We start from the raw sequence: 62,034 nt of genomic DNA on the forward strand, positions 1-62,034 counted from the left end.
CTTATTTCCCCCACTGTATATATATATATATAAATTCAAAACTAAAGAAATTGAAAAGAAACTGCTCTGCTCTATCAGGTAATCACTTTAAGCTTGTGTAAAAGTTGTACGCGAAATATGAGCCTTTTAAGATAATCTGAGTGTGCAGCAACATGAAACATGCTGGCTTGTACATTTAGTAGTTTCTCATGTGATTTAGGTACTGGCATGAGCTTAACTGAATAAGAGTTCAGGTAAATGAGGAAATGAAAGACAGAGGGACATTTGAGGAAACATTTTCAAGCTCCTGTAATAGGTGCTCTAACTGTTGCTATCTATGAGGATTGCAGTGAGTCCAGGCTCTAATAAAGCTAGCGCTTGGATTCATCTGCTTCCTATTTGAGCACATTACTTCAGAGCAGTCTGAATGTACCCCCTGTCACTTTGACTTCGTCACTTTCGTTTACCGCTATTACAGTCCCAGGCTCAGTCCTTTTCCTCCTGAACACTTGTGTCCTTTGCTTCTCTCATTTCTTACGCACATGGTGACATCCTCAGTGACCACCCGGCTAGGTGCCTATTTCTGGCTCTGTCTGCATCTCTACCTGTCTGCGCTTTTCACCTGTCTCCAGACTGTTCTCTACCTCACCACAACCCAAACATTTCCCATACTGTGTGTTTGACAAGCGGAAGTTAGGAGCTTGGACCCAGACGACGTTGCTGAGCACAAAATTGAACAGCTCAGACTGGAGGCAAAATGGAGTTTGAAATTTTGACGTTTGTTTCTATTCTATTTCAGTAAAACGCCTACAGCACTGACTGGATACTCAGCCCCACTATTATTGGTCTTTTTACTGCTTCAGTGGTGCCAAAACGTCTCTGTTTCAGTGCCAACAAGGGCTGTCAGTTAAGGCGATCACAGGAAAGCTGAAACCGGCAATCATTTATACGATGAAAGGTAAAAACGTTATTGTTTATTTTTCTCAGTCAGACTTTGTAGGAACACTACAGTTATGGTTGTATTGGCAGGGATACAAATTTGTTTTGTTATTTCAACATTATTAGTGATTTTGCTGCATGTTTCAATGGTTTGGTGACATCAGAATTAATGTTTATGCCATCAAGTCTCCAGTGGTGTCAACGATAATTTACCGTCATTTTTAAATTTGAACCATGTATTAAATTGCTATTGTCAATGCAATTTTTACAACTGCAATATCCAGTGCTTGGAAGTTACATCTTAAATGTAACAGTGTTGAAAGTTATTGAGATAAAAATGCAATAAACTTTCAATTACAAATATTCATGGTTTACTTTGCATTCCAGTGTCTGTCCTCTCATTTTAGGCCATGGTATTTACCTTAGCAGTAATTACCTTATATTTAAGCTATTTACTGATTGGTGTGCAGCCCCGGCTTCATGGGCAGGCATTGGGGGGCCGTGCCGACCAGCAGAGCCAACCCGCCTAGGACTGGACGCTGGGTTTTGTTTTTATTACCTCAGAGTGGCCAACTTTTGATAATTACTATCATTGATTTGTCAATCATACAATTCTACCAATCAAATCAATGACTGAAGACAACAGGCTAGCCAATTACAGCTAGAGAGGGACGGGTCACTGAGTCATACGTTCATAGCCTACAGAGACAGCTGTGTGGTCAACATCAATGTCGGTAGTGCAGTATGGATATTCAGACTTATAACCACAGAAATAATAATAATAAGTTTTGACATAAAGGTGTTGGCCTCAAAGCATTTTCCCACCCTTTTTACAAGCAGCTGATGCATGTTTTAGTGGCTGAGGCGTTAAAGATTACAGAGTTGTGGGAACATTGTAACGATGGAAAAGAAACAGAAAAGTGAAGAAAATATGGGTTAACTGTAATCGATTGTTATTCAACAATAATGTTGTTAGCTGATACTATGCAGCCTTACCCATTTTACTTTTGCAAACTGTACTATCAAATACTGTCGGAGATCTACTTTGTCCGGAGAATACTCAGGAATTGGTTTGTCTAGACACACACTAGAAAGGTTGCATCCGAACTGAGGAAGCGAGCTAGCATTAGCATCTTTTCTTAGGCAAACCCTTCTATATGCAAACACACTGGAAAAAGCAAGGATATATCTAGATAAAAATAGCCCCCAAAAACCAAAGCATCACAGCCCAGCTGCCAATTATCCCTTAGGATTGTGTCAATCGTTTTAATCCCCTGTTCCAGGTTGTTGTTTGGAAAACTAGAAAGGCAGATTTGGTTTATCTCCCAAACAAAGTTTAGATTAGATCAGTTTGTTTTTAGGATATTTTTCATTACTACAAATTGTTTGTAACTTTGTCTATGTTTTTGCCACTGTCACATCCAAATTTCCCCATGTACTACAGTAAAATAACTTCTTATCTTAATTTCTTATCAGACAATGTGCAAGGCTGCTTGCTGAGCACAGCATAGATATCTTGGTTTCGACATGAAGCAGATAATGCAATCAACTAATAAGCTTAGGCAGACTTCATTGTCAATCAACTGCACAAACAGGAGACAAAAGAGAAACATTATAAATATAAAATAGTAGTTTAAGTATAGCTCTCTAAATTGTCCTTAGGTGTGAGTGTGTGTGTGAATGGTTGTTTGTCCTGTTTGTGTCTGTGTTGCCCTGTGACAGACTGGCGACCTGTCAGGGTGTACCCCGCCACTTGCCCAGTGAACTCCTGGAGATAGGCACCTGCACCCCTCGTGACCCCATGAGGGTTAAGTGAGTAAGAAAATGGATGGATGGATGGATGGATGGATGGATGGATGGATGGATGGATGGAAAATGTTTTACTCTTCACCTCCGATCCTGGTAAATCCAAATCATGTTTTTGTGAAACATCTAATTCAATAGCACTATGTTGGAAAACAAATACCTGTCATGATTTTCAACGCCATTTATTAGAAAGCACATCCAATTTATACAAAATGTCAGTGTGTTACAGTGTTGGTCTTTCCTGTAAGCCTTTTTCAGTAGCTCTATTATGTCACTGGCTAGCAACCTTTAGGCCAAATCTTGATTAATGGTCACCCATTCTCATTCTATTATTTATTTAGTTTGATTGGCTCCTGTTTATTTATCTGCTTTTTGCAATATTTATTCACAGGTTCTAAACGGGTTCCGAGGAGTTTAATTTCATTCCTCTCATGCATGAGGGAACAGTTTGCTTTGCTCCTTCTGGAAAATACACAAATTATCACCAATTTTTTTTTTGGGGGGGGGGGGAGTAGCATTAGAATGACATTTTGATCCAGCTGTTTTTTCATGGCAGTATTTTCGGGCTGCATTGTGAGATAAAAAAAAAAAAAAAACAGTCATGGATTGTATTAGGATTCTTCACTTTTGGGTTAAAACAGGACCCGTGGTAAAGCTGGTTAATATGGTTAATAATAATAATAAAGTTTATTATTATTATTATTATTAACCATGAGAGTAGCTTCTTTGCTGACCTCCTTCTCACAAGGCAGGCTTTCCTGGACATTCTGAAGCCTTCTTTACAGCAAATCTTATCTAGAAGGATAAATCTGAAAATTGTTCCGTCACTCACATCCGTGATGATGGCTGCACACTTTTCTTTGCAGGTAACCATTGGTAACACAAGAAGACAATGCATTTCTGCACATCTGTCCTTCCTGTACTTCCTAGCAATCAATCTGCTGTTTGTATTGATTTTAGCTGAACTCTTTCACAGCTTTTATGTGGTCATCAAATAACTACACTGATCATTCAAATACTGCTAGTCTTTCTGTCCTCCCTTTCTCTCCATCTTCTGTCATAATGACAGTTTACATTTTCATTACTTCTTTCAAAGCACCCATATCCACATATTCCATATCATTCCTTTCTTTGTTACTTGCACTCTGCATCCATTTGCTTCCGCTGTCAAACCCTGTAGTCCCACTTTGTCCTCCTTTCTGGCTTTTTGTGTGCCTAATTATGACAACATAAGGCATATTTTGACCTGCAGGCTGTAGATTTAGGTCCAAATGACGCTAATAAAATCATTTTTCCGTGTGAGGGGACAAGCAAAAGACGATGCCATACTAAGTAAGTCAGTCATTTCGGTCAGTTAAACCACATTTACATAAGTGGCCCATCTGATCTTTATCATTTAGCTCATTCAACAGCCTTGGCTGTTTTCTTTAATTTGCAGAGCGGCTGGATATTCTTATGAAACACAGCCAAGTGAAGTTGCTATTGTTAAATATAATGTACTCTCATGCTGTAGAATTTAACTATAAATGAGAGTAGTACGTTTTTGATGTAAAATACCAATGCTAAGCAAAAAGAAACAGGGGTGTGTGAGGTTCTTAACAAAATCTAGCTTCTTCAAGATCTGCTTCAGATGCAAACTGAATGACCTGAGCTCAGGAAAGGGGTTGATGCAACATGTAGGTTCTTCACATACAAAATCAAATAAATAATTTCCAGTTGTAAAAACAAATGAGGAGACCTCATACAACAGCCTGAGTGTTTTTCTATCTTTGGACGTATAGATGGGTGATATCAGTTTCAACAATTCAGAAAAAAGTGATAAAACAACAACAAACCTTTACATAAGCAATATTATTTAAAGTGCAGTTTTTAACAGGGAAAAACTAAGGACATCCTGAAATTAATTTTGATTCTGACCAGGGACTGGCCAGTCAGAAATGTAGACATGGGGCCATTTTTCAGATCAGCATACATAGATGCTGCAAGGATGTGCTGAGAACGCTCCTCCCTGTCGATGCTGTCACTGTGGAGTGAAGACTCAGGGGAAACCTGCCGTCAACTCCAAAACTAGAGGCTAAGACAGATTTGCGCTAATAAGAGCTTCACACAGCTAAAAGCTAGTTTGCCCTCATTTAAATAACGCGTTATGCATATGTTTGTAAAATCCACAGAGATTTATGCATATTTATGTCAACCACAATCAGACAAATTAATTCCTTTTTCTTGAAAACTAAAATTGTTATGCTGAGATGTGAATCAAGAAAAAATATGGTGGTAAATTTGGTGCTGATAAAAAAAAAATCAAGGAATTAATACTGAAATATGCCTGAGGATTCAATTAAAATGTCTAAATTGTATTTAAAATAATTTTCCCACATTCTAAAAATGTCTAATGATTATAGAATCTTTCTAAGATATCCCAGAGGCTGAACTAAATAGACTCCAAGATAATTAACTAAGATTGTGAGTTGGGTGGAGAACACTGAGGGCGAGACCAGCGTAGGAAGTAAAAGCTGCTTACTGGAAATCAGATTATTATTTTTTTTAATTTAACCTAAAAGGTGATCATACAAGTGTGTGTCATTCTTACATTTATGATATAGACCACATCCAACTTTTCTCTACTCATGCATCTTTCAAAGGAATTAGGCATCATTTCACTTGTTTACAATATGTCACATCTCTTATTGATATCAAACAGCGGTAACATAATTCCTCCTGTCAAATGCTGCTCTCCAAAGTTTGAGGAACCATCGTCAGATCAGTTCTGTCTTAACCCTCAAGTATGCCTTTATTTTGTCTTCTACCTGTTGCCCTGGAAGTCAATAAACTGTTTTATACATAATTATAAAAAACATTATAGCTAGAGATATTTTTTCATGATTGTTCTTTAAATACCATTAAATTTTTTAGTCCTCACATTCTGATTTTTTTCCCCTGTCTTTCCAATTCAAATTGGTAGATGTACAGCAAATGAAAAAAATTCTTCTCAGAGTCAAGAGAGCTCCATAGGCTCACAAATGGCACTAGTCACAAATAAAACAAGCTCAAGCCTGTTTGAAATCTAAACTCTGATATTATTTTGCCTTTGTTTTAAAGAAACAGTAAAGTCCTGTTTCAATACTGTCAAGGTTTTGTTTACCGATGAACTCAGGACGCACACACGGAACTAAAAGTTTGAGTCTTTATTGAAAGAAGTATGCTGGGTGATGAGTGATGAAGACCGGAGGTTCAGGACTGCAGAAAGTCAGGGATGTAGATGATGGCAGGAGCTGACGGCCCGGAGACAGAGAACCCACACTTGCTAGGTGCTGCTCGGCTAGCAGGCCTCATAGCACTCAGGTTAGCAGTTCATTGGAGACACCAGGGCACAGAGCTGAGCTTCTCCAGGGCGGCTAGTCAGGTTAGGAAAACTTGAGAGACACCAGGGCACAGAGCTGAGCTTCTCCAGGATGGGTAGTCCAGTTAGCAGTTCTCTGGAGACACCAGGACACAGAGCAGAACCTCTCCAGGAACAAACAGTGAACGAACAGTCTTTAGAGTGACTGGCAGGACTAACCTTAACAACAGGAGCAAAACAAAGCTTCCAAGGCAAACCGGGGACTGGCATGGAGAGGTGTGGAATGATGACGGCCCAGTGCTGAACTTCTTCTTCTTCTTCTTCTCCTTGATTTTATTGGCGGTTGGCAAACAACTTTCCGGTGTGCATTACCGCCACCAACTGGTGAGGAGTGTGGGTCAAAATGGCCATACTCCCAAAGATACTTATATTTATGTATCTATATATCTATATCTATAATATTAAATTTACAAATACTAAATCCTCCTAATTATTCCTGTTATTATTAAATATTTAAATAAGTATTTATAACATTTATTTTTTGACTTTTTCTGCAGAATATCTATTATATCAAATTTAATTTTCTCCTTATTAAGATCTCTAACCAAAATCCTTCTTTCCTCTTCATATTTCTTACAATACATCACTACATGTTCTACTGTTTCATCTTGTTCACAATATTCACATTTGCCCGACATATGCTTCCCTATTTTGAATAGTGTTTTATTTAATCCTGTATGTCCAAATCTAACTCTTGAAATAACTGTTTCCTCTCTTCTGATTCCTTCTGCTATCCTCATTTCTCCGACTTTCCGTTGAATCCTATACAGCCATCTTCCTCTCCTTTCTTCTTCCCATTGTTTTTGCCACCTTTCCTTCATTCTTTGTTTAATGATACTTTCTGTCTGATAATTTCTGTCTTACTTAAATTAATCATCATATCAATAGTTCTATTTTTTCCAGTGCTGAACTGAAGGCAGAGGCAGGTTAAATAGAACACTTCACAGGTGGAACCAGGGTCTGGCTAATTGACTGGTAAATGATATCAGGTGTGACTGACTGCTGAGGGGGTGAAGTGAAAATTGACAGAAAATAACTGATGACTGAAAACTAACAACAAATAAAGTCAAACCTAACCCAAAAGAGATGAAAAAATTAAAATAACAGAAAAACAAAGCCAAACCAAAACTCAACCATGACAAATACGATTGTTCTCTCAAATATGTGAAGTGCTCCAAAGATAAATAACTATAGAAGGCTAATTGAATGCTGTTCTTATAGCTTCTTATTTTAAAGTTCTAAAACAAAAATTGGAATCTGCCAAAATTGGCATTGGCAGGCGACGGCAATACTAAAACCAAACCCTTGAAATTGTCCCCAAAATTCTGACAAATCTTTACATGTTAGATATAGTCAAGAGCTTCAGCAATCCAATGCTGATATTGAGTATATTTACTCAGGAGGGTAGCCATGGTGAACATGGCACTTCAAACTCATTAGCATAACATTTTATCCACAGATCATATATAATACACGTTTCATGAGTAGCACAGTTTTAAACTCTTGGTTGTTTTCTGTAGTGTGAAACATAATGAGTGCTGCTTGCATGGAGAAGGACAGCCAGGCCCAGGCATTATTAGGCCTATCATTACATCTGCTCCTGCAGGACTGGAAGCCAGGGGTGTGGGCGGTGAGGGGGTTAAGCACAAAGCGCCACAGGGAAACCACACACCTGAGGCACAACAATGCCTCGCCGTGCATCTCTGCTGTCAAACACACACAGGCACCGATCTGCACAGGTAAACCTCCCAGGCACAGGAAAGTGGTGACAGTTTTCCTCCCAGTACACGTTTACACTCATTTTCTCACTTATTGTGTGCACACAGGTGCACACTCAAAACAAAAAAATGGGATGGGTGGCAACTAATGAACAAGAGGGAGGGCTGAGGGGAGGAGAAGGGAGGGAAGTCAGATAATTTGACACTTTGCAGCCCTCAGAAAGAGACAGATTGAAACACACTCACTTAAAAAAAGGCTTTGTAGCTAAGTATTATGTGTGATGATCAAAAATAAATATTTATCGTAAGAGCATCTCCTATAATAATGTGTGACAATTCTAGAGATTAAATTAAATAGTACACAATCGTATGCTACAAGAATTAAACACGATTTTAGGAATCCAAATAGCCCTGTTTTCACAAAAAAACAGTTTGTAAGTGAAGAATTATTAAGTCCAGGTTTTACCAGTGTATGCACTGCTGTGTTCATGCTTGCCTCAATGCATATTACTCATAATGTCAAAAAAGCATTTATTGAATAAAAATGTCACACATTTCAAACTGTACTTTAAAATCTTTTTTGTTAAAGTGTACCTCTTCCCTGTACCAGAGCCTTACTCCGCCCAATCTCATCTTTCAAAAATGTCCAAAGAGGAGGCGGTGCCCGGCAGACCAGGAAACATGTGGAGGTAGGGCTGAGCGTGGTTTGGGCAACTACTAAAAGCTTAATAAATGCTAAATAAATCTAAAATAAATAATTAACCTGAATATCGTTAGAAGGACAGCAAACATCATTATTCAAATTCTTACTCCCTACAGAGGGAACCAGTAGCAACACTGATTTGAAATTCAATCCAAGACAGTTGTTAAACCCGAGGAGGGTACCACCCAGATGGCTTTGGACACAAAATCATAATTTCAACAAATGTGCAGTAAACTGTCCAAATAATAACCAGGGTATGTAGCTAGACCTATAAGACACCCAGGTATATCTTTTATTAGCAAAAAGAAAAAGTTGATTTGGGGTTTAGTTACCCTTAAGCACTGATAGGTAGCTGTTAAACTAATGCTAGCATTAGCATAATTAGCAACTAACAATTAGCTACTCTGGGTAACAGTAACAGTGCTAACAAATTACAATTTTTTTTTCTTCTTCTAATCAATCACAGTTTCTTTTTTCCACTGAGCATTAAACTGCCGCCACATGAATAACGTTAAAGCTATCGGAGCTTGTTTGGTACTTTAGTAACCGTATGTTATCAATACGGACAACATTTTCAGAACTACTTTCCTTTTTACTTCAAAACCGTCGTCTCCAGCATAGATACTCGTGACAGCAGCTTAGACTAAAGCAGCAGTTCTTTGAAAGACAGACTTCGCTTAGACAGGAAATATTGTGGCGTCTCCAGATGGTAAGGTGTCAAGATCTCGTTGCGACCCTGATTCTAGCCAGTCCTCCTGGATGGGATTCATTCAGTTGGAACTGAAGCTTCTCACCATTGAGGAAAAGTTAACAAAGACATATTGCATTTAGAAAACTACAAACACATTTTATTTTTGATAAAGCAGGTACAACAATACTCTGAAAATATAATGCTTTAAAAAAAGAAGTGCTTTGTATTATTTTTCTGTTTCTTGTTTTTAAACAAAACATGGCCACTCTTTTCCCTGACCAGCAAAGGTCAGAGGAATCATTTTGCCGGCCTGTCTTGCCTCTCCTCTTAGATGAAAATGAAGCCTGAGAGGAAGAGAGGCTGCTGGCAGACTGCTGGGAGCTTCTGCCCAACATGTCCTTGTGATGAGCAGGCTCAGGCCCTAACCTGATTAAGACCAGGCCATGGCCCACTCAATTAATAGGACCAATTGACTCCCACACAGATGCCGCCTTCGCTGTACAGCACAGCTCCAACCAAAGACTGATTGGGCTATTGTGAGGTTTATGTTGTTGTGTTCTCACTGCCCACCCTGCTTCAAATTTGTTTGTGTATTTTGTGTATTTTGACAAACTCAGACTAACAAAACTAAGCTCTAGAAATCCTCTTATTTGAAAATTTAAAAAAAATATGAGACAAATTCATTAAAGTTTTAGTAGTTTGTTAAGTTTTGTCTTCACACGATGCTCATGCAAGGTGTGCTCTCTTTTGAGTGCGGTTCAGAAAGGTGTTGGCGACAGCATGAGAGGGAGCTATAAATAATAACCTTCCTCCAAGTGTATGATTCAGAAGCTGTGATGTCTGACTGCAGTGTGATACAGCACTTCAACAAGAATCAAAGTCTACCTGTTTGACATCTACGTGTATGTGCGTGTGTATGTGTGTATGCGTGCACTTGCAGCTGAGCGAGAACATTTTTTGCTCATTTTACAAGTTAAGTGAAGAGTCCTTTCATTGTCTGAAGTCTTTAACTCAAACAACCCTACAGGGTAAACCAATAGACAAAGAAAAGTTATGTAGCTCCACTTCCGTATATATTCAGATTAAGTCTAGTAGGATCTAATGATCCAATACCCATCAAAGCTATTTTTTCATCATTTTAAAAAAAATATTTGATAAATAATTTTAATTCTTGATTACAAGAATTGTAATGTGGCCTGTTTCTTCATATTTAACTGAAGAACATTAGAAACAAGACACTGTTTGACCAGGAAAAGATAATTTTATACACATTCACACCCTGATGGTGGTGAGCTATCTTAGTAGCCACAGCTGCCCTGGGGGCAGCTGACAGAGGTGAGGCTGCCATACATCACCACCACTGGGCCCTCTGACCCATGTCATGTCCAAGATCAGAGCGGGGGATTGAACCAGCAACCCGCCAATTACAGGAAAAACTCCCCAACAACTCCCCAACTCCTGTGCCACTGTTGTCCCAAGTAAGCACTGTTTTGTGTTGGTCTATTATGTTGTTACCTAATGAAATACAATACAGCTGGTGGTGTGAAAACATCCTTTCAAGTTTAGTTTTTGTCTCTTAAAGCACTGAGTTAGGGTTGAAAGGAAAGGGAGGTCTAGAAAGTGTACTTGACCCTAATTGACCTGTTTTGGTTCTTCTACTTAAAACTCAAGGATCAGAGACATTTCTGAGGGAAACACCTGAGTTATAGCTAGACTTTATGTTCAGTCATCTAAAAGCAGCAGCACAGCCAGATAAAGCAGATGATAGTCTTAACAACAGCAAATGCAGTGCTTTCAGGCAGGAAAGTGCCGGAGATGAATAGCTTTTTAGATTAATCCTAGTTCCCATCTGAATCAAACTGCAAACAAAAATATATTTCAGGAAAAGCACATCCACAGCACGAGGCTCAAAGCGTCGGTCGCATCCGAAGGCTGGCCGATAACGGGCCCTCTCATCCATTCTCACCAGCGTGTGTGATTTAACGAGGAGCTAATCTTACAGCGTTTAAAAGCACACGGGAACACACCTTTTGTCACTGGTGGAACAGAAATGGATTTGTATATGCAAATAAGAAATACCCTGTCATCCCCCTCCTCCATCCACCAGCACCTGCCCTGCCCCCATAGCGTCTCATCACACCCTCCCTGAACTGTCCCTCCTCCAACAACCCCCCCAAAAAAAACAAAAAAAAAAACGCTGGGATGAATTCTTGACACCCTTTCGTGTTAATTACAATAACTGCGCATGCACTGCTGAAAATGTGTAATTATCACACCTCGGCGAGTGGAGGGGCCGCGCTCAGAGAAGAATAGCCCCGCTCAGACCCCCTTCCACTATAGACTGATGCACAGAACGTGAACGGGCATCTTAAGGATTTCTGTGTCTCCGTTGGTGTGAGGAGCGCATGTTTACAACCCTTTCTAATGAATAATGCAGTATTTATAGCCTGGCATATGACATGTTGCATCACAGAGGGATAATGAAGCACGTGTCCTGCGTGTTTCTTTTTCTTCTCTTTAACAAGTCACTTTGCCTTTCAAAGTGAGCACATTTAAATGTGCTGCTGCTGGTTGGTTTGCTTTTGCTTGTGCAAAACGAAAGACTTGGTAAATCCTTGAGCGAGATCTGGATCTGTCTTTCACTTCCTTCCCGCTCCCATAATCTTTTCCGCCGCACTGTCACACATAACTGGTTTAAGGGGAGACACTGGCAGTCAGAAACATCCCCTCACCCTGAATATTTCACACAGAAGGAGAGACAAACCGCCTCGGACGTGGTATATAAGCATCTCTCGCCCGCCCACCCACCCAGCATGGGTCCAAACACACGCGGGCTGCTCATCGCATCTGCTCACAAGACACCCTCGCCAAAAGAAGGAAAGGAAGAAAGAAGAACATAGTCTGGGGATCCTGCCTCTCTGTTTCCAGCATCACCTCAGCTGTCTTGTCTCAAAGACAAAACACACCGCGGTAACGAATCTAAACCGACAGTATAAATGCGGTTGGGTCATCATGAGGTAGAGATGTCCACTGTAGGATTCCATAAAAACAACATTTCTTAATAGAGTGTGAAGAAGGAGGGAAAGAAGAGCCCTAACTCTGCTTTGTGAGTATTTGTGTTGATGACATCGCAGGAGGCTCATGAATCAGGGGTTAGTAAACACATGGCCCACTGGGGACTTTTGACGGATTTCAACATAGATTCTGAAACATTCAAGCTCCATTTCAGTCCTCCTGGGTTCACTTCCACGGGTTTTTATTGTTTTCCCTGAAATTTTACTGATATCTTTGCAGTGTTCTCAAATACAGCCGAAAGGTTTTTACTGCAGCCACTCACAATAGAGGTAAACGCCTTTAAAGGAAAAAACGGAATGAAAACATGTGAATAAAGAGAAACCTTTTAAGTGCATATCAGTGTACGTAAAAGCACTGTAATCTGTTCCATTATGAATTGCATGATGCATATGAAGCTTGTTTTGTGGAGCATAGATTAGATCTCCGTTGAACAATTCACAACAAGAGAGTAAAACAGAGAGAAAGACTGACAGCGACGTGTTGTTCTTTAGGTGACAAACTGGAGCTGAAGTGGCTCTGACTGGTTGTACAGAAACGCCTGGCTAGCAGCTTTAAGTAAGCCGTGTAATAAAATGCAAATCAGAATAACAGAAGGAGTTATGACTGCCCTTCTGGCTGGGAAGAGTGAGAAAAGCACTGAGTGGGCCGCACATTGTGAACTTTAAACCGTCTGATTTCACTGGCTGACATGAAGAGACAAAAGAAGCCTGCCGACTGAATACATTTAGAAGAAGAAAAGGTAGATCGAGACATAAAAAGAGTAGATGATAGCGTGTTTATATTCAAGAAAGTGGTACAGAGTTGCATTCAGTTGGCATATACACTGCTGATCTATGAGGCCAGCACGATCATGACTGAGTATGGAGTCCTCATAGTGGGATAGCCTTGAGTCAAAATATCATGGTTTTATAGTATCACAATATTTACACAAAAAGGTTTAAAAAAATAAAGTATACATTTATCTAAGCACTTTTCTTAAAAAAGGAAAAGCAACAATTATTCTTCCAGTTGCAAACATATTGCAACAAGTTACCACTATTATATTTAGGTTACATTTATTTCTTCTCATTCTGAATTTCCATAAATAACAATAATCTTTATTTATAACTGCAGCATACATTCAAGTGAAACGTTCCCCCTGCATTTAATCCATCCCTTTTTCCTCGGTATGGACTATGCCAAACGTTTAGAATAAGCACCAACTACGTTTTGTTCACATTTTTGGGTCAAAAGTCTCAATGCACAGAATAATATTCTACTTAGCTGTTCTTTCATAATAACACTGGGAATATGACACACTGATATTAGCAGGTTCGTTTGCAAGGCTATCTGCTCCTGTAGCCTGTCCGCCAGGCTGTAGCCAGTCAGATCCGGGGCATTTCTGATGGAAAACAAATCTGAAAAACGATTGCTTTGGCACATACGTCACCAAATACACATGGAGGGGATTGTTTTATGGAAAATCATAGGAATGAGTTTCTGACATACTTCCAGTACTACTGATATGTTACTCTGCACCCTTCGTTCAGTCAGCTGTGCAGCCTTGCACAACAACAGGTGGGGGAGGTGCAGCACTGTACTGTATGCTCCATCAAGCCTTATTTTACAGTCATACACACTCCGGCACTTTGGCATCTCACTAAAACATATTTAAACCATAGGAGCGTTATGATGGAACATGTTAATTATCAAACCGTGGTCCAGTTTGACACCGATAACAGGGCCATGCCAAGTATTACCAGCTGAACTCTGTGATGCATCTGGAAAACCTGTTTGCATCCCAATCATTGTGAAACTCAGGGCATGGAGAAAATGTGTCATTTTCACAACTTTGGGAATCATAACGGGCTCCTTTAAGTTTACGAGTTGACAGGCTTTAAACTTTTCATGACGAATCTGTAAAATAATCCCAACCTGATATATGTAGAACAAAAGAGAATAAAAATGCGGCTTCTTGCTGCGATCCCAAATCAGTTAATATTTCAGAGCGAGAAAGAAAGGATCACAACAAAGGTAGGAGCTGGTTACTCACGGGTGCCATCGAAGCGAGTGGCTATGGTGTCCAGGAAGGTGTTCTGTGGGGCAAGCAGCCCTCTCATCACCGGCATCCTGCTCCGGGTTGACTGGCTCCTCCTGCCTCTGCGCCCGGGGGCAGAGCTGGACTCCTCCTCAGACCCAAAACTCGGCAGAAAGCGAGAGGTGCCCGGTGCGCATCCCAGCCCCTGGAGAAGCGCACCGATCCGAGATACGCGCTGTGGCTCCACCTTGGCACCGCGGGGGCTGTGACCATAATCAAGTCAGCCGAGAGCGAGCTGTAACCCAGGGACGCACCTGTTCGCCCTCCAAGGGGTGAGGAGGGAGTAAACAAATGAAAACAGCCAGGGTGTGCGTGTGCGCGCTGGAGAGGCGGAGTGAGAGAGAGAGAAAGAGAGAGAGATGAGGATGGATGGGCAAACTGTAAGTTTTGGTGCTGATGGTGCGCTGAGTGCATCTTATAGCAGCAGGCTCCTCCTCGGCCCTCCCTCTCTCTCCCTCTCGTTCGTTGCGTGGTTATCTTGCCACAACTGCGTGTCACATGACGCCTTTCAGGTTTTTTGCCAAGTCCTAGTCCTTTTTGCAAAGTGGAGATGGGAGACAACAAAGAAGATCGTGCTTTGGGAAGCCGGTAGCCTTTTTCCTCATTTGACCAACACATGACTCTGGAAAACCTAATTCGAATCCCAGAACCTTTCAGAGAGGCCGAGGAATGGCCATTTACAAAAAGCCAAGAAGGGTGTTATAAAATACAATTAAATTTTTTTAGGTGAAGGCAAACTATCAACTGCCACTAAGTTCCTGTCTGAAAGTGTATTAACATGGAATAATTACATTGACGTTAACGCTGACATTGTAAGAGTGACTGAAAAAGTCGAAAAGAATAGATTCTGGTGGTCCTTTGTTTCGTCTTCGGCTCTCCTCCTCAGCCTCACATTAGAAATGCGGGCGCATGGACAGAGAGACGATCCGACTTCAAGGACAAGTCACATTGCGCCATCTTGTGGTAGATTATGTCTTAGACGGTTTAGTGATCGCATTTGCACTCATAAGTTACGAACAGGGGCATGGATCTCCGAATATTGTTTTGTTTTTTTTGTTACAGTTCTTGATGTTTTGTTTGAATTGTTCTGGCTTCAGCAGCGAATGCTTTTACAGCATTCAGCTGCAGGGAATTTCACATGCAGGACATGGTTGCACTGGTCGGGTTTTTAATGTGGACACGCAGCTGGCTCAGAGTTGTGAGAGGCCCTGAGCTGAATTTTCAGCTCCAGTTTGGTCCACCTGTTTGGTCCAAACTGTCCTAACCTATATGACGCCCCTGAGTCCGCCTACTACTACGCCACCACTCACCTCTGGCTCTGATTCTGGTTCTGATTCATGTTCAAGTGACTGCAAAACAGATTTATATATTTTTACAGATCAGACTTGACATCCACACCCTTACTCCTCTAAATAATTTTTGGGTGAGCGGGGTTATGGTGAACTAATTGGGTGTTCCAAAAATGACAAACACACTTCAAAAATGGTTTTGGAATATATTAAGCAGGCTAACATGAAAACTGCTCGAATGACTTCCCATGGCCACAAACTCAACCCAGTTGAAAATTTGCCTAAAAGCTGGGGCTGTGCCAGGACACCCTCCATTTGTCATATATACTCACTTAACTGTGCAGGGTCATATGTTGGCTGGTGCCTATCGTCAGAGGTCGCTGGGCGAGAGGCGGGGTAGACCCTGGAGAGGGCACCAGTCCATTACAGGACAACCAAACATGCACACACAACCTCAATCCTAAAGGCAGTTCAGAGGGTCCAATAAACCAAATAGTTCTGTTTTTGGACTGTGTAAACGCCTGGTAGGAGAAAACTCCATGCAGGTACCAGGCCAGGATTTGAACCCATGACCTTTTTGCTGTAAGCAAATAGTGCTACCAATTGCACCACTGTGCAGCCTATGAGAAGACCAACAGGTTTAAATGGATTTGGCAAAGAACGGTGGTCAAATACCACAATCATATTTAAACCAGAAGATCTTTTACGAATACTAGAAGGTATGTGGTAGATGTACAACTTAGTAAAGAACATTTAAAGCATTATAATTGGGTGTATATACTTCCAGTCCTATTCAATAAATTTGAATGCTTTCCAACAAGGTTCGCTTGACAGAATAAAATTAACTTTTGAAAACAACTGCTTTTGATTTGGGATTAAAATAGGTTTCATTAAATCCACACTTCTATATCGAAAATGTTTTTTGTTTTTTTGCCTTTAAGTAATACTCCAATCTTAAATGTCATGTTTTTATTATCGTAAGCAGAAAACCATCACAAATAAACTGAAATAAATACTGAAAAAAATCAGTTTGCATGTAATTAATCTTTGTGACATGTTTCACTTGTGGAATAAAATAACTTCTCAATGATAGACTGGAGTCTTGAATATGACTGTGTGCAGCATTTAGGGCAAAAGTCACCCATTCATTCCCAGTCAAGTAACTCCACCCTCAGAAACTGTTACGTGGACACATTGCATAATGCATAGGTTTCTGAAGCATGTGTTTCCCCTCTGGACACAAGAAATCTGATTTGTAATGATGTGTAGATCATTCAGAAAGAGCTTCCCAAAACAGTGAAATCAATTTTATTTTGTATGGCTAATGTGGGTTTTTCTCTGTTCTCCACAGAGGACCCCTGTGTTATACTAACACGTCAGCTGATTCATCCATTGATTTAATTTTTAAAACAAGGTTTGTAGAAGTGTTATTCTTCGTTATTCAAAACTTGTCTTTACTATAGTGAAATGCATTTGAGTAAGTACAACATGTACATGTACAACACAAGGGTGTGGAACAGGGTCAGTGAAGTGCAGCAGTGGGCTCAGAGCATCAGCTTTTACTGTGTGACTCAGCTAAATGTGGGTCAGAAAAGTTGGTTTGTTGTTTGCAGCGTAGTTCTTTAGGTTTGCACCACTTATTTGATTATATCGTTGGTTGTTTGATCAAAAACTGCAATTTGCCTCTTTTTTATATCTTGACTTTGGAGTCGGTTCTGTTAGCAGGGTTCTCTGTCCGGAGATAGTCACCCACAATTAACTCTTGGATCTGCTTCGCTTGGTTGAATTAATGTGTTCATTCTGTTGTGGTTTTGTCCACCTTTTGTGGACTGAAGCCACAAATAATCATTGTGATTTTGTTTCGTTCCTTTTCAAACAAAATGACTGAAAAACTAATTACAGAAGAACATATTTCATTTTCAAGGGTAAATTGTGAAAATGAGACAGACAAGGAGGGGAATTAATAAAAAACTGAACACAAAAGAGAATCTAAAGAGAAAATATTTTTATCACAATGTTTTCCTGTTTTACTTCCATCGCGCAGTGTCTCCGTCACGTGACACTGACAATTCAGGACGTAGACGCGCCCAAGTTTGTGATTTATCACCCGGACCAATCAGGGAGTTGAAGTTACCCCTCCTGTCGTGTGGGCTTATCTGATTGGAAAGGACGCGGTTGTGAGCTCTTATGTGATTGGTCAAACATCTCATTAATGACGGGGGAGGGCGGTACAAGCCGGCTCTGCTGGAGCTGCCTGATCCGCTGTCACCTCGGTCCGAACATCAGTCTGTCCGGTTCCTAATCTCATCTCTGGTCCTGTGGTGCACTGTTATTCTTAAACAGAAGGTAAGCGCTTGCATCGAAATGATAGTTGCTGCAAAGTTATATAATATCGGGCCACAGGGAAGCGAGCTTACGTTTCGTGCCCTATCTTCCTGTTTTGTTGCTAACGCTTAAACTCAATGTTCTGCACACCGAAAAGAGGCGTGACGTTACGAGTTACGACTAAATGTTTTCTAAAGCTTGTGTTTCCGAAAGCAGAGTACAGCCTGGTGTCCTGGTCCTTTTCATGGACGGGTGCAGCTAGCGTATCCAGGCCCACAAGCAGCTTTAGAAGACTCCTTCCTGGTTTCGGGTTTCATGGAGTTACTTACAGAATAATTACTGCCGAACTGGTTCTGTCGATGCTTCTTACTTTCTAAGTCTGGATCAACTGATTCTCTCAGCCGTCTGAGCGGTCTGTCTTGTTCTCTGCTATAAAGAAGCTGCCCCGGAAGCGTTGAAAACAGCATACCAAATAAGGGATGTCGTCACAAGAACCCCCAAACTTTGGTGTTTTGCTGCAAATGTTACATTTTTACATATACTGACAGTTTTTTTCACGTTTTTATTCTTTTTTTTATTTTGTTTGTTTTAGCATCCATCAATGTGCTGCGTAACCATATACTGTAGCGTGTTGTAACACGGCTTGTTAAAAAGATTTCCTATGTAAGAGGATTATTATTATGGAGTAAGTCTGCTGGTGCAAATCAAACGCCGAGTCACTGTTTAGGCTGCTCCTCACTAAGCACAATTCACAGAGGACAAATGTTTGATCCCTCTGTTTTAATGCGGAAGATGTTAAATAGAGATGCACCAATCAGAGATGATTTCCGATTTTATTTATTTATTTATTTATTGTGAATTTCCCACCTGCTAATATCGGTTTGAACTCATAACATTTCGGAAGCATTGGACCTTTTCAACAATAAGCTGAGAAATCCAAAAAGGATTTCTTAAAAACAGCACAAATCTACAGAGCTGTATCTCTGCCTCACTGGAAATTTACAAATAATAATAATAAAAAATATTCAATTGGACCGTACCTGTGTCAATACATTTTGATTTGCAAAAATTATATAAAGTCACATTACAAAATACTTTGTACCTTTTTAAATTTTTAGACAATTTTATTAGCATTTATTATAGCTATAAAGGAAAATTTAAGGAGCATTTAAATGATCGGTTTTTAATTATTGCTGTCTGGTCCAATTATTGCTAGAGTAACTAGAGCCCCTCTATAACCCTGAAGTTTCCAAAAGATTTCCATCATTTCCAATGATGGACAGAATTGAACTCTTTAAAACTTGAACCAGATCAGCTTTGTGTCCAGTTTTCTATATCTACTAACGGCTAACCCTGCTCTAGCAGCCCCAATGTACAGCACACACGCTTCAGAAGGAAAACCGCTTCCGCTCTTACAGCTTCTAACAGCTTTTCCACCTACTCATAACGTCATTTTTAAACATGTATGACTGTCGTTGAAGCACATGTCTGCTGCCCTGACTGACTGGAAAAAGATTAAACTGCCATCCAACCGGCCAGAGCAAGCCGATTTCTCTTTGAATCCCTAATTAGGATGCAAGTCAATTTAAATTGTCAGAATAAGTTGTTTTGTTTGCTACAAAGCCAAATTTGTTGTGTTGTTTTTTTCTTCACAGTGTGCGTTTGTGTTAAGATGTCTCAGAAGATCAAGGCCGGCTCCGTGGTGGAGATGCAGGGCGATGAGATGACTCGGGTCATCTGGGAGCTCATTAAGGACAAGCTGATTTTCCCGTACCTGGAGCTGGACCTGCACAGGTGAGGGCCACTGAACATCTTCCTTGTGAAGCTCGTAGAGGTTGGTGCCATCGTTGCATTGGCAGGCTGCTGTATTTGTATCTACCCATTTTATAGGGCGTCTGGAACTAATTAGTTTTAATGATTCAGCGCTCATTGGTCGTATTACTCAAGAATCTGACACAGTCACTTTTTTTCCCAGTTGGCATGCAAAATGTTTAAAAGGTTGACAAAAGTTAATGTTTGTTGCAGCTCCCATAGCAAGACAAGCATGCAATTGAGATGGAGTGACCGTTCCTGCAGATCTTGCATGTCTGGTAGAGCTTGTTTTCATTAAGTTCAGTTTAAGCAAGGCAACTTCACAACCTGTTTGGATATTGCACAACATAAATGACTGTAGTTGATTACTTAGAGTTGACCCTGACGAAAGGTTTGCTCTAAAGGTGAGATTATCTTGGCGACAGTGGGAAGTGCGGCTGCAGTTGCACAACGTTAACGTGTCATTCAGTCCTGGAAAAATGAAAAAAAAAAAAAATAACGACATAAAAATTACAACATTAAAGGGTTGAGATTACGTTTTAATTAATGTTCAAAGCTGTTAAATATAGATGGAACCGTTTTTTAAACTGGAAAAGTTTTCTGTTAAATTAACACATTTTGTGCTGATAAGAGGGTTTGATCAGACTGTTTATGTTGTTTATATTCTGCGAAGCTCCTGTTATCTATGTCTCCATCACCCTGATCCTTTTAGACTCTTTGGCGACTTTATGCACATGCTTTTAAAAGAGCTCCTCGCTGCTCTTTGTATGAAATCATAAAAGTTAATCATCTGTTGCGTAACGCGTCCTGAACGTTATGATAAAGTATTGTGTGTACATACTAACCTTGTTGCACAAAATCGTTTCCTAGAACGTGCAACTGTCAGAGGTAGGGCGGATGAAAAAGTAAACTTGCAGTTAGTTTGGCCTTTGCTTGCATAGAGCGACGTTTTTTTGTGAAGTTGGCATCAGCTTTCAATGTTTTCATCCTCACAGTCACTAATATTGCCGTTCATGTGGTGTTTGTAGAAGCTCTTGGACATCACTGTTTTCTTTTTCAACTCAGTGTCTTATTCTCAAAGAGAATAGCAATGATCTGCCAGTGCATAAAGGTCATTAAATGCAGCAGGTGGGAGGTGTCAGATTGCTTTTTCGTCTCTCCCCAGTGGAAATCAGACCTTCCATGTTAACACATCAGGCACATCATTTTTGGGATGGGATTTCTTAATCAGCAACTGAAGCTAGGATATTAATTGAAAAGATACATTTTGATGTAAACATTGCTTTACCTGTTTCGCTTGCTCCATTTTTAGAGCCAGTGATGCAGCGGATTTGAGAACCCCCCCCCCCCCCCCCCCCCAGTCTCAACACTTCAAGACAGCTCATGTAAACACAAGTTTAAATGTTTAAACCGCAGTTGAAACGGGTATTTCAACACAGAAAGCGTGTGACCTTGTAGAGGAAGTGTCTGATGCAAAAGTAACGCCATGTAATAGCTAGAGATGCACCGGTTGGGCTTTCACTGGCTGATTCTCACTTGGGCTTTTTTTCACTGATTTGGATTTTGTATATAATAATTTGTATGTAATAATTTAAACATATAACCACTAATTTGTGTACATTTTAGCTTAATTTATCAATTAAATGGAACAAACATTTACCATGACAGGATTAAAAGTGCTGCCGGTTGATGGTAGTTTGAAATCAAACAGAAAATGAAGGAACAATTAGATCAACCAAGTGCATGAAAGTACAAATTTGATTGGAGTTTTGATACATTTAATGCAATTATTTGTGGGTAATAAATTGCAGGTTTGCAGATTATCAGACAGAAGAGATAAAGGGAAAATTGGCCCGTTTTGGTTGGTGCATTAGTAGTATTAACTCTCCAGTTTTACAGCAGTTCATAAAAGGAACAGATACTCATTTACTGATTCAGTAAAATTAATTGACAAATAAAAAAAACAGCTTTTAAATTTAAAAAACAAAATGAATACAATTTGGTGTTTGTTTTCAGTTACTTATGTTTGCGATGACCCTCCTGCTCCTTTCTCAGTCTTCATCGGGGGTTTTGTGGCTTTGTGTAGGCTTTCTGGGTAAAGGGGAGGGGGAAAGTAGGTAAAAGGTCGTCACTACAAACAAGGCCAGCGGGTGCGGACAAATGCACTCAGGCTTATACTATAAAGGAATGATGAGCATTCTGAGCTTGTTGTGTTGGTTTCACAGGTTTGTTGGAGGCCATGCGTGAGCAGTGCTCTGGGTTATCCAGCGATCTCAGCAGACAAACGATTGCTTGTGTCTAGGTGTTTCACACATTTCCTCATTAAAGACTCTAACAGTGCAGCATCGGAGAGGAACAGGGTGGTAATAGTCCCTGATGTGAACGCTGTGACAGCTCTTGGAAGACTTGTAAATTGCTCCAGAATGGAGCGAGCGGAATTATTCTGCAGTCGACAGGAAGCTCATGTTCAGTTTCACCTCTCATTCATGTTGTTTGTGTCTTGTGACACAATAAATTCATTGTAGTTACGATTCAGTCTTAGAGCAAAGTAACACAGTGACTCATGCTGCCTGGCGAGTCAGTGCTCCAGGGCTGCTGCTAAATTTGCTATAATCAAACATAAACAACGTCCATTCTCAAACAAGAGTGTTCTCTTTACAGGTGAGCAATCTGTGCCTGTGGTACAGATATTTGAAATACCTTCACCTTTTTCAAGCCTTAGAGCGCCCAGTTTGGCCACATTTGGTTGAAAGAAGTGGAGATCATAGATTGTTTTGTAAAAAAGAGATCAATCACAAAGAACTTCAAGATTTTCTCCCACCTGTTTCAATACAAATAATTGGGAAGAAATAAATTCAACACAAGTCAAAAATGTATGAGTTGGGACCATTTTATTATCGTATTCTTAGCTGGATGATGAAAATGCTCATCCATTCAGTAACTGGAAAATGACATTGTGAAATGTAAAAACCTAATGTGCTTATTAATATTATTATTATTATTATTATTATTATTATTGTTGTTGTTGCATAAGTCACAAAAGCAGTGTTGTTGCTTTTATTGCTCTTTTTTTAATACACCAGAACCTTGGATTGCAGTTTTCTTAGGGCACTAAAGGACCAAAGCAGCCACTATTGGTGCCGGTTCCATTTTTAGTTTATCAAAGCATCACAAATCTATATTAGATGGATAAAACATGCTGCAAGCTTATTGGCAGCTGTAAGCACTCCACCCTGCTGTCCTATGAAAAGGTAACACGTTTATCTGATCAGTGCCTACAAAACGGTCATCTTATCTTTCAGATGACTCTCTGATGATGTCCTACAGCTGATAAAGATGACTGTAATTTCAGAGCCTATGGCTTTTAGGACTACACCCACATGCTGGAGGTTTCCATGTTAAGAATACGCCCCATTTGTTGTTAAGCCGCTGCATAACAAACCACCCGGGCTCCTGCAAACCCAAAATGTAATCCTTATGAAAATCTGTCAGTTGCATGTAATACCATCTAGGTAGGTTTTACAATAGAGCTTTGTTTGCAAAAATGGTATGGAAGTTGTAAGTAAAAGGAGCAAGCAAAGGACACAAATCGCAACATATTAACATCGACTACTTGCAATATATTGTTGGTTTCCCTCTTGCAGCTTAAATAGTTAAGTAATGGTCCATTAAGCAATGGACTGTACAAGGGACAGCAGTAGGGACAGCGTAGACTTTTGCATTTTTTTCACATTTTGCATACTATTGGCTTACTTTTTTTTTTGTGCCCACCTGCTCAGCTTTGACCTCGGAATGGAGAACCGAGATGCAACAGACGACCAGGTGACAGTTGAGGCAGCGAAGGCAGTCCAGCGCTACAGCGTGGGGATCAAGTGTGCCACCATCACTCCGGACGAGAAGCGCGTGGAGGAGTTCAAGCTGAAGAAGATGTGGCGCTCGCCCAACGGGACTATCCGTAACATCCTCGGCGGCACCGTGTTCAGGGAGGCCATCATCTGCAAAAACATCCCCCGCCTGGTGTCCGGCTGGGTGAAGCCCATCATCATCGGCAGGCATGCGCACGGAGACCAGGTAAACCAGACCTCACTGCTGGTAATGCAGGCTAAGGGGATTATTGTTACTCCACAGAATAACAATAATCCCATAGTGTGTAGATGGTTGGAGCCAAAACATAAGAGATACTGGCAGCATAATGAAGGCAGGAATTATATTATTAGCTGTAAGAAATGTAAAGCAGCTTGTTTAAAGACTAGCAAATCTGTTCCTAAAGCACACAAAGAGCAGAGCTCAACACAGGGTCGCTGTTGGATGAGAGACTGCGGGGTTGCCAGGAGACTCCTGATAAATAATTACATTTCATCCTCTGCTCTTTGGACCCGCTTGAAGCCAGCACTGCCAGACATCTAGACCACAGGTTAGCTCACGGCTCAGTGACAAAGTCAACTGTTCTGTTCAGAGGAGAAGTGTAGGTGAAAGGTGAGAAAAGGGTTGGTTACGTAAAGGCTATCAGGGGCATGATGTACATTTAATACTCCGTCTGAGGCTGTCTGCTGGGGTCTTCATGGATGTTGCATCAACTTTGCTTTGAACTATGCTCATAATTTTTGAAAAGCATGGCATTCAGTGTGTTGTAACTTGTTGCGACCCACTGGTGGCGCTAAATCTCTCATCCTTGCCGTTCTTCCCACAGTACAAAGCAACTGACTTCGTAGTGCCTGGGCCTGGGAAGGTAGAGATGATCTACACACCCACGAACGGAGAGCCAGTCAAATATGTCATCCACGAGTTTGAAGGTAAGAAGGAAGTCAATTTGAAGTGCAGTTAAACTCACGACACATCATATCAAAGATCTGACCATTTCACAACCAGCTATCCTAGTGATGACTTCACCACAGCGGGGCACAATGTAATAAATCTTAATAGTCATCACACTGCAAAAAGGGAACTAAAACTAAGTAAAACTTTCTTGAAATTAGTGTATTTGTCCTTGATATGAGCAGGCAAGTTTAAATGATCTGCCAATGGAATAAGATTTTTCCATGTAAAATAACAACAATTAATCTCAATCATCTTATTTCAAGGACAGTATATCTAAAGATCTTATTTTAGGGGTCCAAATACTCATTCCATTGGCAGCTCTTATTTATCTGCTCTAATCAACGACAAATGCTCTCATTTCAAGAACATTTGACTTATTTTTAGTTCCCTTTTTGCAGTGCATAGATCCATAGATATATGTGCAATATTACTATTATAAAAGACTGCAAATATTTAGGAGGCTATAACATTAAAGGTAGGGCAGAGCGACATGGCTTGAAAATAAAATCTTCGATTTATTTTAACCAAATCCGATTAATCAATTTTCTTCCCCTTTTTTATTTCATAAAAACAAATTGCTGAAATTATTTTAAAAAACGTAATTTTATTTCAATGATCTCATGTCGGAGTTGACCTGAATTCAAAGCCCGACATATTATGAGCTTTACAACATGCTTATAAATAATAAAAAATATAACATAAAATATTTGTTGCTAGTTGTATTACACATCTAAAAACATGCTTCACTTAACTCGTGTAACTTTACACCTACTTAAAAAATAAGTAAATGAATAACTTAAAAAGTCTCTTCTTAGGGCAAAAAGGTTTCCTCTTTGGAGTATTTTGACAATACATTTTGCTGAACATGTATTCAATATTGCATGCAATCAATGTATTGCCCTGCCCTAATTAAAGGTTCCATTAGGGTTGTCACAATCCTACATTTCAAACTCCATACTGGTACTAAGATAAATACTCAGTCTTTTCAATACTGTTGCAATGATAAAAGAATATAATGATTAATTATAATAATATAATATTTTAGCATAGTTGACTAAGTCAAAACCGATATCTTGGAAAAACATGGAACTTAAATGTGTCATTTCCCTTTTTGGCAAATCATTAGACAAGAAAACACTTGGTATACAGTAAGTATTATCAGTCTTTGATACCTATTTTATTTTATTATAATGTCCTCCATTTGCTTGTCAATTTACTGTTGATACAAATAAAGTTCACTAGTGAGGGACTAAGAGTAATTCTAAAATAAATTGTTTCATAACAAACATGGATATCTTCTGTACCATGTTCAATCCACCATGGACCAACCTAAAAATGTTAGTTTTGCACATTAATATCTTGCAAATGAATCTACTGATTTTAAAGTTTTAGTGTTTTTGTTAGACCTAGTTATGAAAGAGTCGCTAATTTGAAAGAGAATTCTGAAGAAAACTAGGTGCCACCCATGAAAACAAATTTGTGAGGTATCCAAAAGCTTCCTTGATTAGACTCAACTAATCAACTAAAAATCTATAAAGTTTTAATTCAAATACAAGCCCCAACATCTTCTGATATATTAAAGTGTTTAGAGCATGTCTGTTTCCCACAATAATTGGAAGATTGTATTTAAAAACAGGAAAAATCTATAAAGTTTGTACAGAATATATAAAGTGAGAAGATGTGGAAATGTAACTCATGAACTGCAAAACAATCTTTGTATGTTCTGTATGTACGTCGCCCTCTTCGTACATCTGTCTGTTATCAGGGCAATGTCAAACCCTCTAATAGCTTTTGCTTAATTGTGGTTGGATGTGATCCAAAACCTTCGTTTGGCTGGAACCGGATTAACAAAAAGTTAGTGCTGGCATTTTAAGGAAAACAAACACCCATGTATTACGCCCTTGGACAATTTTTTTCAACTACTTTAAGTGCTAAATCTTTTTAGCTTAACAAGCAGAGCCCTTTAAATGCTAGAAAATGTAACTCTCTCCTGGGCAGAGAGTTACCGTCACGGCGGGGTCTAGTCAAAGTGCTGCAGAGCTTCAGATTTCCTTCAAACCTTGTAATTAGGTACGTTATTATTCAAAAAACATGCCTGCATGACGTGTTTTTTGCTGTTTTAACCTACCTTACATACACAGTCTGTGAAAAATGATCAGTATGTCATTACTTTTTATCAAGTAAAAAACTAAAATCTCTACCACTGTTCTCAGATTTAAAACAGCCGGTCTGTCAATCAGAGAAAACAGATTGCATGTGAATCACATTTATGTACACAGCAGGAAAATAACCACTGAAAAAGTGCTGACGTCAGTTAGGCGAACCGCTGGCTCGTGCCCACATGGATGACATAACAGGGGCGACTGTGGCTCAGCAGGTAGAGTAGCTGTCTTGCAACTGAAATGTTGTGGGTTGGATTTATTCAATTTTTCCTCACTTAACCTCTAGGACTTCAGTTTTTAACCCACTGGTTTCAGATGATCCTTTTTCAATTAAGCAGACCATTTAAAAAAAGCTGGTTTAAAGAGGAAACACATTTTATGCTGATTAATTTTTTTCCCAATGGGGATAAAAGTGTTTAAAAAAATCTGTTTTACTGCCAACATATTTATTGGCATACAGTCCGAGTCCTTACAGACACACTGCTCTACAAATCAAATGTACCTATTATTAAATTGGCAGCTCCAACACATGGAGGTAATGACATTGCACTGCTGAGCTGCATAGTTTCTTGCTTTCAGTCATATTTTCTAATAAATTTCATATCTGCTGGTGTTTTTGGTTACATCAGACATCCTCAGTTTGTTTCACTTTCATCACCAGAATAAATCAGTTTGTTTCATGTTTTTTTTTCTCCCACAATCACCATAAAGAATATAATTTCTCATCTCTAATTGGTGTGTAAATGTTGAATAAAGTTCTCTCTACCTCTTCAGCCTAATGTGTTGTTGTGGTTGAAAGAGAAGCTTACTATGACAAATGGACATGTCTCTGTGCAGATATCAAAGCATCAAGCAGAAATCCAACGGGGTTCCAGCAGATATAACTGGGACAGATTTCTGCTGCACTTTTCCAGCCCAACGGCAGCTCAAAGCTTTTGTATCTGCTTCGCTTTGGATGTGTTCGGACATCCGGTATGATCTGTTCATGTCGTTTTGTCCGTCCAGGCACAGGCGGCGTGGCTTTGGGGATGTACAACACGGACGCGTCCATCCGAGACTTCGCCCACAGCTCCTTCCAGATGGCTCTGTCCAAAGCCTGGCCTCTGTACCTCAGCACCAAGAACACCATCCTGAAAAAGTACGATGGTCGCTTCAAGGACATCTTCCAGGAGATCTATGAGAAGTGAGACCTTTTATTCCCCTCACATAATGCTGCCATAACACCAAGCCTACTGGAGCACAACTGAAAGGGGATTCTCTGCTCTCTCAGGGAATATCGCAGCCAGTTTGAGGCCAAAGGTATCTGGTACGAGCACCGACTCATAGACGACATGGTGGCTCAGGCCTTGAAATCAGAGGGAGGTTTCATTTGGGCCTGCAAGAACTATGATGGCGATGTCCAGTCGGACTCTGTGGCACAAGGTTGGTGAAATGATCTGTTTGATGCTCTATGAAGGAAGCTCTGCTCCTATCACACCGGTTGAAGGTCATGACTGATGGTTGTTTTTCAGGGTACGGTTCTTTGGGCATGATGACCAGCGTTCTGATCTGTCCTGATGGACGCACGGTGGAGGCCGAGGCCGCCCACGGCACCGTGACCCGCCACTACAGGCAGCATCAGCAGGGCAAAGAAACCTCCACCAACCCTATAGGTGGATGGCATAATTGTTAAATACAAATATGTGTCCTCCTTTTTTTTGACCAAAACCTTTCCTTACGATGTTGATCTGTTTGTTTCAGCCTCCATCTTCGCATGGACGCGGGGTCTGCTCCACCGGGCAAAGCTGGACAAAAACGCTGAGCTACGAGTGTTTGCCGAGGCTCTGGAGGCCGTCTGCATCGAAACCATCGAGGCTGGTTTCATGACCAAGGACTTGGCTATCTGCATCAAAGGCATGCCAAAGTAAGGCACATCGGTCATGCGTTACCAACACATTTATTCCAGACTTAAACTTCATGGTATTTGCTTAAGTCTGTTATGTCAGGGCAACCTGTTGTGGTTAGGTACGCTGCATCCACCGATCGGTAAAAGATGTTTAGTTTCCGGTTTAGTTCTAGTCACCGACTGCTTCTCTGTGTGTCCCGAGGCTCTTTTCTGCCGGTAATATCTTGATGTACTGATGGACCCATGGCCTTCTCATCTGTTGTTACAGCGTGACCCGCGCCGACTACCTGAACACCTTTGAGTTCCTGGACAAGCTGGCAGAGAACCTGAAGCTGAAGCTGGCCAACCAACCCAAACTGTGATCCCACCTCCCGGCTGCAGCGCTTACACACAGACACACACAGTTGCTCATGCAAACAGGGATATCTTTACAGAAACTGGAGTTATTGGCCAACAAGCAGGGAGGAGTGGAGTTCTGGACTCCAGGAGAACCTAGCAGTAGCTAAGTGTTATTAATCAAGGAGGGTGCCTTGTCCACAAGAACCAACTGTCCCTAATGCTCTATACAAACCGCATCACATAGACATTAACAGTCTCCAGGAACTAATATGGGCTCCGACCTTAAGGCTCAGTGTCCTTTTTTACTGTGATTGCGCTAGCTCCCTGACGCCTGCTGTCAGTCTATGCCGCTGATCTGCGTCGGATTGGGTGGTGGGTAAGCTAGCTGTAAGGGAGCCTCTGGATCGTCATTGCCTTACTTGTTTTGTGTCAAAATCATGAGTGGATTCTGGTCATCTCCTTTGCCTTGTAGTGTCTTATGAATACCTCAGGCAACGTTGTGGTGTTTGAGTGACAGAAAAGCAGAGCACAGTCCCTAATCTTTTCACTAATGAGACTTTTATTTTTTAGCGTTCAGCTGAGTGACGACACATTCCATGAAACTTTTCTTTATGCAACTCAGACTACTGCACAGATTTTAAAAGTGCTCACTCTTTTACATGGTTTGTAAACACACTACTTACCAATAAAAAAACTCTTATATGTCCAACTAAATATTTGCTTCAAGATTTTGTTCAACTGATCTTCGTGAAGAGATTTATTTATTTGCCATTTTCTCGATGTAGTGTCTGTAGATGCATGTCCACCAGCAGAATCATTCATGTAATAAACGTAAGCCTGTCAAAGAAAAAGGTTGTAAATCGGTTGTTTTTATTATAGCTATTAGCGTCTTAAATCAGTAATATGATACTCTTAATAATGGTGTTTTGATTGATGAAAACAAAGTAACGCACACAAGGTCTCAGAGTGTAATGAGATAATATCAAGAAGCCTTGTCATTACGTGTTACAAAAATAATAAAGCTGTATGAAGAGGCTCAGAATGCACCTACACATAACACACAGACCAACAACGACACTCCCTGAGGGACTAGTATGGAAAGCCGATTGAGCATTTATTCTGATATCTTGATATCAGGCATAATTGCCATGTACATGCAAGCCATTTCTGCCCACTAGTTAACTAGTGAGCCATTTCTTTGTGAACTACTTAACTAGTGACAGCCAAAATGCCCACTAGTTAACTAGTAAGGCCCAAATTATCTCTAGTTAACTAGTTCATATGTTTCATATCGTACTAGTTAACTAGTAATGCTCTGCATGTTCACTAGTTAACTAGTGGACATTGCAATGTGCACTAGTTAACTAGTTAAAAGACTTCTATATATTACTAGTCAACTAGTAAGGTACAAAATGTTTACTAGCTGACTACTGAATGTCAAATTCCCACTTGTTAACTTCTATGTAATTTGGCTAGCCGCTTGAGCATTTATTCTGATATCTTGATATCAGGCCAACATCCATTTTTGTCAACTAGTTAACTAGTGAGCCATGTTTGTGCACACTAGTTAACTAGTGACAGCATAAATGCCCACTAGTTAACTAGTTCATATGTTTCATATCGTACTAGTTAACTAGTAATGCTCTGCATGTTCACTAGTTAACTAGTGGACATTGCAATGTGCACTAGTTAACTAGTTAAAAGACTTCTATATATTACTAGTCAACTAGTAAGGTACAAAATGTTTACTAGCTGACTACTGAATGTCAAATTCCCACTTGTTAACTTCTATATAATTTGGCTAGCCGCTTGAGCATTTATTCTGATATCTTGATATCAGGCCAACATCCATTTTTGTCAACTAGTTAACTAGTGAGCCATGTTTGTGCACACTAGTTAACTAGTGACAGCATAAATGCCCACTAGTTAACTAGTAAAGGCCAAAATGCATACCAGTCAGCTAGTTGAAGGCTTTTGGGTCTCACTAGTTAACTAGTTGCAGTAGGTCAATGTCACTAGTTAACTAGTGAACTATAAATTGCTTTCTAGCTAGCTAGGTGATGGCAGTAGTCTCACTAGTTAACTAGTTGATGCATCCTTTGTCCAAACTAGTTAACAAGTGAGGTCATAAATGTATACTAGTAAACTAGTTCACATTAAATTCACACTACTGCAACTACTACTAGGCAACTAGTTAACTAGTGAGGTCTGCTTGTACCTGTGCTTTGTCTTCTGGGTGCCTTTTTTCAGTTCACATCTAGCCCTGCTGCAGGCCAGTCTGTCTCCTGATGTGAACGCTGCATCCTGGGCCTTCAGCAGGGACCACACTGTGATGTCTACCCATGGTTTCTGGTTAGGAAACACTCTCATTGTCTCTGTGAGTAGGACAACATCAGTGCAGGAGTGAATATGGGACAGTACAGATGTTACCGGTATGTATTCTTCCAGATCAGCACCTTCTTTAAACACTTCCCAGTCTGTGTGTTCAAAGCAGTCCTGTAAAGCTGAGCAGGCCTCTTCAGTCCAAACCTGAACAGTTCTGACAACGGGTCTGGTTCTGCAGATCAGTGGTTTGTACGCCTGCGATGGACTGGCCACCTGTCCAGGGTGTTCCCCGCTTCTCTCCCATTGACAGCTGGAGATAGGCACCAGCTCCCCTCGCGACCCCACAAGGGATAGACGTGTTAGAAAATGGATGAATGGTTTGTATGCAGGGATCAGGTCCACAGAGATGTGATCTGACAATCCTGCAGCCTTATACACTCCTGGGATGTTTCAGAAGGCCTGATCTAATGTACTGTTCTCTCTGGTCGGAAGCTTAATGAATTTGGGGAGGACAGCTTTCAGTTCTACGTTATTAAAGTGTCCAGCTACGATCACAGCTGCCTCTGGATTATTGTACATCTGACTCCTGATAACCTACATTAAATAAATACATTTTATTTACTATGGGAAAAAGTTAACGGGGGTATTTTGTCCCCTGTGTCCCTGTATTAACTGTGATTACCAACACTTTTACCCGCCACACTTAAGGCAAGGCAAGTTTATTTATAAAGCAGTTTTCAATAACAAGACAATTCAACTGTAGTTGGCCAGTTTACTACGTAACCGGTCAAGTAAGGAAATCACCTTAAATAGAGGCTGCCTGACAGCATGAAGAAGACTACAATATCCCAAGATATCATCATGCCAGGATAGGAGCCTTTACCTAGAAATGGAGAAAACCCTGACCAGTGGTGAACCTTACCAGGCCTGGACAGTTGATGAGCATCAACAGTTCATCCATGAGGTCACAGAGGAACCCAGAGAAACATCTAAAGGTCTACAGAGTTCATTGTCAAACAGTAATTAGAAAGAGACAGGGTTAAAATGCCTTCCATGGGATGAAAGGATGAAACCACTGCTGACAAAAAAGGCCTGTCTCACATCTCCTAAAAATCATCTTCAGAACACTAAAAACTTTAGTAGACTTATTCAGGAAATTATTCTGTTGACAATAGTTAATATTTTTTTATGCTGAGCATCCAGTTACAGCTGACATAAATATAAGAAAGCATTTCCAAGTAAGACCATCATAATATTAATAATGTGGGTGTGGGGGGGGGGGACAGAAAGGGTCGTGGACTGATTCGTTCCTTCAGGACCCAGATAACTTGCCCTAACGGATGGCACCATGAATTCTGCTCTCGGGTAGAAAAGCCTAAAGTAAAACCTCTGGTGACCAGTTCTGTACTTTATAATGTCTAAACTTATGAATCTATGGAACGGGGACTGGGAGTGTTGCCTACATTTTAGTGACGAAGACAGAACCAAAGAGGAATACCTTCCATTACCACCACCTTCTAAAGCAGATATTCTGCTCCCTTGACTCAGTCAGTCTTATTACAATATCAGCTGTCCTCTCTTTTTTAATACTGCCCGGACACAACAGTAAATTCACTGAAATGATGCTGCAGGTCATTGTGTGGCGAGGCTATAAACACACACTGCTAAAGAGGCGAGGAGTTTTGATCAGGTTAGTTTTTAATAAGACTTTAAATTACATACTTGCATTTAATCAGGCTTCTCTTCAAATCAAACTGGACATAATGTGAATTGAAAAAAAATATATATATATATAAAAAAACGATACAAAAAAAAATCTGAAATGAACTAAAGCAGTGCCGTAGCACCAAGTAGCCCTCGAGGTCCACACGTGGTGCCTACGAGCCTGTTCTAAAAAAAACACAAACCACCACCAAAACATTATTTTATTCCATTACTCTTCTTGTTTAACCACACTTGCAGTTATATAGATTTAAAATAACTCTATAACAATATCTATAACAAAGCATGAGAAATGTTATTATCTTACAGTTAAGGTGAACCTTGACACCTCTAGTTCAAAGGTCAGTGGTAGCCCTTTGTATGACACAACAGCAGTGAAGGTAGCTCTCAGTTTCAAAAAGCTGGGTGACCCTGAACTAAAGAGTAGTGGGTAGTGTTGACATTTTGTCCAGCAGATGGCGCTGCCCTGCGAAAACCTCCCACTCGGCTTTGCCAGTTTTCTCGTAAACAGCTGAGAGCAGATCTATGACTCAGGTGACAACACTGGGTTCTCACTGCGGGTTCTTAGAAAACAGAACCACTTTCGGAATAGAACAGCCGGGCCGCAGGGTGTGATCCGCTTCATTCGAACCGGCCAAGTTTGTCCGCAACATGGATCCCGAGCCGAACCCGAGGAACCCAGGGTACCAGCTGAACCCCAGAAGTCACCTGCGGCAGAGCGCATCAGCTGCTCCTGGGGGGGATCGGGCAGCTCAGCAGGTGGATGGAGCTACACCTGAGACGGGGGAGCAGCCAGCAGTGGACAGACAGCCTCAGCAGTAAGTAGGCTATAGTTCAGCTACTGACTGTCAGTGACACCTGTCTGATGTCCAGGAATATAAATAGAGACATGAAAGATTTTAGTTTCCACATGTATTTAAAGTTAGGCATGTTGTCATCAGTTTGTGTTAAATTAAAGTAGATCTGGGAGTGTTTGGTTGGATTCAGATAGAAGTTTACCTCAGCCTACTTTCAGTTTCGTTTCATGTGATCGGAAAGGGAAACGATGCCTTCACTGTGTGTGGTAAATCCCAGCTGCCTCCCAAACGCTGGGTGACTACCACTGAGCTATATAATACACTGGAGTGCTGATTTTGCCGAAAAACTGAAGTCACTGGCCGCCATCTTGCTACTCCCTACTCTCACAGAATCCCATAGGATTTGCTTGCAATAACAAGCAGTTTTCTGGCTGTGTGAAAACGTTTCACAGGTAATTCTACAGTCAGTGGATGTACTAACACTATCAACTACTATGAAATTATGTGCTGAAATATTTTACATGTTATTCATATTAAATATATATATATATATGTATATATAAGTATGTGTATATGTATGTATATATATGTGTATACACATATGTAAATATGTGTTTTTGTATATTGTTATTTATATATTTATAAATGTTAAACACATATATTTAAATGAATAAAATGCAAAATATTTCAGCACATGACTTTCTCAGTACTTGATATTTTTAGAACATAACATAAAAGTATAAGGCATTTGACATTTTAAAAGTCTTAAGCCCCCCCCTGAACATGAGAAAATCCTCGTTATTCGATGCTGTAGCGCACATATTCCCTAGTTACTGGGGGGAAATAGGGAGTACCAATATGTACTCCCTATTTCCCCCCTATATATATATATATATATATATATATATATATATTTATATATTTATATATATATATATATATATTTTTTTTTTTTTTTTTTTTTTTTTTTTTTTTTTTTTTTTTGCCATTCCCTTATAGCCTACGTGCGTTTGTCAAGACAATTTTGTTTTGCCTTTTCCTTAGACAAGCCTTTGTTCTACATTTCCTCATTTCCTCTTTTTATTTTATCATATGTGTTTCTGCCCCGTTACGCAAATGAAAATCGGCGGTCTTAAGGGGATAAATGTTCCCCTTTGGTTGGTTAGCATCAGCCTTCCATAGCTGGAAACTTCATGCTGCTGCCATTAATGGCTGCCGCTAACAACCGCTGTCACAGTGGCCCGGTTATCAGTGAGCTGAGGCATTTAGCAACTTGATTTGAAAACGTTTTCAATTCCAGGTTTTATTATCTGTCGTGTGGACGCTCCGACTGAACGTGTGTTTCATTAAGCGGCTCACATGGACCCAGGTGTCGTGTCAGTTCTCCCAACAGAAACTACAGCCCCTGTGCTGGGAGCTCGGCTCCGTCTCCTTTCCAGGCAGCTAGGCGTGGAAATAGAGATGTTAAATTTTTGCTAAAAATAAAAGTTTAAATAGTGTTATTACCTCATTGTTCAGATAGTGGGCTACAACAGAAAATGACATTTTCTTGCTCTCCTGCCTAAGGTGTGGGAGGAAGTCGGTGTACCCAGAGAGAACATGCAAACTCCGTGTAAGGCCCCAAGCCGGGTTTGGAACCCAGGACTTTCTTGCTGCAAGGCAACAGTGCTCTGTTCTTTACATAGTTGAACGTGCTGACAACAAAATCACACAAAAATTATCAATGGAAATCAATTTTCTTAATAGATGGAGGTCTGGATATGGAGCCACATTCAAAATTAAAGTGGAAAAACACACTACAGGCGGATCCAGCTTTGATGTAATGTCCTTAAAACATGTCACATTGAGGCTCAGTAGCGTGTGTGACCTCCACGTATCTGTATGACCTCCCTACAACACCTGGGCATGCTCCTGATGAGGGTCTGATGGTCTCCTGAGGATCTCCTCCCAGACCTGGACTAACACATCCACCAACTCCTGGACAGTCTGTGGTGCAACTTGCTGTTGGTGGATGGAGCGAGACATGATGTCCCAGATGTGTTCTATAGGATCCAGGTGTGGGGAAGGGGCAGGCCGGTCCATAGCATCTAATGTCTTCATCTTACAGGAAGTACTGACTCACTCCAGCCACATGAGGTCTAGCATCGTCTTGCATTAGGAGGAGCCCAGGGCCAACCGCACCAGCAGGAGGTCCATTCCATTTACATAGTCCCGGCAGAGACAGCTAGTTTGTTACTCTCCCTCTCAGGAATCATATGTGGACATGGAGGGGCAGAGTGATATCAGCTGGTTCACGGCTGTGGTGCAGCAGTGTGACCAGGTCTCTTTATTTGTGTTTCAGGCTCCAAATAAGCGACTGCAACATCAGAAACGAGCCCCCCAAAAAAATGTGATTCACAGAATTCACAAGCGATTCTAGAAATGAACAAGCAGACTTGGCAACAGTCCTAAAATCCATTTCACACGATGACCGTGGCTTTATCTATTAGCAGTAGCTTTTACTAAATACACGGAAGACATGTTGACATTGCCACATTTATGATACTCCACGGCTTCTGTAGTAGTTTAACGGCCAGGTCGTTTGTAATTCATTTAGCACACCACTAGATGGTGCACCAATGTGACAAATCTTACACACTGGGGCTTTGACAGTACACCTTATTTTTGTGAAATGAAACGTTTGGGTAGATTCTAGTTTTTAATTATAAATTCTGATCTAAATCAGAAAACATCCGGGCACTAAGGAGAACGTGAACCAATATTCCAATTGAATCAAAACACACACTAATTATTTTCTTTGCTTTGACTTTTTTCACTGCAGACATTCTCAGCCCAACATTTATGTTTTGTCTCATCATCATAATTATCATAGGCAACGGGGCAAAAACAGCTGAAACCCATGGTCACTTACCGTCCTTAATAATAAAACCTTTTGGGTGTTGTTAGAAATGTGTTGCAGATATGAAATATCAGAATGCATGCGAATTAATAAATGAAATTAGGGTCAGAAAGAATAACATAAATGCAATTTGAATTATATATGTATGCACCTGTTCAAACATTGTCTAAATGCAGGAGCTTTCACATCTCTAACAAGCTCTTTATGTCTCAGCTTAGGCGCATTCACCGTGATTCCACCGAACCAATCCCGCCGGAACGAGATGAAAGCAAGTAATGATCCAGCTGAGTCTGATTTGATCTTCATAAACATTTGGAAAATTAGCTTCCAGTGATTGATGTGGAATGTTTCTGCAGTGGCTCAGAAGGAAGAGGAAGAACTTCAGAGGTACAGGGAGGCACACAAACCTCCTCCTTTGGACCTTAATCCAGAACGACTGGGTAATCATCACAAAGACATATTCTTCATCGCATTCTGTGCATCCTTGGGATTATCCTTACTTAGTTGCTGATCTCTGTTAATTAATTCAGGTGGCGGGGATGTGACTGAAGCTGAAGCCAGGGAGAGGCAGTTTGCAGATCTGAGGTTCTCCAGGATCCAGAAGAAGGTACATTTTTGTATTTTATATTGTTTATTTTAGTTGTACATTTGCGTGATGAAACAAGCACAGTCTGGGAATCTACACAATCAGATTATGATGAGGTCAAACACACAGCATGATAATATCCCATGAAAAACCATGCAAATGTACAGTGCCTTTCAAAGGTATTTCTTCCGCCTCAACTTAACATTGGATCACACTACAGCTCCAAACTTCTATGTGGCCTTTTTGGATTTTATTGACAAACATAATGCAGTGTATAGTTGTAAAGTGGAAGCAAAAAGTTTTATGGCTTTCAACAATTTGAATAAAAGCAATCAGAAAAGTTTGTTATACATTTGTATTAAGCCCGCTTTTCTCTGAACCCCCAAAACAACATTCAGTTCGACCAACTGCAATTGCATGTGTGCAGCTGACTCTTTTTATTTTTATTTTATTTTTTTATGCAGCTGACTCTCAGAATAAATGCAGCTGTTCTGTTTCTGGCAGCAGAGGTTTGTTTGAGAACCTGAGAGAACAGTCAGCATCATGAAGACCAAGGGACGCAGCAGACAGCTCAGGGAGAACGTTGTGGAGCGGTTATAATTTGCTTATGTGGAGGACAGTGAGGGGGTTGGCAGGGAAGAATAAACAAAATCTTTACTAACAACAGAATAAACTCTAAAATTCAAGAGCCCAGAGTCCAGCACAGGTAATAAAAACATGAGATCTCAGATAGAGAAAAACAAAAGGCAAGTCTAAGGAGAAAACAGCAGCTTGACAGAAGGATCTTTTAAGGCTGAGGTGGTGATTCCTGAACAAGCAGGGAGTTGTTGGTTAAAAGGCTGCAACTGTAAAGGAAGGCAAATAGTGTTAATTAGAGAAGCAGCCAAGTGGTCCATCGTACCCCTGGAGGAGCTGCAGAACTCTACGGTGAGTATAAGGCACCACCAGGGACGAAGAGTAGACAATCGCCTGCCCCCTCCTCCAAAGCAACCGGCAAAATTCATGCATGTGCAGATATGAGCTCATACACGTAGACATGCACACACAGGCATGTGACACGACACAAGAGAGGTGAAAAATCTTCCACTAGTGATCCCAAGGCGAGGACTGGTACCTGTCACTGTCGTCGCTCCCCATGTCGCTCTCGTGTGTCGAGCCCATTACACTTGCAACTGGAAAGCTTTTCAATAACTAAATTGCTCCTACAAACACTGCTGGACTATTGGTTAAGCCAGACTCATTCCAGTGGAACCGCAAGGTTTCAGTTGAACCAGATTGTTACTTTGTCAATGTTACTTTGATAATTAACAGACTGTACAAATACGTAATTGTTGCAACATTCGAATCACAAACCAGCGCTGGAGCTCTTTGTGCAACACCATGGACGCCAGTGGTGGCTGGTGAAAAAAAAATCTTGGTGGGGCTGGCCAACAGATTTCCCTGCCTAACCCAGTACATGCATTTAAATTAAAAGTCAGAAAATTACTACGATTCCACAATAAGCATTTAATCAATAAAAAAACATTGTCCACAAAGGATTATTTTGGTGTTTTTGTCTTATTAATCCTTTTCACACACTCATGAGTGTTTGCACACATTGTACATGTACGTATATTATTATGAAACGAACGCTGACGTCTTGACTTAAATATATATCCTAATTTATTTATTTATTTATTTATTTATCTACCAGCGGGACCCGGATGTAGCTCTTGACGTCACACGTGAACTGGTCTATATACCTATCACTGTGTAGCAGGGGCAAAGACTCCAGGAGCCCCAAAGCCATTCATTTTGGCGACGCTGATTGGTCAAATATTTATAAATTTTCCCTAGCAACAGTATACGACTGGTTATTTCGCTACACTTGTGGGGCTCCTTGAGTGACAGCCCCAAAAGTGTAGAAGAAGAGAAATGATACGTTCTGTTGGTGGAAATGCACTGTTAAATGAGAGTCAATTGGTAGAGTCAATTTGTAGAACTGTTTTAATAATTCTTATTATATGTAGCTACGTACTATTAAGTAAAAACTGACATTAATAATACTTTTAAAATCTATATATATTTTTACTTTTCCCCTCCACATCTAGGGAGGGCGGCGCCCGAGCGCCCCCTATGGGCCAGCCGCCACTGCTGGACGCACATTTAGTGCCTCTTCCCATCCTGCCAATGTAACTGGGGTTCAAAACAGTACTCTGCTGCCACGACCAGATTAATGGTTGTTTTGGATGAAGACAATGAACAAAACACGCGATTGCAGTATTGTATATTCTTCAAGCTAAATTGCCACTGACAGAAGCGAAGGGAAACGAACAAGAAATCCCAAGTTTTTACATAGTTACATAGAACCTTTGCAAGGACACGACTTCAATAATTTCATGCAAGAGAGGCTTTATAGACAGCTTGTTGATCATACCCAAACTCTATCAGCATTCCTCGCTGGATGTGTGTGCGTGTGAGCATTTTCATATGTGAATGTGAACGCTGATCCAGAACGCGGTTCCTGGCAGCGCCTCTTATGGGAGAATCTGTTCACAGGCGGGTCGCGGTGGAGCGCTCAGCAAATCTGGCCTTTTGGGCGGCACAAGAAAGCCGCTGTTGGAAGAAAGTCCAGAGTTGCTTCTTCACAGTTTGACACTATTCACATGGGCGAGACAGAAACACGTGGAGGATGAAGTATTTGCTAACGGGAGCTGATGGCACTTTTCAGGTTTTTATTTGTAAGGAACGTGTTTAGACCTTTCATTTTACTACTTTGTGTTAGTCATACACCTCTAATGAAGGATCTTTGAAATGTGTTGTTGCAACATGACAACCAGGGGCGTGACAACTTTTGCAGCCAGCAACAGATCCAAATATTATTATTTTTTACTTACTACCTATTTGGATTATTCTTTATTGTCCTATTTCATAATTCCCAAACATTTTGAACTCAAGGTTGTAAGGCAGCAAGATAGATATATATTAGTTGACGGAGCAGGGTTTGAAACGCTGCCTGTTGTTATCTGGCCTTTTAAACTTCACTTATTTTTTTTCAAGCTTAAAAAGGAGGAGATGGACAAGAAGAGGAAAGAGGAGGAGGAGGCAGAGTTGCAGAAGATGAAGGCCAAGCAGAGGGAGAAGGTGAGACCAGATTAAGACTGCCCAATAGCTTCACAATCTGTAAAATCATGAAAAAAAATGTCAGTATCAACGTTTGATGTACTGTGACTGGAAAATACTACTGATTTGCTATTATTAGTAACATTTCCATCCGTTCCCACTGTGCATACTAACGATTCAGCTTAGGGCCTCAGATGGATGGATTTATAGATGTTCTGTCACGTGGATATTTATCACTGTGTAGTAGTGCTAACTTTAGCTTCAGTGAAGTTTCACCTGGTGTCCCAAACAATCAGTGGGGGGATTCAGAGGAACCAGCATTGCAGTAGGACCCTCCTCTCTGTCCTGATCTTGCAGTGTACACCTATTATACTTCCTTTTAGACATTAAGGATAGGTCTACTCACAAAACTGCTACTCCTGATGATGCACAAACTTTTTGAAGGTCTTCCAGAACACAACCTTGCATCTGCAAGTACTTCCTTATCCACAAAACAGTCCTTTCAGCGTTTTCCTTCGATGCGGGCTCAGTTTGATGCAAAGTGACGATGATTATGGCGGCATCCTTTTTCTCGAAGAAGAAAAAAAACAATAATAAAACAATATAAGATGTCGCCATTTTTTTTTTTTTTTTTTACATCTTTAAAACTTACTGGAAAAGCAGATTCAGCCTTTCCCTCTGTACCCAGAAACCCCCTGATTATTGGGGTCTTGGTTTATTTTGATCAGTGTATATCACGCAATTCCATGAAACCTGAATAAATGATGCTTCTTCTAAAAGGAGAAGCATTAGGTCAGCTACAAAGATGTGACTAAGGAAGATAAAATGAAAGTTTAAAGATTACTTCAAGACTTTCCCCGTATTCCTCAACTGCTTGGCGTTCCCTCTGTGAGAATGATCAGGTTTAGCCTGTAGATGTCAGCAGAGACAAGCGTCCACCCGCTCTGGGTCAGTGCAGTTACACCCTGCATCAGACTGAAGAAGCACCTAACTGATGGGTTTGTGGCTTTTCAGCCACTAAAGCCTCGTCTGACGTGTTTTTCTCCACGTCTGGCCCTGCTCTGGGTCGGATTGAGGCTGATGGGCTGCTGCTGCTCTGGGAAAGGATAATTAATGGTGGGTTCCAAGCTGGAACCCTGAGACCTTTTCCTGTTGCGCCATTGAAACGTTGTGGTAATCCAGCTAATAAACCCATGGTGAGAAACAGTCTCATCTTAGATTATGGACGTGAAGGAACAAGACTCTGGCAGACACCTGCCTCCTGCTTAGGAATACATGATCTTTTTAAAGGAATTACTGTCTCTATGCTCACAGATGACAAGATTGCTTACACCGCTGACCTCACAACACAAGGTTAAGATATAGAGACGAAATGTTGTTGTCCAAATGGTGATACAGGTCTTTAAAAGGTTGACATATTGAAAAAGAGACAAAAGTGCTTCTTTTTGGATCAAAAACATTGAAATTATAAAACTTTTCTAATAAAAACAGGATGTCACAAAATCTCTATACAAAAAAGAGAGTAAAACAGTAAATTTTTAATGCACAGAGAACATTTGCTATGCTTTTCTGATCCAAAACCAGGTAAGAAGCATCTCATACTGGCTCTGTATAGTTGATATAATGTGATCATCAGCGGCATCCCATAAATGCCTGAATTTCAATACAAAGGTATTATTTTGTTTATTAAGAATGAGAAGATGAGTGATTTGTTTTGAAAGTTTAATCATAGATGAATTAAAACAATTTGGATTTAAGATTTAAAGGAATTGGCAAAATGATTTTGTAAAAATGCAAAGAATAATCTTTATTAATACATTTCAGCAAATTATCCAGCAGTGCTTTTAAGCTTAAGTTAAGTGGTTTAACCCAGACTGCAGTAAATTTGTCTTGCAACGCAATACAAGAAATAAGAACAGAAACTGAAAAAAGAAAAAATATGAAGAAACACAGTTGAGAATGAACCCTTCTGAACCTGAGCTTGTCCAGGATGCTGAAGGTGGACTGATTGAAACATTTAAGCTTACAAGAAACAAAAAAACAAAGCTAATGTTAAATGCATATCTTATATGTAATATAAAAGTCGTTTAAAAAAAAAAAAAAAATGAAACAAAGATCAGTTTTACTATTTTTATGAAGCAGAATATGCGTCATGTTCTGTTTAGCAGTTTTGGCCTGATAAATCAGTTCGGTTTAATGGATGTAAAGTATTTTGTCCCTTATTTTGCAGCCATAGGGCATGGTGTAACGTATAGATGTTATAGTGCTGCGTGATGTGACTGCTGACTGCTGACTGCTGTTTCAGGCTGAACGTCTGGAGCAGAAGAGTCAGCAGGAGGAGCAGAGGAGGAGGATGCAGTTTCAGCCGGATCACACCAGGTCAGCCTGGGATCAGGTTCACTTTGGTTCTCACTGCTGTCACCCTTTGTTGTTGTGTTTTTTTAGATCATTTTGTCTCTTGCTTTGCTCTGGAGGTGAGTCATAAATGTAGCATCAGGTGACATAATCATCTGCAGCCACAGGTGTCTGCACAAGACATATTTTTCATGGTTTGTTGCAAAGGAACCTTTTCACATTTTTGTTACCACCACAAACTTCAACGTATTTTAATTGGGATTTTCTGTGATGGAACAACAGAAGGTTGCACATAATTCTAAGTAGGGGAAAAGATATGTGATTTAAAAAACATGTTTTTTTACAACTCAAAGTCTAAAAGATCTTGTTCTGCACAGCTGTGTTTAGTCAGGATCCGCCATGCAGAATTAGCTTTCATGGTACCACTTTGCAATAAGGCTCCTTTTATAAAGGCTTATAAATGGCATGTAGACATGTTATAATTTAATCTGTAAACACTTTATAAATCATTAATAACTTTTTATCATGCATTAATAAAATGCGAGAAAGAGACAAAGCTGACCGGTTCCTTGCCAAATAGTGAGCCAGATCTATTGGATAAAACACATCAAATTCTATATATTTCATCTAGAGTTGCTATAGTAAATATTTCAATCCTAAGTACACCCTTGTAAGCTCAATAAGCATTTGTAACTATAATTCTATACCATGTAATACACCATCACATTGGGGTGATGTGTAGTGTTAGTTTTCCTCACATAGCTTTTTGTGTCTCCCTCACGGTTTTTATCAGCCTCTGAAGGAGCCTCCTATGGTCTATGAACAACGACTTTTCTCTTGTTTTCCAAGGCCACATTTGTGCATTGATCAGCTAGTACATGCCTGTGAACAAATCCTTCCAGCTGAGTTGTGGATCTCTGCAGCTCCTCCAGAGTGACCACAGGCTTCTCGGCTACTTCTCTAAACAATGCTCTACTTGCCTGGCCTGTCATTTTAGGTGACGACCATGTCTTAGTAGAGACACAGTTGAGCCATCCTCTTTACACTTTCAGGCAAAACATTGAGCAGAGGTCTGTGAAATGTTGACAGCTTGAGATTGTTTTAGAACTCAACTCTGCTTCAAACATCTCCAGACCATTTCCCTGATATGTCTGCTGGGTTCCTTGGTTTTCATGATGCCGTTTATTCACTATTGTTCTTTAATTATGTCTGAAATTTAGTCACACAACGTTGGATTGAGTGCAGTTGGCAACAATGTACTTTATTTAGGGGCATCAGGGTAGAGATGACTGATTACACAGACATGCCACTCTTTTCAGATCTGATTTGTGATAGAAAAAAACGTTTCCATCAACTACACAATCATCAACTACTTGGTGTTGTTCTGTTACTGAAATCCAAAGAAAATACATTGACATTTGAAGCTGTAATTTGATGAAACATGAAAAGGTTCCAGGGTAAAACAATAACAACAGATCAACAAGTCAGGACTTCTTACTTAGGGGGTAAATGCGTACATGGATGGATGAAGACACATTAAGCTGATGACAAATCAGCTTTGCACGAGGAAGCCTTGTCATGCAGCATGTTTTCAAGTTCAACCTTTAGTTTTTAAATGGGATCAAACGAGAAAACGCTTCTTGTCTATCAGCCTCTTAATGCCTGCATCAAAAATCAAGAAACAAGAGTCGTTGTTGTCATTATGTAGCCTTAAAGAAATTTTGGTGAGATGCACACATAACACACAAACCAAAAATCTCCATGGAAAACAAAGAATGAGCAGTCCTAGAGAAGACCCCCAGAAATGCAAAAACACAATCTGAAAAATGCGTCATGTTAAGTTAAGCTGTACAGCAAAAGAGAAAGATTAGAACGGTAAACATACTGTGCAGTTATTGACAGATAATAAGTCATATTCTGATAAAACACGACGTAGGAGACTGCAATTGGCACAACTGTACTAGACAAACACCCCCTGAGACACTGAAAGTGTGCAAATAGTCATTAGTATTTGATAAAACTGAAATGTTAAAAAGGGAGAAAATGGCAGTAAATTTACAGAATAATGCACAAAAATGTACTAACAGGCACTACTTGTGAAGCTAAAAATTGTGAAAATAAGCATGTTTGACAGTGGAACAGTGTCCCTTATTTACTTGTGCAGGTTTTTGTATTAAACAGGCAAAAACAAGACCTTAGGGACCATAATACTTATTTTATTTGAACTGAAAAGAGAGATGCCTGTATCTACAACAACAGTATTGAATTTCTTCAGGAGAAGCAATAAAATAAATACTGCTGTGTCATATTTTCTTTTTTTTTTTTCCTACAAGCTTTAAAAACTGACTCAGCATCTTCCAAAAGTAGAGATTCCATATTTCTTTTACAAATTTAAAGCTTTCATTACAAGTCAGCTGCTAGGAAACCCACCCATGCTTATCATTAGCTGGAATCTATGGTCTAATTAGAAAGTTCAGGTTGATCTCTTGGATGTGGATAGGAAATGATTTGGACCTTGTTCTACACAGCTTCTGTCCAGTATTCTTTTATATTCCACAGAAGTTTCTGTAATCTAAGGAAAACGTGTTTAATGAAAAATACAAAACAACAGAACAAAGTGTGACCATGAAGAAGAAAAAACAGCTTTTAAAAGTGCGGCTGACCAGTAGAGGCTATAGATGCAGTGGGGACATGGATAGACAGATCCAGTCAAGTAATGGGGAACAGTGAGTTACCCAGACCTGTGAAAACAAAGAATGCTCTGTTAGGCTTTGTCATTCAAGGCTGGTTTAGTTGATCTGAATGAAGACGGGATGCACCGTGTTTATGTTTTGCAGGAAAATGGAGACTTTCCTGCAGGGTGTTGAGAGATCGGCTGCTGCATCCAGCAGTGCTGCACGCGCATCATCCACGGTGAGCCGTCCACCTTACTTGAAGACAGACCAAAGTGTCCGCCTCAGGGTTCAGAACTAAGTTGCATTGCTGTGGCACTAACCATCAAATCTTTGTGAGATTTAACACCAATAGATCTGCCTTTGCAGGCTGTTTTCTGAGTAAATACCTCTGGGTGCCGTGTTTTTATCATCTGAGACAGCCAGGGAAAGTTCTCTCCCCTCTATGCCAGGGTGGGTGAACATTTGTCAGAGTTGGTGCATGGTGAGACCTTGTCCAGCAGAAAGAGATAAACCACTTCTTCCCAGTCTTACTGGCCATTGTTGTCTCTCTGTCTGCTCCTATTACTTTCGTTTGGGGATTTTTTTCCTCCTCTTTCTTTGCTCAGACTTCTTTTCCACTCGTTTTGGTTTTCCTGCAAGGAAATGAATGGAGTTCTAGCAGAGTTCAAGGGACTTCCCAGAGTTCACGCTGAGTGGAGACAGACTTACAATGCGACATAGATGCAGGAATTCTGCAGAATATGAATCAGTGGAAGGACCCGGACCAGTAAACATACCTGCAGAAAAAAAAAAACTGCTCTTCAACCAGCAGTCAGTGTCTTGTCAGTTAATGAGGTCAATGCACTTTTGAGGTTTTCCCTTTCCTGTGTTGTAGTCTGTTCTTTTCAGTTCTGCTGATGTGTCTAAAATACCTGGGCTGCAGTCTTTGTTTTGGTTCTTTCTTTTCATTCGCCACGTTTAAAGCTTATCTGTACCTACTAATAGCGCTGTGTCAGCACGTTTCCACACCAGGTCAACATGCTTTAAAAACGCAAGTCCTCAGGCCACTTGAAAAATCTATCTTCATTTTACTGTAAAGGAAATAGATAAGAAGAAAATGAGATAACTTCTCTGCCATATTGCCTCTGGAGCAGCACTGTGAGATGCAGGGTCTCCACACACTCAACTATAGGTGTGTAGAATCTGATGGTGCTGGTAGGAAGAGATGCTTCAGTGTCCTCTGAAGATGCTGTCTCTGCTCGGTCCGTTTCGCAGTCCCAGTGGTGCTCAGTCAGGTGAGGTGTTCAGGGACCTGTCCCCTGGACTCTAGTGGAGGGGGTGAGGAGGATGTTGGCCAAACTCATGAACAACGCCTCTCACCCCCTCTATGACACTGTCACTGCCACGGTGTATAACGGAACCCTTCAGAAGCTCCTTCATATCTAGTTTGTCCCCACCTACTGGCACAGTGTAAGGCAAGGCAAGGCAAATTTATTTATATAGCACAATTCAGTACAGAGACAATGCAAAGTGCTTCACATGATTAAAAACATTTTGTAGAAACAAAAAAGAACATTTAAAAACAGTAAAACAGTTTAACTTGAACATTCAAAGGCAATTTTAAACAAATGTGTTTTTAATCTCGATTTAAAGGAACTCAGGCTTTCCGCACATTTACAGTTTTCTGGAAGTTTGTTCCAGACAAGTGGAGCATAGGAACTAAATGCTGCTTTTCCGTGTTTAGTTCTGGTTCTAGGTATGCAGGGAAGGCTGGAGCCAGAAGACCTGAGTGGTCTGGAGGGTTGATACACTGATAACAAGTCTGTGATGTATTTAGGTGCTAAGCCATTTAGGGATTTATGGACTAACAGAAGTATTTTAAAGTCTATTCTCTGAGATACAGGGAGCCAGTGTAATGATTTTAATACTGGGGTTATGTGCTCTACTTTCTTAGTCTTAGTGAGGACGCAGGCAGCAGCGTTCTGGATCAGCTGCAGCTGTCTGATCCACTTTTTAGGAAGTCCTGTGAAAACACCGTTGCAGTAATCAATTCTACTAAATATAAACGCATGGATTAGTTTTTCCAGATCTTGCTGAGACATCAGTCCTTTGATCCTAGAAATGTTCCTCAGGTGATAGAAAGCCGACCTTGTAATTGTCTTTAGATGCTTTTGAAGGTTCAGGTCTGAGTCTATCACTACACCCAGGTTTCGGGCCTGATTAGTGGTTTCTAGCTGAAGCGACTGAAGCTGTGTGCTAACTTTTGATCTCTCCTCTATTGGTCCAAAGATTATTACTTCTGTTTTGTTTTTATTCAATTGAAGAAAGTTTTAACACATCCAGGCATTGATTTCTTCTAGGCATTTACTCAGTGCTTGAACTGGTCCATAGTCACCTGGTGACATGGTGATGTAGAGCTGTGTGTCGTCTGCATAGTTATGGTAGCTGATGTTGTTATTATTTATTATCTGAGCTAGAGGGAGCATGTAGATATTAAATAGCAGGGGATCCAGGATGGACCCTTGGGGAACCCCACATGTGATTTTTGTCATCTCTGATGTAAAGTTACCTACTGATACAAAAAAGTCCCTTTCCTTTAAGTAGGATTTAAACCAGTTGAGTGCTGTACCAGAAAGACGACCCAGTTCTCCAGGCGTTCTAACAGAATGGAGTGATCAACAGTATCAAATGCTGCACTGAGGTCCAACAGAACCAGCACGGTGGTTCTTCCACAGTCTGTATTTATATGGATGTCATTAAACACCTTGATAAGGGCGGTCTCTGTACTGTGGTGAGCACGGAAGCCGGACTGGAAAACGTCAAAGCAGCTGGTCGTTGTTAAGAAGGTGTTTAATTGTTGAAATACAACTTTTTCAATTTTCTTACTGATAAATGGGAGGTTTGAGATGGGCCTGTAGTTCTGGAGTAGTAGTTTGTCTAAGTTGTTCTTTTTCAGCAGTGGTTTGATATTTGCTGTTTTTAGGGACTGGGGGAAAACACCTGACAGAAGGGACGTGTTTATTATCGGAGTCAGATCAGACATTATGACAGGTAAAACTTTTTTAAAGAAAGCTGTGGGTAGAACATCAAGGCAGCAGGAGGAGAAATTTAGCTGCTGAATGATCTGCTCTAAGCTTTTGTGGTTTATCTGGCTAAAATGGGACATTTTGTCAGAAGTAGTGCTAGCATTGGTTCTGGTGTTGATATGGTAGTACAAAGTGATCCTCTAATTATTAGGATTTTCTCAGTAAAGAAGTTAGCAAATTCATTGCAGGCCCTGTTGGAGTGGAGTTCAGAAGCCACAGTGTAGGTATTACACTGTTGTTGATCCCAGTCCCGGAGATCATCAAGAATTTTTATAGTCACCATGTGTTACCATGGTGAAATGTCCTTTGAGGCAGACACCGGCTTAGGATGTACACAGATAACATGACAGATTACAGAAACGTTCGTTTTTTTTGTTTGTTTTTTTAAACATTAAAGCATGCATGTTTGTGTCAGAGTCCAAGAGGTCTGATATCAGTCCCTTTGCGAATGATATGAACCACTGTGATGTTACATGAATTGGTCTGTTCTTCAATGAATTTGAAGTAATGAAGACATTTTTGTGCAGTATCTTAAGGCTACCTCTACAGAAATGTGCAATTTGCTATTCCCTGGGAAATAAGGGTGTACAAATAGGCCTTAACAGTAGTGTTAAAAAAGCCTAACCCTAATCCTAAAACCAATTAATTACCTCACCTGATATAAAACTCGTTAAAATTGTAAATAAAATAGCTAATGATTTGGCTACACGGCAGAATTTTTTTCTAAAAGTTCAATAGAACAAAACAGATTATTTTGTAATCAAAAAATTAATAATGGCGGCTTTAAATATCAATATTTTTTGGAAAATCTTGTTATTAAAAATAAGATTTTGACAAAAATATAATGATCTGAGGCTGATATTTTATAATGTGTTTTTATTAAAACAATGTGAGCAAGGATGTCAGAACTTTTATATAGTGAAAATGTTGGATTACCGTATTTTCGGACTATAAAATGCACCGGATTATAAGGCGCATTACATGTTCTTCCCAAGCGTGTAATATAACGCCCCTCCGGTAGGGTGACCAGATGCCCCAGGGACAGACCGTTTTAGGATGACATGGATGACGGAAATGTCCCAGATTTCAGTCTATAATGATGGAGTAAAAATTTTTTTTGAGCTCAACAAGAGGTATTTACCTGGTCCTGCCACTGTCCCAGAGTAGAAGAGCTTTGCCGAACACACCTTCCCCGCACCGTTGGTGTTGCAGTTCAGACAAAACAAACCAACCCCCAGGGAGAGATTCTGTGCTTAACAAAATCAGAGACGTCCCCAGTTTTCATTAGAGAAATCAAATCTAGTCACCTTAAAGAAGAAAATACGCTGGCCATGTAACATAAGCTTATGATCATGTTTTTAAAAGCTCAAATTTACACCAGACACTGCAAAGTACGCTTTCCAGCTGCGTGATTCTGTGGAGAGAAGAACTTTCATCATGGGTGAGTAATTAAAGAAAGACAAAATATCTGTAATATATGGCAAAGGTATTAAATTATCAGTAATATATCCTATGTTTTGATCTACTAAAAGTCAGTGTCTTGACCATATCTGAAATTAGAAATCACATATTTCAGTTTGTTAGCTTGTTACAACTACATCATGCATGGCACTTTACTTTTGACGACTCTTATTTTGGGATACTTTGACACAGGATGTTGTTTCCCTGTTTATTCCCTGCCAAACAGGAGAATAGTCGTGCCTGAAATAGGAACTTTAATCTAATTTAGCTGTCGCTTAGTGTTATGCTTCTGGTGTACATTTATTAACTGATTAAAATGAAAAGCTAACCTAAGCGTAGGACGCACGTATGCTGCTTTGCTGCGCTTTGCGATGCATCCGATGTGTTTCCTCCTTAATACCGCTCTCTCCTGAGAGGAGGAGCTATCAGTCTCTGTAGGGAGGACAGAGTAGTTGAATGACACGGCCCTGTTTCTAACATAAGGCTAAAATAAACGTAACTTTCATATTTAATTAACTTGGTTTATTGTTGCTAGTGTGTACTCCGGGCGCAGGCTGCGTTACATGAATGCACTTCTAGTGTAGACATTACAGTCAGGCAGTCTTGTAGACAGCACACGGGTCCTATCAGGTAGTGACACAGTGTACCGTGATACTCTGAATATCCATTGAGCAGAGCGGCTTCATTGCTTACCAAAGTCGTACTTACAGATTTTAAAAGATTTTTGAGCGCATTGTACCACATAAAATCAGTTAGTAAGCACAAACTTTAATCTATAAAATCAAATTGTCACAACAGCCTAAGTCTCACTTGAGGAACATTCTGTGGAAATATTAAAGCATCAGGACATAGACCAAGAAGTTGAAGCTTGGGCTTTAAAGTGTTCCACTTTAAGGATTTTAAATGCGCCTTATAGTCCGGAAACTACGGTAAATCCTCAGCCATGGTGTGTGAGAGGTACCGGTTATTCTCAGCTCGGAAGCCTGGCATTTATTGGAACGTGCAGACAGTTTCTTTCACCAAGTCTCACACAGGGCTAACGATGTGAACACTCCTCCACATGGCCCCTCTGTTATGGTGCACTCATGCAGGAAGCTGCCTGAGGACATGCAGGGAGCGATCTGTGCTGACTGACACCTCTGTTGACACCGCAGCTGCTGCTCCTGCAGTGGGTGGAGAGAATTCTGCCTTTCTTGCCTGTTTTCAATGCTGACTTAATGGTGAAAAGTTACAGTTATGCAGTGAAAAGCGAACAGGTTAGCTAGATGATACAATATGCAGTGGACAGAATAAAGGCTCAACTCTTCCCTGTGTTTCCACTACATTTCAACACTGTCTCCACCTCTTCTCTCCATGTCTTCCCATTTCATCTTTTGCTTTTATTTCCTATTTTCATTTCTTAAATCCCCCCTCCCCTTCATTTCCCTAGCCCGTCCCGCACTTTTCCTTCTCATCTTTCCTCTCCCCTCTCCCAGGCCACAGCTCTGTCAGATGGACGTCACAGATTGGGAGATGAAAGCTTGTGGCTACATACGGTGTATTTGATGTGGTTGCGACCCGGACCCTGGATCTGTTGTTCTTTCAGTTCTGGCTCCAGTATACAGACAGATCTCCCCTTTATATCCTCTAGTTGTGGGTGTGTGTGTGTATGCAACTGTTGTGCGTGTTTGAGGGGGAGGTTTAATGTTGCGCTTTGATGGGAGGAGAATGCTCCCACCGGTAGACTGCACTTCCTTCACCCTCACTGACCCATCTGCTCCCCTGGGAAGAACGACTAGGGGGAAAAAAAGGGTTGTTTTAGTGTATCAAAACTAGTTAATTTGTAAGGTTTCTACTGTATATAAGTATATATTAAACTAGATTTATTGAGTGATTTTGACATTTATCCTGTGGAACTTGTATTTGTGGGACACAGACTTCATGAATTTGGTGTGGCCGTAGAATACCTGTCCGCTGCTTTGCATTGTGGGCCTTGTAGTTTTGTCACAGTTTAAAAATAGCAGTCAGGGCATTGGAAACGACGCCTTTCTCAAAAAATAAATAAATAAATAAAAACCTGTTAGTAAGCAAACATAAGTAAAGGTAGCTGTGGGTCTAGTGTGGAAAGTATGGTCTTCTTTAAGTTTTTGTAAGGCCTTAAATTTAGACTTTTAAAGTTAGAACTCTCCCCTCAGGAACATTGTCTAGGCAAGGGCGTTGGAACAGAGGTTCTGGCCGACTATCGTGTCTCAGATTCAGGAGCAGCGTGGTTTAAGTCTAGGTCATGGAGCCATGGGGTTCTGTGGGATTCTTTTTATCTGATGTTGAGTTATTCACACTTATACTTAACATTTTGTGTGGAATTTATTAAATCATTTATCAGTGTAAGCAAACTCGCTTCCCCTGCCTGCTGGACATGTTGCATGTTTACTGTGAACATTTTTCTTAAGCCTAACTAAGAAATTCAGAATTCCTAAACCCAAACAGCCAAGACAATGTAAATGAGCAGAGAACAAAAGTCAAGTGACCCAGACCCGTGCTGACCTCATCCATGACACTCATGTCCAAACTAAAATCCAAAACACTTGACTTGTGCTTTACTGCTTTACAAACTCTGTTTCTGTCTTACAATCCTTTATACTCTTTGGAAATAAGCCTTTCGCTTTTTTTCAGAGCAAAGAAGTGGACAATCAGGAGACAAAGATCCCGATAAAAAGTATGAAAGAGCTGCAGCTGGAACACAAAAGGTATAGTGGAACAAAGCAGATTTCTTTTATTCTTAGTACTCTTGTTCCTTTCTTTCAAGAAAGATCTTTTCTGTAAAATTTCAGGTGTAAAAAATAACAGAGTCAAAGTGTGCAGGCAAAAGGAGTGCCACCAATCACTATTAACGGCGTTTTAAAACTCTAGATGACAACCTTCAAGCAGCATGTCTGAAAAGCAGCCCAATGCTTATTGTATGTCAGTTCCTCTTTAAAGAGCAGAACATGTACTGACATGGGCTGCATCTACAATTATTTGAGTAATCTAATATGCTATCGATTAGTCTGAGGATTATTTGAATATTCAGAAAAATTTGGCACATTCATCCATCCATCTATCCATCAAAACAAATCTTTATTAGATTAATCGTTTGTTATGTTAAACCCCTTTGGAGTCAAGCCAGTACTTGCTGATTGAGCCAATGAATGTTAAGTGGCTGCAGACAGTTAGTCAACCTCGATATTTCTGCCGGTGACGAGGTTCACACACTCCAAGCTCTCTGCCTTTTGGAGCCTGCAGGGATGTTAGAGCAGCAAACCTTTGGAATGTGACTGAAACATCTTGGTTACTGTTCGCTGTGTTCTGACAGGGTGAACCAAGCCTTCCTTGACAAACTGGAATCTAAGAAAGCAGGGACGGAGCTGGAAACAAACAAGTGTTTCAGTCAAGAGGAAGAGCCTCCTCGTTTGGGCCCCGGTGACAGCAGACGACAGACCACAACTGGACGAGACTCCCTGACTCACCTGGAGCCAGACCCCGAGCAGAGCCGCTCCAACTGGACAGAGGAAACCGGTGAGCCCAAATTACGTGTGTGGGTAACCCACAATCTACTCTTTCTCACGCCCTTTTTTTTAAGTTCGGCTATACGCTGGTTAACCAAACCTAAATCAGGTATGTGACAGGGGTTGCCCAACTCATTCTTCCTGTGTTTGTCTGTTTAGTCTGTAATAAATCAAAGGCTTATCACAGGAAAGTATGTGTGGCACGTAGTGGAACTGTCCCCCCTGGCTTTTAAATCTGGCAGATACCTGTACTTTGTGGGACACTACTGGAAACATCAGACTGCTTGGATGTGAGAGAGCTTGTTCTCAGCCCCTCCTTTAAAAATAAAAGAAGGATCTAAGCAAGGCATGACTTTCATTTAATCATACTTACTTGCTGTGACACGTAGAGAAGTGTCATCAAACCTCAACATCCACACACACACACAACTTTTAGGGGGCCGACATTCATGGAGGGAAAACCTTTCGGAAACAAATTTAGAGTGACAGAGTTGGCCGGCAGCCATCCAAACATGTTGAAATGTGCCTCCTATAGCTGTCTGAAAATGACACCACTCAGAAAATGTCTTAATATGCGCGGCTCCCACCACAAACACAAAACTGGGAGCAGACTGTCGTTATTTTTATCTGCTGAGCACTTTTACTACCTGCAGCAAAAAAAAACCAAAAAAAAAACATCTCCATGTCACCGTAATCGTTTCGGTGGGCCAATTCTCTCTTTTGTATGCAACAAAATAATCTAAATAAAATAACTAATCTATGATGAGAGAAAGTACAGATAGTCATTTGCTAAATACAGTAAGACTCTCCATTAAACATTCTTTATCTATAAATGATCCAATATCAATGTCTAATCTTATTTCTAATTATAACTTGAAGAAAGTCATCTAATAACAGGTAAACAACAACTTTGTTTTAACAATTCCACAAAATATATTAGGAAAACATTTTTAGCTGAGGAAACATTTCTTCTAAAAGCTAGGTCAACTCCCCCTTGGCTAAAATAACTCTGAGATGCTTCTTGTAACCATCTGCAAGTGTGCCTCACATTTCTAACAAGCAGAGAAGTGGCTACATGGTGGTCCCGTTGTTGCGTTGAATCAAGTTTGCATGTCCTCTCTGAGCATGATTGTGTTCTTTCTGGTTGCTATGCATTAATATCAACAGTGACAAGAGCCTGCTGGAGGTCCTAAGTTGACGGTTTGATGGTTTTGGAGATTTTTTTTTTCTTTTCGCATGTTGAACTTTATTCACTCACTTGATTCACTCACTTTAGGATGCTGGATGGTTAGAACCCACCCGACTGAATAATTTAACTACTAAGTAATAAAACATCCAGGGCACTCATGGAGCATTAAAAAGTCCTTTCCACATGGTGAGAAAGATCATGAAATATCATGGGAAAGTGATGGTGGTGGTAGCTTTGTGCTCTTGTGTTGCTTTTATACTGAAGGGACTGAGTTTTTGTCAAGGTGGGATAGATAAACCTTTCCTAACACCAGGCAGTGTTGGGAAGGATTTCATATTTCAGCATCACAGCAGGCCTAAGCATTCACCCAGATCAACAACCTAGAATGGTCTAACTGAAGCAAAAGAAGGGTTTGGAAATGATCTAGCCATTGACTCTCTCCAGGCTTAAACCCAACAAAAAAGCTATAAAATCAAAGTCACAACAGTCTCACTTGAGGAACATTATGTGGAAATATTAAAGCATCAAGACATAGACCAAGAAGTTGAAGGTTGGGCTCAAACTTAGTATGCCCTTATGCCCCCGATTTGATCGGGGGCATAAGGTGTCATTTGTCCTGCTCTATTTGGCTGAAACAAAGATAAAATCCAATAAATTGAAATGGCTTACAATATAAAATTTCTTAAAATAGCATACAATAAAATTAAATTAAAAATAAATTTGAGTCGTTTTAATGAGCGCTACACCATTTTAACAAAATATGACATTTCAACATTTGTGTTTACCATTATGCTGGCAGTAATGGTTATGAATAGTACAAGATACCAACGAACAAACTGACCTGATTAATATCATGGGACAAAACATGAGCAGCTTTTGAACAGCCAGTCAAATCTGCAAAACATCATACCCACAGAACCCAGTATATCTTATAATACAATATTTTACACAGAACTGATTTCAGCTCATTTTCTTCATCAAGTGGACATTGTGTTTCTTCCTGATCAGACTAAAACTACATTTTTTGAACCTCAGAAAACCCTTTTACATGTCAAATATAGAGGAAATGTTTTTGTTGAGTCTCAATCGAAAAGTAGTGTTAGATTTCCTTGACAGACACACTAATCTCAAATTTAAGGCTTCTTATCCTGCCTCATCATTGCCAGTATTTTCCTGGAATGATAGCCATCGAAACTGTAGCCGAAGCAGGACAGCTTCACTAGTCCACGGTCAAAGCCAAAATACCTAAGCATATTTCAAACCTTCAACCTCAGCGCTGCCATTGTGGGTACAGTTCTGTTTGTCACAATCCCACAACATCCTCAATCCATGATGGAATGTGTCCGCTAGATTGGACCTATGTTTCACCAACATGAAGATTGTGTTTTTTCCGTTCTGCAGTAACCTGCCTCAGTCAATCTCTTGTCTTGCTGAGTAATGAGGAGATTTTCTCATCCTCGTACAGAGTAAAGTAAAAGCTCACCCTTTAGGGGAAGTACCGTAATGTTCGGTTGACACAGATTTAAGTTGACTTTGTGCATGTTTTGGTGAATCTTTTAGAATTTCCCAGAAAGCAAAATAAATCTCAAAAACACATAATCGTACTGTTTTCAGGATGATTATCTACTTTAACCAGTCGAAGTTAAGCATTCTGTTTGATATCATTTCCACTCTGGTAAAGTAAAAAGATCCTCTGTGCTGTTATTTTGGCTTTATGCACCGCTGTGTTCTAAATAACAACCCAACATTACTGACCAGATCAATCACTTTTTTTGGTAGAAATTCTATTTCATCATGGAAAATATTTTACAGACCCATTGGTCGTGACATGCGTGCTGCTGAGTCTGTGTAATGGAATCATTATTTGAACAGGGTGTTTTCCGCAGTGTGGGGTTTAATCAGTGAGGTTCATTTTGTTCTGTGAACAAATGGATGTGAAGCATTTGGCCCATACTTGGCAATTTTCATGTTTTGTTGCCTCACAGCCTGCAATAAAATGTAATTGTTTGAGAGTTTTCACCATTTCATTCACAGAACACGCCCACTACTTTGAAGATGGATTTTTTTAATAATAAAGTAAATGACAAAAAGGAAAATATAACAGAAAACTGCAGTGTGCACATACACCCCCTCCAAGTCAGTACTTTGTAGAGCCACCTTTTGCAGTTAATCCAGCTGTTTGTGTCTTTAAATCAGTCTCTCTGAGCTCATCTCATCTGGCCTCTGAGATTTTTTCCCATTCCTCAAGGCTAAACTGCTCCAGCTCTTTCATGTTGGATGGTTTTCCCTTGTGAACAGTGGTCTTCAAATCTAACCACAGATCCTCAATTGGATTAAGGTCTGGACTTTGACTAGGCCATTCCTTGCACAACTAAATGTTCCCTTTTAAACCACTCAAGTGTTGCTAGTATGCTTCCAGCGTTGTCCTGCTGAAAGGTGAACCTCCGTCCCAGTCTCAAAACACAGGCATACTGACACCAGTTCTGCTCCAGAATAATTCTGTATTTAGCACCATTCAACTTTCCATCGACTTGGACCAGTTTCCTAGTCCCTGCTGCTGAAAAGTATTCTCACAGCATGATGCTGCCACCACCATGTTTCACTGTGGGGTTAGCGTTCCTCCATACATTTGGGGAGTTGCCCACATACCTTTTGGCAAACTCAAACCCTGCCTTCTTATTTTTAACACCTCTTCTGAAAAGGTTAGCTCTGTGGAGCATACAGCTTATTATGGTCCTATGGGCAGATCCCCAGGTATTTGCTGTGGAGCTCTGCAACTCCTTCAGGGTTACCTTTGTTATCTGTGCTGCCTGTCCCATTAATGGGCTGTGAGCTCTGGTGGACGGCCCCCTCTTGACATGTTTGTTGTGGTACCATGTGCTTTCCATTTGAAGAGGATTGATTTGATGGTGCTTCAAGGAACATCATGATAGAGGATATTTTTACAACCCTACCCTGACTTGTACTTCTCAACAACCTTGCCCCTGACTTGTTTGGAGAGCTCCTTTGTCTTCATGCCTCTTGCTCAGTAGCGCTACAACTTCTGGGGCCTTTCAGAAAATCTGTTCATACTGACAGATCATGGGATACTTAGATTGCACACAGATGGACTTCATTACACTAATAATGTGACTTTTGAAGGTAATTGGTTGCACGAGAACTTTTAGGGCCTTATAGGGAAGGGACACTTGCCAATTTTCCATTTAGTTTTGTTTTAGTTTTTTTATATGTATTTTTCTCATTTCACTTCACTAACTTAGACCATTTTTGCAGATCCATGACATACAATTAAAAGAATAAAAATATAAATTACATTCTGGAATGTAACAAAATGGGTAACATGTCATGGGAGGATCCTTAGCTAAAGAACTGATTTGAAAATGATTGTTCATAAAATATGAAAGTAATTTTAAAGAGTGGCTGTCCATACCCAAACACTTTTACCTGTATTCTCTTGTCCTCCCCATATAAATATGTATTAAAATAGAAATACAGAAATGTCATAAATAAAATCATCATTGTTATTAAACATCACTATATTATTTTAAAAGCAGGGTCATTACGTTCTTTCATTAAAAAAGTGATCAGATCAGTTTATAAATTTGTGTTCATACCATTATGACACGCTATACAAATCTGTGGTAAAAAAGCATTTTTACCAAAGAGAAAATATTTCCACCTTTGAATCAGATTAAAATAACCCCAGTTACACATGAGTCAAATGAGAACAAAAAAAGGGATAAAATTTACTTTCTGTCTGTTTTCCAGATCCTGAGCGTGACCATGACTGGAACTTGATGAAACTAATGAACAACTTTCCCGACTGCAACAGAGAATTCCTCGAGGACATTCTTAACCAGTGCAACGGCGATTATCAGCAGGCCTACACACTCCTCATCTGCACACTTAATTGAAATTTTTCTACTCTGTTTTCTAATTTCATCTGCAGGTGTGTGATGTTTGTATTTAAATTGCTCTGCTGAATGCTAAACAAAACTAGTTTAAATGGTACCTACAAGGCAGAGTGTGATTCTTGGGATCTGTTTTCCATTATCCCGTAAATCTTCAAATGTTTGGTGCCTTGTATCATTTCTGGAAGCGCTGGTGAGTCATATTGGGACTTTGACCCAACTGAGAGTTGATGTTGCTTTTGTAGGAATATGGTAAAGGCCAATGCTCAATGACTCACAATCTTTAAATCACATTTTGGGTTCATAATTAAGTCAATATGTTAAAAAGCTTATTATATTTAATTTTTTTGTTTTGCTTTATGGTCAGATTGGTGAGTCATGAATCTTAACATAAGACGAGGATTCAAGTTCAACGGAGCGGGGTCCTGCAATTTGAGAGTTTTCTTGGTATACACTAGGTATAGTGCTTCCTATGAAGCTGTCCTTGTAAGTTATAGCACCACTGCTTTGGACAGCAGAAATTATCAAATGACAGGGTCAACAAAGACCAATGGGTGGTGCTCTCCACATAAGGGGCTGAAAATCCCTTCTAATTTAGCATGAAGTCATTGTTACAGCTGATGTCATTCAATAAATGTCGTCCCTCCAGGGATCAACATGAACCCCAAACTTTACAGAATGCACTCTTGACATGCAAGACGCTGAAAAAATAGGAAAATTCATAATAATAATTTCTGTATAAACAATTGTAATTTCTTTTATATTGACTTCCTCACATCTGACTGTTTTAAAACAACCAACATGAATTATTTGCTGATTTGTCCTTCTAAAAGTGTTAAGTTCAAATAAACCTAAATACGTGTTGCAAAATTGAAGTCATTGTTTATTTCACCGTGGAATGACTTTTTTTTTAAATGTAGATCGCAATATCATTGCTTATTTATGTTGTGAAATACATCTGATGCAACAGAAACAGTACGTGCATGATCCCTTTAAAAATAAAAGACATTTAGTTAAAAAAAACATCAAATGAAAAAACATTTTCTGTACTGCTTCTAGTTATAATTTTATGTAATAGATGCATAACATTTTGAAAATCTTCAAATTTGCAGCCGTTTTTTCCACATCTTATGCTCTACAAATAGACTCATATTCTTAACATTATAGGGCTAAACAACTTGATCAGACTTTACTGAACCTCAGTCACAGGATGAAATGTTAAAATGGTAAGCTGGAACGATGATGCTGACTTCATGTGAATTCTTATGAATGGCATAACTTCACTCGAGGGATTGAGTTTGACTTACTAAAACATTGGCTTATCATCTGCTAAGAATACTCAGCATAGAAAGTAAGAAACATTTGTGTCGTTGATATTATTATTTTAAAAATGTTTCTTGGCAACAAATTATAACATTCAAAAGCCTGTTTATTTGCATTTAAAAATGACAAATGTGTAAAGAAAATGCATCAGCTTTGAGCAGGAGACTTGATTATGTGGATTACACGCATGGGTCACTGTTTTTATGTTTATATGATACAAGTTTTAAAACACAGGACATATTGGCAAGTTTACCATTTAGGCAATTTTAGCATTTATTTAACAAACAGATGCCTTTTTTTTTTGAGGGAGCTGCCACCCCATGCCATCACAGTGCCTCCATCTAAAGCTATTTGGTGTTGGCAGAGAGGATTTGGTAAGCATTGCATGGGTGCGTCCCTCATTACTCTGTACCTGCAGCTTAACTTACAACCTACATTTTCCATAAAAAATATGCAACATTTTAAGGGCAATAAACAAGATGGTCCAGGGCTATAAAATATTTTTTTTTTTCCAGAGACATAGTTTTAACACAGAAATAATTGAGAAAATAAAAACTTGGGCTATATTTATGCTAGCACAAATAGTCCTAGCATGTTTAACCATGCAACAGGATAGGCAAGATTAGAGCATTGTCTGGGTGAATACTCGATTCTGATTGGCTGCAGGGTGTCCTTTAAAAAGTGTTATAGGACACTCATAAAAAAGTTCCAGTCAGATAGCCGGACTGTTCTAAATTATTGTGCTGGGTGAAACATTAGCTGATAATGGCAAGACAGTTGACGCTGGTTACCTTGGCAAGGCGTCATAACGACAGATATTAAATCGTTCTTTCAGCCGATCTAGTGAAAAAACATACCATTTTAACAGTGAAAAAACCTAAAAGTATTAATAAGTGATTCATATTTATTTATTTCCTAGGTGACCACGGTAAAAGCCGGATAATGCCCTTCAAGGTGACCATTATCCAAAATGAATGGACCTTCGGTTGCTTACGCCTCTATGTCATCCATTCATTTCTAACAATGGACGTCTCGTCAGGCATTATGCCTACTTCATATATATCAATTTATAAAGTGAAATAAAATTGTGTTACCATCGTCCAGAGGATATCTCTACTTTCAGATGTAGGAGATAAACAGCACCTGTTACATTTGTTGGTGCCCAAGCTAGATGTTGCGTTGACTGAGAAATCAGTCTGACTTGTTTGTCATCAGTAAGTGTCCATCTACAGCTCTGTGTTCAGTCTTCATGGTAACCAAATGATGCACTGGCTAAACAGTGGTGAGTGTCTCCACTACCTTCATTACTGCTACAGGATTTAAATCAGACATGCAACAATCTGTCTTGTTTGGACAGATAGATGTTAGCTTCCAGCACTGCTAATACATCCAGCTTGATCTAGAGACGTTGCTAGAAGGCCAGAAACTAAACATGATAGTCTCTTTCCCGTAGACTGCCATATGGTTTGGGGCAGTTGTAGCAGTAAACACATGACCATTTTGGGCATGATAACAACACTTGTTGTAAGATATTATTTCCCATCGATGTACAGGTAAGAACATGTGATCCAACATGTGTATCCCACATCCAGTGCATTCACACATTCAGTATGCACATGCGAGAATGGGCACATTGATTATCATGGGTGTTAGTAATACTATTGACGAAACATCCTAGGTAATATCAAAGACTGCAGAATGTATGTTGATTTATCTGCCTTGCCACAAGGAAAGAAGTAGTGAGAAAGGATATTAGACTAACTGTCCCCCATGCAGGACAGCTGTACCGCAGTAGAATCATGACCTTTTCAATGAAACAAGTTCACAGATATAGATGGAAAAAAATGAATTCCCCGTGTTATCCCTAATGACTTGATGTTTTGAGGAAGACATGTTTTACTTCGGACATTTTTTCAATCAGTCAAACTGACATTGTTAATGACCGTGAACTGTGTGCTTTGTTACTTGCAGGCTTGTATAGTTACGTCACTGCAGTGTTTGTTAGGGAAAGTTTGGGATATTGGACTTGGTGTTGTTGCAATAGATTCATCCAGTTTACATCTGTCCTCCCAAAAACGACAG

The 62,034-nt window shown here is 40.1% G+C and overlaps 3 protein-coding genes across 7 annotated transcripts in view; 2 read left to right on the plus strand and 1 right to left on the minus strand.

Moving 5' to 3' along the window:
- The window catches only part of kcnh3 (potassium voltage-gated channel, subfamily H (eag-related), member 3), a 310,900-nt gene extending 296,046 nt beyond the window's left edge, over nt 1-14,854 (minus strand). For all 3 annotated transcript variants that reach the window (XM_036138836.1, XM_021323493.2, XM_021323492.2), the window contains exon 1: nt 14,344-14,854. In XM_036138836.1, coding sequence (XP_035994729.1) covers nt 14,344-14,419 — 76 coding nt within the window. In that variant the 5' untranslated portion in view covers nt 14,420-14,854. The remainder of the gene's footprint in view (nt 1-14,343) is intronic.
- Nucleotides 14,855-17,893: 3,039 nt separating this feature from the next.
- On the plus strand, nt 17,894-29,869 carry idh1 (isocitrate dehydrogenase (NADP(+)) 1). Of its 2 annotated transcripts, none has more exons than XM_012876359.3 (9): nt 17,894-18,023; nt 19,658-19,796; nt 23,594-23,885; nt 24,505-24,607; nt 27,800-27,977; nt 28,065-28,216; nt 28,306-28,446; nt 28,535-28,697; nt 28,948-29,869. In XM_012876359.3, exons 2-9 carry the CDS (start codon nt 19,675-19,677, stop codon nt 29,039-29,041), a joined length of 1,245 nt encoding a protein of 414 aa, XP_012731813.1. In that variant the 5' UTR covers nt 17,894-18,023; nt 19,658-19,674; the 3' UTR covers nt 29,042-29,869. The 2 variants fall into 2 exon arrangements, with proteins under 2 accessions (XP_012731813.1, XP_021179164.1); XM_021323489.2 differs by having other exon boundaries at nt 19,675-19,796.
- Nucleotides 29,870-33,521: 3,652 nt separating this feature from the next.
- Nucleotides 33,522-59,210, plus strand: epsti1 (epithelial stromal interaction 1). Of its 2 annotated transcripts, XM_012876360.3 has the most exons (10): nt 33,522-33,883; nt 36,975-37,033; nt 37,118-37,201; nt 37,292-37,368; nt 40,387-40,470; nt 42,755-42,828; nt 45,642-45,717; nt 52,658-52,731; nt 53,337-53,539; nt 58,487-59,210. In XM_012876360.3, exons 1-10 carry the CDS (start codon nt 33,717-33,719, stop codon nt 58,630-58,632), a joined length of 1,044 nt encoding a protein of 347 aa, XP_012731814.2. In that variant the 5' UTR covers nt 33,522-33,716; the 3' UTR covers nt 58,633-59,210. The 2 variants fall into 2 exon arrangements, with proteins under 2 accessions (XP_012731814.2, XP_021179169.2); XM_021323494.2 differs by lacking the exons at nt 45,642-45,717; nt 52,658-52,731 and having other exon boundaries at nt 33,524-33,883.
- Nucleotides 59,211-62,034: the final 2,824 nt, after the last annotated feature.

This window comes from Fundulus heteroclitus, chromosome 7 (genome assembly GCF_011125445.2).
Source record: "Fundulus heteroclitus isolate FHET01 chromosome 7, MU-UCD_Fhet_4.1, whole genome shotgun sequence".
Classification (NCBI taxonomy): domain Eukaryota; kingdom Metazoa; phylum Chordata; class Actinopteri; order Cyprinodontiformes; family Fundulidae; genus Fundulus; species Fundulus heteroclitus.

What these genes read in the sequence shown, in the direction of transcription:
- idh1 (XM_012876359.3), top strand. Translation starts at nt 19,675, where the DNA reads ATGTCTCAGAAGATCAAGGCCGGCTCCGTGGTGGAGATGCAGGGCGAT. An exon ending in TGTCATCCACGAGTTTGAAG is followed by an intron (nt 24,608 to 27,799) that starts GTAAGAAGGAAG and finishes TTGTCCGTCCAG; the next exon opens with GCACAGGCGGCGTGGCTTTG. An exon ending in TTCCAGGAGATCTATGAGAA is followed by an intron (nt 27,978 to 28,064) that starts GTGAGACCTTTT and finishes CTGCTCTCTCAG; the next exon opens with GGAATATCGCAGCCAGTTTG.
- epsti1 (XM_012876360.3), top strand. Translation starts at nt 33,717, where the DNA reads ATGGATCCCGAGCCGAACCCGAGGAACCCAGGGTACCAGCTGAACCCC. An exon ending in CCTTAATCCAGAACGACTGG is followed by an intron (nt 37,202 to 37,291) that starts GTAATCATCACA and finishes TAATTAATTCAG; the next exon opens with GTGGCGGGGATGTGACTGAA. An exon ending in TCTCCAGGATCCAGAAGAAG is followed by an intron (nt 37,369 to 40,386) that starts GTACATTTTTGT and finishes TTTTTTTTCAAG; the next exon opens with CTTAAAAAGGAGGAGATGGA.